Below are 72,089 nucleotides of genomic sequence, written 5' to 3'. Positions count from 1 at the left end.
ATAAGTTATTTGTAGAAATGTAGCTTTTTTTCTATCCTGTCATTTTTTGAAGTTGTTTTTGTTCATATTCTTCCTGGGTGTAACCAATATGAATGTGGTTGGACACAGGACATTTTTTACCCTCCGTGGTTTGAGAGGCACCACTTTTTGATACTAGGCTGCACTGGAAGTTGTGTCCCATGAGTCTTAGCTCAGCTGCCCTACAAAATACAATAGACTCTGTGGCTTCAACAGCAGGAGTTTATTTTCCCACAGTTCTGGAAACTGGAAGGGTTGGGATCTTCTCTTTTTTAATTGGAGTATAATTGCTTTACAATGTCATGTTAGTTTCTGCTGTGCAACAGCATGAACCAGCTATAAGCGTACATGTGTCCACTCCCTCTTGGACCTCCCTCTCAGCCCCACCATCCCACCCCTCTAGGCCGCCACTGAGGACTGAGCTGAGCTCCCTGTGCCATACGGCAGCTTCCCACCAGCTCTCTGTTTTACACATGGTCGTGTATATGCGTCAGTGTTACTCTCTCAATTTGTCCCTCCCTCCCCTTCCTACCCTGTGCCCACAAGTCTGTTCTCTACGTCTGTGTTTCTGTTCCTGAAGCATCGAGGCCTGATGAGGGCCCTCTTCCTGGTTTACAGACAGGTACCTTCTCACCATGTCCTCAGTGAGCTTTCCTTGGAACAAAAGTCTCTCTCCCCCTTTGCTTGTAGGGCCACAGACATATTGGATTAGGACCCCACTCTTATGATCTCATTTAACCTTGTTGCTGTCCTTCAGTTGCTAGCTAAGTCGTGTCCGACTCTTTGCAACCCCATGAACTGAACATGCCAGGCTTCCCTGTCCTTCGCTATCTCCTGGAGTTTGCTCAAACTCATGTCCATTGAATTGATGATACCTACCAACCATCTCATCCTCGGTCGCCCTCTTTTTCGTTCTGTTCTCAAACTTTCCTAGCATCAGAGTCTTTTCCAGTGAGTCGGCTCTTTGCATCAGGTGGCCAAAGTGTTTGAGCTTCAGCATGAGTCCTTCTAATGACTGTTCAGGGTTGATTTCCTTTAGAATTGACTGGTTTTGATTGCATGTACACCCGTGGTGGATTCATGTCAATATATGGCAAAACCAATACAGTATTATAAAGTAAAATAAAGTAAAAATAAAAAGTTAAAAAAAAAACTAAAAAAAAAAAAAGAATTGACTGGTTTGATCTCCTTGCAGTCCAAGGGACTCTCAAGAGTTTTCTCTAGCACTATAATTTGAAAGCAACAATTCTTTAGTGCTCAGCATTTAACCTTAAATACCTTCTAAAATCCCTCTCTCCAATATAGTCACTCTGGGGGTGAGGGCTTCAAGATATAGATTTGGGGGGAGGTGTATAACTCAGCTCCTAGTGCTGTGCCACAAGGTTCAATATATAAAAACAATATGCAGGATTTAAAAATTTAATTCTCCAAGTCAGGCTTCAACAGTACGTGAACCATGAACGTCCAGATGTCCAAGCTGGATTTAGAAAAGGCAGAGGAACCAGAGATCAAATTGCCAACATCTGCTGGATCATTGAAAAAGCAAGAAAGTTCCAGAAAAACATCTACTTTTGCTTTATTGACTACACCAAAGCCTTTGACTGTGTGGATCACAACAAACTGTGGAAAATTCTTAAAGAGATGGGAATACCAGACCGCCTGACCTACCTCCTGAGAAATCTGTATGCAGATCAAGAAGCAACAATTAGAACTGGACATGAAACAGTAGACTGGTTCCAAATTGAGAAAGGAGTATGTCAAGGCTGTATATTGTCGCCCTGTTTATTTAACTTATATGCAGAGTACATCATGCGAAATGCTGGGCTGGATGAAGCGCAAGCTGGAGTCAAGACTGCCAGGAGAAATATCAATAACCTCAGATACACAGATGATACCACTCTTACGGCAGAAAGTGAAGAAGAACTAAAGAGCCTTTTGATGAAAGTGAAAAAGTTGGCTTAAAACTCAACATTCAGAAAACTAAGATCGTGGCATCTGGTTCCATCACTTCATGGCAAATAGATGGGGAAACAATGGAAACAGTGACAGACTTAATTTTGGGGGGCTCCAACATCACTGCAGATGGTGACTGCAGCCATGAAATTAAAAGACGCTTGCTCCTTGGAGGAAAAGCTAAGACCAACCTAGACAGCATATTAAAAAGCAGAGACTTTACCAACAAAGGTCCATCTAGTCAAAGCTATGGTTTTTCTAGTAGTCATGTATGGATGTGAGAGTTGGACTATATAGAAAGCTGAGCGCCAAAGAATTGATGCTTTTGAACTGTGGTGTTGGAGAAGACTCTTGAGAGTCCCTTGGACTGCAAGGAGATCCAACCAGTCCATTCGAAAGGAGATCAGCCCTGAGTATTCATTGGAAGGACTCATGCTGAAACTCCAATACTTTGGCCACCTGATGCGAAGAACTGACTCATTTGAAAAGACCCTGATGCTGGGGAAGATTGAAGGCAGGAGGAAAAGGGGATGGCAGAGGATGAGAGGATTGGATGGCATCACTGAGTCAACGGACATGAGTGTGAGTAAGCTCCAAGAGTTGGTGATGGAGCGGGCAGCCTGGCGTGCTGCAGTCCATGGGGTCACAAAGAGTCAGACATGACTGAGTGACTGAACTGAACTGAGAGATATATTTTTTTTGTGATCTTCGTGTTGTAAAGACTTACTCTTCTTTCAAGATCTTTATGAGGCTTGTTTATTGAGGCATCAAAACTTCCACTGTGTGACTTCCCTGGTGGTCTGGTGGTTAAGAGTGTTCCTTCCAGTGCAGGGGACCTGGATGTGATCCCTCATGAGGGAATTAAGCTCCCACATGCCATGGAGCAACTAAGCCCATGCACTGCAACTAGAGAAATGCTGCAACGAAGACCAGCACAGCGAAAAAATAAAATAAATAAAAATGAAATTCATTTCAAAAAAGAACTTGCATTGTGAGGTCACACCACTCAGTAGAGCCTGTGTCAGGTTTCCCTGCCTCCTTTCACCAGTTCCATTCAGGTGACTGTAAGCATCCCAAACTAGGACTGATTGAGGTCTCAACTCCTGTATCTTCCCCAGATAGTGCTTTATGATTCCAAGGAGAGCCACTGAGAATGTTCCCTACTACTTGAACCACTGTAAGAATTCAACTCTCAGTTGGTCCTTTGTCTTTTCCAACAAACTCCGCTTATTCATCCCATCTCACAGATTCAGAAAGAGACGAGGGCAAGTCCAGTCACTAGCTCACACTTGAATCTGGATGGGTTGTCTTCCTCCCAGAGCTCTGTTCCTTTTTGCTGTCTCACTTGGCTCCAGGCAGGAGAGAGAGATCCAGTGTCACGGCCAAGGTCTTCCGGCAGAGAGCGTCCTGGGTCCAGGGCCCTTATCGCAGTGTCTCCTTAAACTCCATATTATTCCCAAGAGCCTGAGGTGCCTGTTCTATGCTGAGGCCACCTGTCGGGGTCCAGCCTGTCTCCTTCTTGGGCCAGGGCAGGGAGGACCCCCCGCCCCCACAACTCCTGGCTTGTGCAGGACTCCATTTTCCTCTTCATCTTACCTTAAATAAGGGTTTTAGTAGGCTGCCAGCTTATTCATCTGTTGTATTTATGGAAACCACTAAAGTCTTCACAAAAGGGTTTAATTCAATGTGAGGTTCTATCTTTGAAGAAATTTGTTTAATAGTGCAGGGAAAATTGGGCTTTTAATACAGGAAGAGCAGAGCTGCCCTGTAACTTAAAGAGAAATTGGAGCTAGAGATGAGAAGTAGCAGGGAAGCCACTGGGCTGAGCGGGAGGGCGATTCAGAGGTGTGGGGGAGCCAAGGCCAAGTGAAGAACGCCAAGACCACGGCTGTCCTGGGGAAGGCAGCACACAGGAATGGCAGCTCGGTGTCCAGTGGCCCTGGGTTGGTGGCAGGACCCAGAGCTTGATTGACAGGATGGAGCAGTGTTTGCCCCACAGCCTGTGAGCCCCTAAGTTCTGGGACTGTCACAGCCACTGGGGCATCCAGACCTAGTTGACTGCATGCAGTCAGCCTATTATTATTATTATTGTTTTTGTATTTGGGATATAGTTTACTCAATGGACATGAGTTTGAGGAAACTCCAGGAGATAGTGAAGGATGGGGGAGCCTGGCAGACTACAGTCCACAGAGTCCCAAAGAGTCAAACATGACTTAGTGACCGAGCATACACGTATGCACCAATAGATCAATCTCAATCTCCCATTTCATCCCACCCCCACTTTCCCTCTTGGTGTCTATATGTTTGTTCTCTACATCAGTGTCTCTATTTCTTTTTTGTAAATAAGATCATCTATAGCAATTTTTTTCAGATTCCATATACATGTGTTAATATATGATATTTGGTTTTCTTTCCCTCAGATTTTTAATAGTGGTTTCCTGGCTGGGAGGATGAAGCCTCCCACTGAGGAGGGAGGAATATAGGGTGCTTGGGGGCTTTACAGTGAAGAGGACAGGGCATTGGACTAGGAGCATCCTGGGTTCAGTCTGCTTCTGCTGCTTCTGAGCTGTGTGACCTTAGGCTGCTCTGTAAACCTCCCTGAACCTCAGCCTTCTCAGCAGAGAGCATTGCCAGGGACGTGAATCATTGCTTTCGTTTACCGAGCACTTACTATACACCCAGCGCCTGCCCAGTGCTGATCTTTAGCGAGATGCTATTTCTAAAGGCCCTGCCGAGAATATTATCCCGGGGGATGCTTGGTCAGGGCAGGTCCTTCTTCCCCATCCTTAGGGCCGGGCAGAGGGTGATTCTAGAAGCCACTCATGGGCCTTGGGTCCTGCGTGGTACCCACGCACCAAGGCTTGACAGCCCTCAGCCCTGATCCTCTCAGCAGCACATCCCACCCCTGGCCTCCCTAATAAGCCAGGATAGATGTTCATTTTCACAGAGAGGAGAAAGCACGCATGTACGAATGAAGTGAAAAGATAACATGCAAGAAGGTTATCTTTCAATTAAGAAAGGCGGCGATTCTTCCCATCAGGAGTCTTGCCAGGAATATCATTGCAGTGGTTGAATGAGAATAAAATCTGTTGGTGTGAGTGCTGCAGAGCACCCTCCCCCCCACCACCAGCCCTCCTCCCTCTGCCTCCCAGAACTTTCTTTTCCTCCCAGTAGGGGAAACCCACTGCATCTCAAAGTCTCCTCCCAGGGAGGGATGTGGGGGATGCTCAGAGCAGGGCCTGCAGCCCTACCACTGGGGAGGGCAGACTTGTCCTCTGCTGGGGCTGGGTCCTCCTGGGCTGTGGTGGGGAGGGTGGCTGGGGTTGTCAGATCGAGGAGGGATGAAGGGCTGGCACATTGGGGCCCCCGTCACACCACACACATGCACACTTATACACATGTGTTTGCTCCTTCTTCCACCTTTCCTGGGTGTCTAACAAAGACTTTCTTTTGCTCCAAATCTCAGTCCTGCTCCTTTCCCTAGTTTTTTGAAAAATTCACTTTTTAGAGCAGTTTTAGGTTCACAGCAGAAGTGAAGGGAAGATACAGATTTCCCATGTACCCCTGCCCCCACGCACTCACAGCCCCACCTTTATCAACACCCCCACTAGAGCAGTGAAAGTGTTAGTCTCTCAGTCACGTCTGACTCTTTGCAACCCCATGGACTGTTGCCCACCAGGCTTCTCTATCCATGGGATTCTCCAGGCAAGAATACTGGAGTGGTTGCCATTTCCTTCTCCAGGGGATCTTCCCACCCAGGGGTCAAACCTCAGTCTCATACATTGCAGGCAAATTCTTTACCATCTGAACCACAGGGAAGCCCTCCAGGGGGGCCTCTTTTATAACTGATGAACCTACACTGACATAGTTTACCTTGGGGCTCACCCTTGGTGTTGGACCTTCTGTGGGTTTGGACAAACGTATAATGCCTCATGTCTAATGACTCTTGTCTATCATTGTGGAAGCATGAAGAGTATATTCACTGCCTTAAATACCCTCTGTGCTCTGCCTATTCATCTCTGTCCCCATGTCCCAATCCCCCGGAAACTGCTCATCTTTTTGCTATCTTCATAGTTTTGTCTTTTCCAGAAAGCCACATAGTTGGAATTGTATAGTATGGAGCCTTTTCAGATTGAATTCTTTCACTTAGTATTATGCATTAAATTTCCTACATGTCTTTTTCATGGCTTAATTGCTCATTTGTTTTTAGCACTGGATAGTATCTTGTTTTTTGGTTGTATCACAGTGTATTTATCCAGTCACCTACTGAAGGATATCTTGGCTGCTTCCAAATTTTGGCAGTTATGAATAAGGCTGCTATAAACTCCCATGCCTAAGGTTTTTGTGTGGACATAAGGTTTCAGCTCCTTTGAGTAAATACCAAGGACTGCGATTGATTGCTGGATCGTATGGTTATGAGTATGTCTGTGCTCAGTCACTTTAGTCGTGTTTGACCCTTTAAGACCCTATGAACTGTAGCTCTCCAGGCCCCACTGTCCGTGGGATTTTTCAGGAAAGAATACTGGAATGGCTTGCCATTTCTTGCTCCACGGGATCTTCCTGACCCAGGGATCGAACCCTTGTCTCTCACGTCTCCTACATTAGCAGGCGGGTTCTTTACCAGTAGCACCACCTGCTCTCTGCCACAGCGGCCGCACCATGTTGCATTCCCACCAGCAGCAAATAAGACTCGCTGCTGCCCCACAGCCTCACCAGTGTCTGGTGGTGTGGGTGTCCTGGATCTTGGCCGATCTCCTAGGCGTGTGGAGGTGTCTCATTGTTCTGAGTCTGCATTTCCCTGATGACGTGAGACGTGGAGCATCTTCATGTGCTTACTCACCATGTGTGTCTTCTGTGATGAGGCATTTTCCCTGATTTTTCAGCTCACCCCACGTAGGCCAGCACCTGCACTCACCACCAGGTGTCTTTAACCTGCAGAGGGTGGAGTAGGTCTAGTCCCAGCTCCACCAACTTCTGGGTGTGCACCCAGGGTTCTCCTCTTCTGCTGGGGTACAGCCAGCCTGCCCATCCAGTCTGGGTGTCTGCTGTCCCCAGGCCCTAGCTCCTCCCCACCTTGATTGGGGGAATCTCTGAGGTCTCTCAGTGTGGCCACCATGTTCCAGCACACATACTCATAACTATACAATCCAGTAATCAATTGCAGTCCTTGGTATTTACCCAGAGGAGTTGAAAACTTATGGGCATGGGAATTTATAGCAGCCTTATTCATAATTGCCAAAATTTGGAAGCAGCCAAGATATCTTTCAATAGGTGACTGGATAAATATACTGTGATACAACTGAAAAACCAGAATACTGTTCAGTGCTGAAACGAAATGAGCAATTTAGCCATGATGTTCTAGCACACCATGTTCCACACACAGAGGGTCAGGTCTCAGTGTGGTCACCACGTCCCGCAAGCCCTGCATAGCACTGACCCACAGTGCGGGCAGGTGCCACTCTGTCACCTGTCCCGCTGTCAGGATGTTTGGTCACTTACTTCTCTGCCCGGCTTGACTGAGGGTCCCTGTGGTCAGAGCCCCGCTTGCTTGTCCACAGGACACAGTGTCAGCAAAGAGAAGGGCACAGATGCAGAGGACAGGCATGCCTGGTGGGTGCGGGGGCCTATCCACCCTGTGGGCCCGCCTCCGAGGAACAGGGTGGAGGGAAGAAGCCTGGGCTCCTGGGCACTTGGCCCATTGGCTTGGTACCTCCGCTGGCTGCCATCACTGCTAGCTGCCCAGAGACTGGGATGTGGCAGAGGCGGGGGCAGGGACTCCTCGGGGGGCTTGTGCAGGGCGGGACGGGATGGGGGTCCTGTCTTGCTGCTCCCTGGCTGAGCCTCAGCGAGGAAGGGGGGATGGGCAGCTACCCCTGCAGGAAACTGGGGGCCCCGAATGCCTCTCTTCTGAGTTTGGAAGGGGGCACTTCTCCCTGGAGGAGGGGGGTGTCTGTGTCCGAGCACGTGGCCTTCATTTCTGAGCAGCATAAGTGTCCCCAGCCAGGAGGAGGGGGGCTGGAACCTAGAAGGGCCTACCCCTGCAAACAGCTCCTGGGGCAGCCTGGTCAGGGGTGGAGGGCCTGGGGGCCTCCTACCTAAGGGAATTTGCTCATTTTCTGCCTCTCTATTGTGATCAAATGTAGCAGGAGATATATTTTCACTTCTGTAGCCTTCAGCAGTAGAAATACCAACTTCAGCTCAGGTGACAGCGTTACTGAGCTGCTGTGTGTTCTTAAGTCAGTTATTTAACCTCTCTGAGCCGGGAATAATAACACCCATCTCCTAAGTCTGTTCAAGGATCAGATGAGTTAATGTCAGTGAAGGCAAGGTGTCAGTAATGTGAGTTATTTCTTGTTTGGGACTGAACACTGGGCTAGATTTCCCACCTGGGCCCGGATGCACATGGAGAATAGGAGACAGTGCTGGATGCAGGGTTCTCTGTGGATGGTCGGGCCCCAGTCCGCACGGTGCAAAGACTTAGGTTCTTTGGGGATGAAATATGGGCTTCCCTGGTGGCTCAGATGATAAAGAATCCACCTGTAATGCAGGAGACCTGGGTTCCATCCCTGGGTTGCAAAGATCCCCTGGAAAAGGGAAATGGCTACCCACTCCAGTGTTCTTGCCTGGAGAATTCTGTGGTCAGAGGAGCCTACAGTCCATTGGGTCGCAAACAGTCAGACACGACTGAGTGACTGACACGTTCGTTTGCCTGTGCAGAGGGCAGGGCACGGATCCCAGGGGCTGGGGTAGCGCTCGTTCCTTCTGGAGGTTCCGGGGGAAAGGACCTGGGCCCTGGGTGGACATAAAGTGGGAGGTTTGTCTCTCTCCTGCTGTGGTTGCTGCAGATGAGCTCAGAAATCATCATCTCGTTTTGCCCGAGCAAAGAAAGCAGGCATTGTGAGCTGTTCATATATTGATTGACTCATCAAATGATCTGCCTCAGCTGCCTGCATTTGTTTATAGGGTGAAAATTAATGCCACAGATGTTTACTGTATAATAGGATTTGAAATCTGTTTCGGGGATGGGGGGTTGGGAGGGGAGCAACCATTGAAACCACTGGGCCAAGAATCAGAAAAACACTTTTGCATAAAGGAGGATTTGGTTCACTAAGTAACACATGGTGCTTACTGTCAAATGCTAACAAGAAACATGGGTCTTCTCTGCCTTTTGGCCAGCGTTGGCTTGTGCATCCGTCTCCTTGGCTTTCTTCTGCTCTGTGCTGTGATGTGGCACCTTCTCAAGAGTTTTCATTACTGGGAGAGCCTCTTCTGAAAGGGAGCACCCACCCTAATTATTCATCATTAGCACCAAGGCAGGCCTGCTTCCACCTGCTCCCTTTCCACTCACCTCCTGTTCACAGCAGGCGGTGGGCAGCCCGAGTGCCTAGCAAGCCTGTCTGGATCTTGGATGGTGGGGAGGGTCCGTCCTGATGACTCCCCTCTGGACTCAAGCCGTGTCCCTGCTGTCTGTTGCTTGGAACCAGATCTCTGGGTGTTACTGTCCTCTATGATGTGAGCTCCATTTTCTTGCCAGAGCCTCTAAGCCTTACAAATCAGAAAGCCACGGAGGCATCACCAGTTCCTGACATGTCCAGATGATCCCAGGGGTCAGGGCAGAGGGGTGGTCCCTGTGCTTTTAAGGGGAGTCTCCACTACTTCCTCCTTGGACTTTAAGGAGGGTCTTCCAGTGGGAAGGTCCTGGGACCACTGGTCCAGGTGACCACCTGGAGGTGACCACCCAGAGGCCCTGGAGGGAGCTTCCTTCCTGGGAACTTTTCCTTCCGTGGGTTCAAGTGCACACCCTTCATTTGTAAATTTCACTTCTCATGTTTTTCTCTTCAACCAGCTCTGATTGGATTCACTGCAGATTAACATTTTCTATTATATGTTCTAATGTGTTTTTTTAAAACCAAATCTCCCTTCACAGATTGCTGTCTTTATAATGTAGGAATTATTTCTCAGTCACTTTAAAAGTCCTGCTTCATTAGCTTGGTGACTGTTTGGTAATTTGCAAAGTCACTTTCACAAGTTTTTAATACTGCCCGGTTGAAAATCACAGCCGTAAATGTATTAGATCTTAATAGTGTTATGATTCTGTCTGAAGTGAAAAAAAAAATTAGAATCAGTAATTAGCTCTGACCTCAACACAAGCCTGCACTGGGCAGGAGACATGCTGATTTCAGAGTCAAAGTGCCTGGCATTTAAAGAATCTTCCGGGAGGCCATGCTTTGTCTCAGCAGCAATGAGACCATGACACCTTTCTCCTTTCCCTCTTTCTCCTTATCATGGCTTAAAGCTCTTCCTTTTGTGGAAAGCATCTCCTGTCTAGACAAGGCCCTCAGGGGAAACACATAGGGCAGGTGTGATTTCTATCCATGTGCAAATGGACACTTTGAAGCCCCCAAATTCAGGTTTCCACTCCAGCTCTATTTTTTTTTTTTTTTTTTTGCTGCTCTGATTGGCTTGCAGGATCTTAGTTCCCCTGTCAGGGGTTGAACCCATGCTCCCTGCAGTGAAAATGCGGAATCCTAATCACTGGACCACCAGGGAATTTCCCAGTATTATTTTCATTGTAAAGATTTCTTTTATATATTTGTTTCTTTTGACACGGACCATTTTTAAAGTCTTTATTGAATTTGTTACAATATTGCTTTTGGGTTTTTTCATTAAATTTTTTTTAAGTTGGAGGATAATTGTTTTACAATGCTATGTTAGTTTCTGCCACACAACAACGTGAATCAACCAGAAGTACGCATATGTCCCCTCCCTCTTGAACCTCCTTCCTATTCCCCACCCCATCCCACCCCTCCAGGTTGTTACAGAGCCCTGGGTTCTGTTTTTTTATTTTTTTTTTATGTTCTGGTTTTTTGGTCATGATGCACGTCTGGTATTTTTGGAATCTTAATTCCCTGATTAGGGATCAAACCCACACCACCTGCAGTGGAAGGAGTCCCGATCATTGGACTGCCAGAGAAGTCCCCAGGTCTGTTTTCTGACAGAAGATGCTGCCCATTGGGAAGATGTGTCTGGAGGTTTTCATTGGATATTATTGGTTTTGACATGCTAACTTTCCCCCTCTTTCTGTGTTGAGGCTGCCTCTGAGTTGTACAGGGCAAAGGGGAAAGTTGAAAAGGGCAGTGATGTCTCATCCCTGCTCAGAGGTTTCCAGGCCCCCAGGGGGACAAGGGTGCTCCACGCCTGGGTGACTGTTCCCTCTGCTCGGCTCCCAGCAGCATCTCGGACTCCCCGGAGGCCTCTCAGGCTCCTCCCAGCTGCACAGCTCGAGTCAGGCTCCCTCTCGGGGGAGAGGCTGAGTGGGCTCCAGAGAACCCGGGAGCCTCGCGCCACTTTGTCATGTTCCATTTGCCCTGATTAATTTGGCATCTGAATGAGCAGCAGAGGGAGGGGTGCTCCCCTCTAGCCCCTTACAGATGTTTCAGGCCAAGGTTTTTCTGGTAAAATCGATTCTGACATTTTGATAAGAACTCATTCGCCGAGTTCTGTATTTTGAATCTTTGACTCTAAGCTGTTCTGAAAACCAGCTGTGAACCTAAATCTTGTTTGTGAAATCTGCATACTGCATCAGCAGCAGACACGGTGAGCACCTCGGGGTCATTACATAGGCACTGGAAGCAAGTTGGTGAATGCTGCAGGATTGAATCGCAGTGGTTCATCAGACTTCTGCCGGGCAAGGCACCATGAGGGACGCGTAATAAATGTCTTGAACCCGCTCCTGTCTCTTGCAGTGTTTGGAATGAAAAAAAGGAGAACTTTCATGGAAATAATTTTGTATTCATGAAAAAGAAGCAAAATCTCCACTACTTAGGAAGCTTGGCTGCAGTGTGGAGCCCAATATCTATATTGGGAGTGGTGACCTTTGTCACTGGTAGAAGGAGAAAAAGGAAAGACTGGATTGGAAGCCGCTTAGGCCCCTGTTGGAAAGGCACACGCCTCTGCCCAACTCCAGCGTCCCATTTACAAGGTCATTTTAGCAGGAGGGAGAGAAGGAGCGAGTGACAGACCCCCAGCTCATCGTGAGTGAGGCTGTGTCCCTCCCTCAAACGAAGCAGACCCTCTGAAGAGCTGATGTCAACCAGAGGAGAGGAGCCAGGTGTGTGAGAAGAAAGGGCTTGGACCAGGAGAGGAGGGAAGGGGTGGGAGAGTGATTAGAACTCTGCCTTCTCTTCCTTTCAGTGGACCATTCATGTGAGATGTGCAGTGGGCAGGATTGGAGCTCCCTGCCTTCCCCACTGGCCCCCTGCCTGAGGATATGGCAGGTTCTTGGGCCTGGGCTCCCCGACCCTCTTCTTCTTCCCTCAGAGGTAGAACCCGTGGTACACCTGGAGAGTTGGTGCAGGGTCCTCAGATGATACCTGCTGTACACCTGGAGAGTCGGTGCAAGGCCCTCAGATGATACTTGCAGTACACCTGGAGAATTGGTGCAGGGTCCTCAGATGATACCCGTGGTATACCTGGAGAATTGGTGCAGGGTCCTCAGATGATACCCGTGGTATACCTGGAGAGTCAGTGCAGGGTCCTCAGATGATACCTGCGGTACACCTGGAGAGTCAGTGTAGGGTCCTCAGATGATACCCGTGGTATACCTGGAGAGTCAGTGCAGGGTCCTCAGATGATACCTGCGGTACACCTGGAGAGTCAGTGTAGGGTCCTCAGATGATACCCATGGTATACCTGGAGAGTCAGTGTAGGGTCCTCAGATGATACCTGCTGTACACCTGGGGAGTTGATGCAGGGTCCTCAGATGATACCTGCTGTACACCTGGAGAGTCAGTGTAGGGTCCTCAGATGATACCCGTGGTATACCTGGAGAGTCAGTGCAGGGTCCTCAGATGATACCTGCGGTACACCTGGAGAGTCAGTGTAGGGTCCTCAGATGATACCCATGGTATACCTGGAGAGTCAGTGTAGGGTCCTCAGATGATACCTGCTGTACACCTGGGGAGTTGATGCAGGGTCCTCAGATGATACCTGCTGTACACCTGGAGAGTTGGTGCAGGGTCCTCAGGCGATACCCATGGTATACCCGGAGAGTCAGTGTAGGGTCCTCAGATGATACCTGCTGTACACCTGGGGAGTTGGTGCAGGGTCCTCAGATGATACCTGCTGTACACCTGGAGAGTTGGTGCAGGGTCCTCAGGCGATACCCGTGGTATACCCGGAGAGTCAGTGTAGGGTCCTCAGATGATACCTGCTGTACACCTGGGGAGTTGGTGCAGGGTCCTCAGATGATACCTGCTGTACACCTGGAGAGTTGATGCAGGGTCCTCAGGCGATACCCGTGGTATACCCGGAGAGTCAGTGTAGGGTCCTCAGATGATACCTGCTGTACACCTGGGGAGTTGGTGCAGGGTCCTCAGATGATACTTGCTATACACCTGGAGAGTTGGTGCAGGGTCCTCAGATGATACCTGTGGTATACCCGGAGAGTCAGTGTAGGACCCTTGGGTCATACCTGTGGCACACCTGGAGAGTCGGTGTAGGGCCCTCAGAGTGAGAGGAAGGCATTCTGGGTCTTGGGAGCATTTCTTGGGTGACCTGCCTGTGCTGTTAGAAGGGAGAAGGTAGGTCATATACCTTAAATGGTGGGGGTGGTGACCTGGAACAAGACTGAAGGCTGCCACCATCCTGCCCTGGCCTCCTAGGTGGTCCTGGAGGCAGCAGATCCCTTCTGGAGCACCTGGTGTCGCAGACACACCAGGAGGTGCCGGGCTAGAAATCAGCCAGAGTGCTGGGGATTCTGACCGCCTGCCAGGGAGTCCTGGTTTCCTCTGCAGCATCACTGTGCAGAGTTAGGTCAGACTCATGGGAGATGCTTTGAAAGATTTTTATACGAGAGATCAGTGAAAAATGCAAGTGATGCCTGGGCCCACTCACTAATATAATTTAGGGGCATCCTTTTCTGGAGTCGGAATGAGTAGAACTCACAGAGTAACCCCTACCTAAGGTTCCTCTTGGTAGGTGCTGGGGTTTCAGAGTCTGGTGCACTCCAGGTCCAGACCACATGTCTCTGGTGTCCAGTCTTCCCTGCTTCAAGTGGGTGACCACATTTCTCCATCCACTTCTTTGTCACTTAGCTCCACAGGCACCGGACACCTCTTCCAGGTCCAGCTCTGTGCCCAGAAGGAGACATGATGAACAAGAGACTGTCTCTGTATTGAAGGAGCTCAGAGTCTCGTGGAGCAAGGAGACACATGGATATCTAGATATAGCGTGACGTAGGAAGGACGTTTATGAAAATACACATGTGAGAGCAGACAGAAAGATCCCGAGCAGGCTTTCGAGGACCAGAGAGGGCATCGGGACAGGGAGGGGACACCTGAACTGGATTCCCTTCCAAATGAGCCCCCTGGGACCTGGACTGATTCTTCAGGTGTACCACAGATGTTGCAGGGTACTGATCTTGTCTGCAAGAAGCTGAAGAAGCCCTACGGCAAATATAAAACAGTGTAAGGGGTTTTGTCACAAGCTGCCTACAGCCTTGTTCAGCCTGGTCAAGCTTTCTCATACCAGGACCTAGACGATTACAGAAGCGTGGACACCAATTGTCACTTCTATCCTTTGGATAGTTCTATGGTCAGTGTGTAATATTATGGCAAGCGCATCATTTACAGTTTCAGGTTATCTGAACCAGGTCCTACTGTCAACACTTTAGAGAATATTTCCTTTATTGCTGGTGCTACTGTTTACAACAAGACCACCACCACTTACTGCTGCTGCTGCTAAGTCGCTTCAGTCGTGTCCGACTCTGTGCGACCCCATAGCCGGCAGCCCACCGGGCTCCCCCATCCCTGGGTCCTCCAGGCAAGACCACTGGAGTGGGTTGCCATTTCCTTCTCCAGTGCATGAAAGTGAAAAGTGAAAGTGAAGTAGCTCAGTCGTGTCCAACTCTTAGCGACCCCACGGACTGCAGCCTACCAAGCTCCTCCATGCATGGGATTCTTCAGGCAAGAGGACTGGAGTGGGGTGCCATTGCCTTCTCCACACCATTTACTAGGTTTTCTTATTATCACCAGCAGCTTATGACCAGCAGAAACTATTTTTAAGGCAAAAATTCTGCATCACCTTACTTGTCTCTGAGAAAATAATCAATTAGAAAGAATTCTTACACAGAAAAAAAGTATTTGCTAAAAATGAACACATGTTAATAAAAACTTTCAGCAGATTAGGGTAGAACTTATTGTGATGAAAGGTAACAGTAACTGTCAAAAATCCATAGTATGGGAAAATGCAAATTGAATCCACAATGAGAGATACAACATACTCAGTCAACCAGTTAAGATGTAAAAAGACTGAGGACACCAATGTTGACAAATCTGATGATCATGGAAAGTCTCATATATTATTGGTAGGAAATCAAATGGTATGACCACTTTGGAAAAATACATGGCAGATTCTTTAAAATTTTTTTTTTAAATTTAGTTTTTAATTGGAGTACAATTTCGGCTATACAATGAAGTGAGTCAGTTACATGTATTCATCTGTCCCCTCTCTCTTGGATCTCCCTCCCAGCCCCATGTCCCACCCTTCTAGGTCATCACAGAGCACCAAGCTGAGCGTCCTGTGCTGCCCAGCACCTTCCCGCCAGCTGTCTGTTTTACTCGCGGTAGCGTAGACATGTCAGTCCTGATCTCCCAGTCCGCCCCACCCTCTCCTTCCCCTGCTGTGTGCACAAGTGCATTCTCTACGTCTGAGTCTCTATTCCTGCTCTGCAAATAGGCTCAGAGGTACCATTTTCTAGATCCCATATATATGGATTATTATGTGATATTTGTTTTTCTCTTTCTGACTTACTTCTTTCTGTATAACAGGCTCTAGGTTCATCCGCCTCACTAGAACTGACCCAGATTCATTCCTTTCTATGACTGAGCAATACTCCACTGTGTGTATGTACCACTTCTTCCTTATCCATTCACCTGTTGATGGACATTTAGGTTGCTTCCATGTCCTAGCGATTGTAAATAGTCCTGCAATGAACACTGGGGTATTGAGCATCTTTTTATGTGCTTGTTGGCCATCTGTATCATAGGGGATATGTCTGTTTAGGACTTCTGCATGGCAAGTTATTATTAACAAAGCTGAATACGTATCTACTGTATGAATCAGCAATTTCTCTCTTGGACATTTACCAAGAGAAATGAAACTATAGGTTCATAAAAACACTTGTACAAGAATGTTCTTGGCAGCTTTATTCATAAAAATGGGAGGCAACTCAGGTATCCACCAAAAGATGAATGGATACAAAGAGATACAGTCATACAGTCATGCCCAATAGAATACTGTTTGGCAATAAAAAGGGAGAATTTACTGATACATGCCACAATGTGGGTGAAGCTCAAAACCATCATGCTGGGAGAAATAAACCAGACACAAAAGACTGCATATTATATGTGCCATTTACAGGAACCCTTAGATGAGGTAAAACTAATCTATGATGACAAAAGATCTTAACAGCGGTTACCTCTACTGCGGATGATGGTGTCTGCTATTTACTGGGAAGGGACATTAGAGAATTTTCTTGAATCATAACAATGTCTTATACCTTAACAGAAGTTTGAGTTTCACATATATGTGCATTTGCCAAAATACATCCCATGCTGTATTTGAGATCCATACATTTGTATTATTCTCTGTAAATTTTATTTTAAAAAATCCCCTACAAACCAATATTGAACTCTAGTTAATGATATGCTGGCAGAAGTGTAGTCATCTATGCAATTTACTTTGAAGTGCATCAGAAAATAAAATGGATTGATGTATGCATAGAAGGATGGATAATTATAAGACCGAACAAATATATCAAAATGTTCATTGTAGGATCTAGGCAGTGGGAACAAGGGTTTTCTCTGAAAAATTCCAGCTTTTCTGTATGTTTGATAGTGTTCATAATAAAATGTTGGAAGGAAACTAAGCAATATATCTTTCATGGATTCATATATATCTGGTAAAACTAGATTAAATTTTTTTGAGGAAATTATAAACAGAAATCAAGATAGTGGTTATCTCTCTGCTTGGGCTTTTGATCCCAAAGAAATGCCCCCAGCGACTCTATGTGAAATGTTCTGGTTTCTAAGTTGGGTGGGTTAATGGGTCTTTTCTTTAAACTCTGTAATTTACACATGCAGAGTATATATCCTACTATGTGTTAAGTATTACACAAATATTAAAGAATCTATAAGGTTCTGAAAAAAGATTTTAAAGGAAACAGCTAGGCCACTCAGTTTTAAATAGACTTTGCATAGTTTGGGTCCAAGTAGGGCTGCTCTTCATCCCCAGTGTGTGCTGGAGTTCAGGGGAGGAAACCAGTAGGGATCCAGCCTGGGGTAAAATGGTGATGCTCCCGTGACTCAGGAAAGTGGATCTTCAAACATTTTTTAAAATTTAATTAAAAAAATTTTTGCCCATGCCATGTGACGTGCAGGATCTTAGTTCCCTGACCAGGCATTGAACCTGCACCCCTTGCAGTGGAAGGCTGGAATATTAATCACTGGACCACCAGGGAAGTCCCTGGCTCTTCAAACTTTGACTTTAGTTGCAAAAATTCAAAGTGATGGCTATTTTCCATATGCTTATTTTACGTGTATGTAGAAAACCACATAAACTAATACATCTGGAATTCAAACTCTGGTAACTCAAACCTCAAATCCAATCATAAGCTTCCCTCTTCATGCTCTGCAAATGACCTCACTTCCCGCTTCTCCAACCAAAATGGAAGATATGAAACTAGAGTCCCCAATTCCACCCCCAGCTACCAGCTTCCCTATTGGTTCTTCTTAGAAATCCGAGAGAGGGGTTTGTCTGTTCTTCATTTACCTGAGCTCTGCTCCCTCCATCATCATCTCCCTCCATCACTGGATAAATGTACGATGGCTGCCTGGTGGCTCAGCAGCAAATAATCCACATGCAGAGCAGGAGCTGCAGGAGACCTGGGTTTGATCCCTGGGTTGGGAAGATCCTCTGAAGGAGGGTATGGCAACCCAGTCCAGTATTCTTGCCTGGAGAATACCATGGATAGAGGAGCCTGGTGCATTACTGCCCATGGGGTCACAAAGAATCAGACACGACTGAAGCAGCTAAGCACAAGCAACGCTGGCCTTCACCTTGCTGTGCTTACCACACAGTGTTGTTGACTACAGATTAAATGACGGTATCTCTCAAGTGCTTAGAAGGGGGCCTTGCACACCATGCAAATTCAGTAAACATTCAGTTCAGTTCAGTTCAGTCGCTCAGTCGTGTCTGATCCTTTGCGACCCTATGGACTGCAACACGCCAGGCTTCCCTGTCCATCAACTCCTAGAACTTGTTCAAACTCATGTCCATTGAGTCGGTGATGCCATCCAATCATCTCATCCTCTGTCGTCCCCTTCTCCTCCTGCCTTCAGTCTTCCCCAGCATCAGGGTTTTTTTCCAATGAGTCAGTTCGTTGCATCAGGTAGCCAAAGTATTGGAGTTTCAGCTTCAGCATCAGTCCTTCCAATGAATATTCAGGTCTAATTTCCTTTAAGATGGACTGGTTGGATCTCCTTGCAGTCCAAGGGACTCTCAAGAGTCTTCTTCAACACTACAGTTCAAAAGCATCAATTCTTTGGTGCTCAGCTTTCTTTGTAGTCCAACTCTCACATCCATACATGACTACCGGAAAAACGATAGCTCTGACTAGACGAATCTTTTTTGGCAAAGGTATGTAGCTGCTTTTTGATATGCTGTTTAGGTTGGTCATAACTTTTCTTCCAAGGAGCAAGCGTCTTTTAATTTCATGGCTGCAGTCACCATCTGCAGTGATTTTGGAGCCCCCCCCCCCAAATAAAGTCTGTCACTGTTTCCATTGTTTCCCCATATATTTGCTGTGAAGTAATGGGACCGGATGCCATGATCTTAGTTTTCTGAATGTTGAGTTTTAAGCCAACTTTTTCATTCTCCTTTTTCACTTTCATCAAGAGGCTCTTTAGTTCTTCTTCACTTTCTGCCATAAGACTGGTGTCATCTGCATATCTGAGGTTATTGATATTTCTCCTGGCAATCTTGATTCCAGCTTGTACTTCATCCAGCCCGGCATTTCTCATGATTACTCTGCATGTAAGTTAAATAAGCAGGATGACATTATACAGCCTTGATGTTCTTCTTTCCCAATTTGGAACCAGTCTGTTGTTCCATGTCCCGTTCTAACTGTTGCTTCTTGACCTGCACACAGGTACCTCAGGAGGCAGGTAGGGTGGTCTGGTATTTCCATCTGTTTCAGAATTTTCCACAGTTTGTTGTGATCCACCCAGTCAAAGACTTTAGCATAGTCAGTGGAGCAGATGTTTTTCTGGAATTCTCTTGCTTTTTCTATGATACAACAGATGATGACAATTTGATCTTTGTTTCCTCTGCCTTTTCTAAATCCAGCTTGATCATCTGTAAGTTCTCGGTTCATGTACTCTTGAAGCCTAGCTTGGAGAATTTTGAGCATTCCTTTGCTAGCGTGTTAAAGGAGTGCGATTGTGTGGTAGTTTGAACATTCTTTGGCATTGCTTTTATTTGGGATTGGGATGAAAACTGACCTTTTCCAGTCCTGTGGCCACTGCTGAATTTTCCAAATTTGCTGGCATATTGAGTGCAGCACTTTAACAGCATCATCTTTTAGGATTTGAAATAGCTCAGCTGGGATTCCGTCACCTCCAGCATTATGACTCGACTCTACCCATTATACATCCTTTATCTATCTTTCTGTAATCTATCTTTTTGTAATCTGCCTCCACTCTGCCCCTCATCCGAATGTCTTGACATGGCCTCCCACTGGCTGTTGCTACCTTGTCACCTGGCCTCGAAAGTTTCTCACTGACACACTCCCTATCACCAAACCCATCGGTTCTTTGTCCTCATCCTCTGCAGATCCCAGCAGCTATTTCTTCTGCAGGCAGGCTTCTCTGTGGCACCACGCTTTCTTGCTTCCCTTCTGACACTCTGACTGCTTTCTCTCTTACCTTTGTGAGAGAGCTCCTATCCCTAAGCCTATCCCTTCAATGTCTGTGACCCTCAGGATGTGCCCCAAGGCTGTCCGTTTCCTTCCATGAAAAAAATTTCTCTTGGGAACTGTCATTAGTTTTACAGCTTTCGTTTTAATGATGACACCCAAGACCGAGGGCAGGAGGAGAAGAGGGTTACAGAGGATGAGACAGTTGGATGGCATTATTGACTCAATGGACACGAGTCTGAGCAAACTCCAGGAGATGGTGAAGGACAGGGAAGCCTGGTGTGCTGCAGTCCATGGAGTTGCAAAGAGCTGGACACGACTTAGCAATTGAACAACAGCAACCAGATATCTATTGATAGCCTGAACAACTCTCCTGGTTTCAGGACTGGAACCCCTGGACAGGGGACACCTGCACTTGGACATCCCCCTCCCCATCCACCATGTGCTCCCCTCTTGAGCTCTTTACCGCAGAGCACTCTCCATTCGGGTTCTCCTGCTTCTCAACTGCCACAGCTGATCATCACCCTTGTGTCCGCTCTCCCTCCTAAACATCTAGAACTAGGTTCCTTCTCTCTGCCCTTATTGCACCTGTCGTAGACCTGGCTTCCATCCTCTCCCTTCCAGCTGCTGCAAAGCCTCTTCCCCAGGGCCCCTCTCTTGCCTTACTTCAATTCATTCTCTCTTCAGAGACCAGCATTGTTTTCCTAATGCCCACCCCACACCCCTCCCCCGCCCTTTTTATACTGCACTCTCTGGCTTGTGGGATTTTAGTTCCCTGACCAGGGATGAACCCCAGCCTTTGGTGATGAAAGTGCTGAGTCCTAACTGCTAGACCACCAGGGAGTGCATGCTAAATTGCTTTGGCCCTGTCCGACTCTTTTCGACCTGATGGACTATAGCCTGCCAGGCTCCTCCATCCTTCGAGTTTTCCAGGCAAGAATACTGGAGTGGGTTGCCATGCCCTCCTCCAGGGGATCTTCCTGACCCAGGGATTGAACCCGTGTCTCGTGCATGCCCTGCACTGAGAGGTGGGTTATTTACCACTAGCACCACCTTGTTGTTCAGTCACTAAGTCATGTCCTACTCTTTGCCACCCCAGGACTGCAGCATGTCAGGCTTCCCTGTCCTTCACTATCTCCCAGAGTTTGCTCAAACTCATATCCATAGCATCAGTGATGCCATCCAATCATCTAACCAGCATTCCCAAGATGCACCACTGAGGAAGCCCCAATTCACCCTCTAAATTTCCACTTTTATGATGTCATTTCCTACCTAACTCATGAGAGTACCTTTCCACTGCCCATTCACAAGATCCAGCTTCCTGGATTTGATTCACAAGGTGTTGCTTAATCTGGCCCCAGGATGCCCTTCCTCCATCCTCCTTTCCATCTTTCAAGTCTTGTAAGTGCTGTGTGCTCTCTTTTGTGGGCTTTTACATCTTGTTCTCACTTCTTGCGACGTGTCTCCTCCACTGGATCTCTTGGATAACCCCCAGTATCCTCTAGTGCTCAGCTGTCACTTCCCCCAGGAAGCCTTCTCTGATCTTTTTCCTCATTCATGCATCATTCACGAGCACTTCCTTTGCTGAGGATGGAGGACCCTGGAAGAGTGGCAAGTTCTTGCCTTCACAAAGCTGACCTCTGTTGAAGGGAAGACAGTAAGTGAATAAATGATTAATATGATAGGTTCCCGTAGTGACAATGGCAGTGAAGACAGAACGAGGTGATGCGATACAGTTTGCACGTGTTTCTGTGTTGGAAACATTGAATACCTGCCCCTGGTGGCCTTTGAACTTCTACCTGATGGAACTTGAAAAACCAGCTGTGCAAAGATCAGAGGAAAGGACAGTCCAGGCAGAAGGAACACCTCAGAAGACCTCAAAGTGGGGAGGGGGTTGGTTCTTGATTTGTTTGAGGAATGGAGAGAAAACCAGAGTTTTGGAGTACCTACAGCAAGCCCCAGGAAGAGAAGTAAGATATCTGGTTTCCTGACTGTCAGAGGCAGGATCACATGCTTCCCTGAGGGTCACATTAAGGAGCTGATTTTATTTTTAGTACATTGGAGGGTTTTAACCAGGAGGGTGATAAAATCTGATGTAGGTTTTTTAAAATACAGCAGCTTTATTGAGATTATTCATATGTACAATGCAGTTCACGCATTTACAATGTACATCTTAGTGATTTTTAAAGTATATTCACAGAGTTGCACAAACATCACTACTGTTGATTTTAGAACCACAATCAATTTTCATCACGACCATGAATCTGCTTCCTCTCCCTACAGATTTGCTTGTTCTGGACATTTCACATCGATGGAATCACGTAACATACGGAGCCTTGGGCCCAGCCTCTTTCACTCAGTGTGCTGTTTTGCCCGTGTTGTAGTGTGTCTCAGTACTCCATTCCCTTTATTGCTGAATAACAGCCCGCTGTAGGGACAGGCCACAGTTTATGCATCTGTTCAGCAGTTGCTGGGCTTTTGGGTTGTTTCCACTTTTTGGTTCTGTGAACATTCGTGTGCAAGTCTGTCCAGGGACGCGTGATTTCACTCCCTTTTGGCATATGTGTGGGACTGGAGCTGCAGGTCACAGGATGGCCCTGCATTCAGTCTTTGGAGGAGTTGCTGGGCTGTTTTCTGAAGTGACTGCACCATTTTGTTTTCACACCAGAGATTTCATTTTAAGGATTTATAAGTTATGGTTCTCTCCTGGTGTAGAGGGTTAATTTGGGGAAGCAAGACACCTGCTAGGAGGCTGAGGCATGACTCCCAGGAGAAGAGGGGCTGTGCCCCACGGGAGAAGAGGGGCTGTACCCCACAGGCTGGACGGAGGAGTATGGGCGGGGGTGTATTGGAGAGACAAGCCAGAGCTCCCAGGGGACTGGGTATACAGTGGGAGAAAGAGACGTCGGGAAGGCTTTCCACAGGAGGAATGTAGCAGGAGGTTGTGCCTTTTAGTGAGGGATGCCGAGGACTGGGATTCAGCCAAGTGCTCTCTGTAGGATAAATTAAGTTGCAGATGCCTATTAGGCATTCCAAGAAGAGATGGAAAGAAGGCGGTTGATACAGAAGCATACAGGCGAGGAGGGCAGATACACTTTTGGGAGCATCAGCACACAGATATTTAAAGTCAGAGGATGTTAATTAACCTATCGAGGGAATGAGGCAGAGAAAGAGGTCTCAGATTATAGCAATAGGGTATTCCAGCATTTGGGGGTTAAGCAGAGAAGAATTCACTAAAGGAGATGGAAAATGATCTGTAGTAAGGGAAGAGGAAAATCCAGATGCCATGGACAGCAACCTGGCAACAGAGAAGGGGGATGTTTTAAGGAGAGTGCAGGCATCAGTGTCACGTGCTACTGAAAGTAATATCGTTTGAAGGCTAAGTGACCATAACATGTGGCCACATACATGGCAACTCCGGTGGTGCAGAAAGCATGTTGAAATGACATGAGTGGGTGACTGCAATAAAGAGGAGTAAGTTGTAACAGAGAAATATCTTTTTTCAATTTTGCTATGAATGTTGGCAGAGAAATGAGATGGTACCTGGATCTGGGCATGAAGTCGAGGAGGGTATTTTTTAATATGGAGACACTAGAGTGTATTTAAATACTGATGGGAATAACCCACCAGAGAGGTAGAACATGGTAAATCAGAGAAAGGAGGGTAATTGGAGAGAAGAGCCCTTGAGGAGGGGCTGGAGCAGGAGGACAGAGAGGGGCCAGGATGCCCTTCCTCCCAGGGCAGGAGAGAGGCCAGAAAGGACAAGTGATGTGGGCAGGATAGAAGATGGTTGGGGAGCACCCCTACTTTCTCAGAGAAATGTAAGCTGGAGTCTCATCTGGGTACTGGGGGCAAAAGTGATGTTGGACATTTGTGGGATGAGGACATGTGACCTTGACATCTGAATGCAGCCAAGTGGACTCACAGGGAAGGGAAGGAGGGAGGAAGTGATCGATTTTACCCGAGACTCATCAGAGCAGTTACCTAGACCATTCCCAGTAATGTGCCATTGTCGGGAAGCAGAGTGGAGTTCCAGGGCTTGGTGTGCCCTTTTCCCTCTGCCTGTCCATCCCTCTCTACCTGCCTTCCTTCTGCTTTCTTCCCTGTCTCCTTCCCCTTCCCCTTCTCCTCTTTCTTCAAATGCCAGAAAAGGAGTGAGGTGGACAGTGTGTCTAGGAGGAAATACAGCAACTAATACCACCCCTAATTCAGGTGAGGAGAGCAGTGAGGCCATGAAGGCAGCGATGTAATGTGAAGTTGGGTCTTCCTTAACCCAAGAGGTTTTGGGTGTCCGTCCACACACAAGAGAGCTGGAGGGACAGGAGATGCTGGTCAGAGAAGGAAGGTTTGCAATGGCAGCCTCAGAGGTGTCTGGAGGAGTGGGTGGCCGCCACAGGGGTGGAGGGAAGCAGGTTGAGGAGCTGAGGGTTGAGGGGAGGGATGGGTCATCACACAAACATTGCCATCACCCAGAAAGATGGCAGACTGGAGAGGATGCCAATGATCCAGGCATAACAGACCAGAGCCGGGTTGGTGGGGGGGGGGGGAATGCGGCCAGGAGACCTGCAAGGCCAGCAGTGGGGAGGGAGGGACCACCATGACCAGCCTTAAAGGAACTGGGGCTTGTGGGAGAAAGCAGGAAAAATTGTTCTGGGAGCTGCTAATTGGGAACAGGGAAGGCACCAGCTTCACGTTTAGAATCTGAGATACCTGGGGTGTGAGAGAAAGGCAGCACCTGGGAAGGCCACGGATGGACAGGGTCCTGGGGTAAGAGCAGACCTGGACGCAGATTGACGGTGTTGGTATGACTGCCCTCCCCTAGGCTTTATTAAATAGTTACTTGTTTGGCTGCGGTGGGTCTCAGTTGTGGCACGCAAACTCTTAGCTGCAGCATGCAGGATCTAGTTCTCCAACCTGAAACTGAACCTGATTCCCTGGGAGCGCAGTCTTAGCCACTAGACCACCAGGGAAGTCCTTGGATGTTCTGTTTCATAGGGAACATATCTTTATTGTTCTCCAGCTTCTAGCACAGGGTTTGGCACCTTTGAAGCCAGTGCTCAGTCGTGTCCGTCTCTTTCGGACCCCGTGGACTGTAGCTCGCCAGGCTCCTCTGTCCATGGAACTTTCCAGGCGAGCATACTGGAGCGAGTTGCCATTTCCTCCTCTAGAGGATTTCCCCAACCGAGGACTGAACCCTTGTCTCTTGCGTCTCCTGCATTGACAGGCGGAGACTTTACCACTGTGCCGCCAAGCCCCTAGTATGGGCTAAGTGACATCTGTTGACTGACTGCAGGAGCAGGGTGGTGGTGGTGGTTGAGACTCTTCTGGTGACGCTGTTACAGTGTGAGTCTAGCAGGGTGCAGGGTCTGGGGCGGGGGGCGGGGAAGGGTATCTCAAATCAGAGCCTTTCCCATCCTCCACTCCTTGAGCTCCCCAGCATTCTGACCCTTGTGTAGAAGTCCAGGCTGTCCTGCATTTTATCTCAGACATCCTGGCAGATAACAAGGCATAAGATATTGACCCAGAGCTCCGAGGATCCCACAGGCCCCAGCTGGCCCCATTACTAGCTATTTGGAAGTTGAGGCAGACAGATTGGATTGGGTTGTTGAAGGAGTTTGCCAGTTGGTGGTGGGAATTGAGTTGAATTTATTATCACTTTGCCAGTGGTGCTTTGCCAAATATTTATTTAATCGGAGGATTCTAGAGAAGTGCTAGGGGTTTGATGGGCAGGCGGCTGGCTGCCAGCATGGTCCATGTTTGAGCTGGCACCCCTCACGCTGCCTGGAGCTTTATTAATTCCGAAGCTGTGGAGCCGGCAACCCGGAGCAGCCAGTCTTCGGTCTCGTGCCCAGGACTGGCCCATCGGTCATGTGCTGGGTTGGGTTGGAGGTCAGCCCCCACAGGAAGTGCTAAAGTTATACTGTAACTTTGGAAAACGGAGAAATGGAAATGGACAGATTGTTTGAGAATGAAAATTGTTAACTCGTTTCTGCAGCTTTTTGGCCAGGAAGGTCTATTTCACATCTATAAAGGATGATTAATGGAGCTAAGAGAAGAACACTGTATAATCGTGCGATCATGCATTTAGGGCTGAAGGGGCCAGTGATGCCTGTGATCGCTGGATTACCAAGAGACAGGACACAGACAAGCACTTCTGCCCTCCCTGTCAATGGTAAAAAATCTGTAACGGTACTGTTCTTCTCAGGACAGTCCTATGGTAAATTGGTTGCCCCTTGGTCCTTTTTTTTAGAGCTGTCACCTGTCTTTATGAACAAATATTTGGAAATCTGCTTAAATACAACATAGTTGAAAAATGTTGAAACTATGAGAATAATAAACAGTCGTGGCTGAAAAAAGACCTAGTTTTTAAAAGACAACTAAAAGTTAGAGACATCCCAAAAAAAAAAAAAAAAAGTTAGAGACATCCCTTAAAATTGGTGAAGATTATAAAATCACCCTGCTGCTACTGCTACTGCTAAGTTGCTTCAGTTGTGTCCGACTCTGTGCGACCCCATAGACGGCAGCCCACTAGGCTCCCCCGTCCCTGGGATTCTCCAGGCAAGAACACTGGAGTGGGCTGCCATTTCCTTCTCCAATGCAGGAAAGTGAAAAGTGAAAGTGAAGTCGCTCAGTCGTGTCCGACTCTTCGAGATCGCATGGACTGCAGCCTACCAGGCTCCTCCGCCCATGGGGTTTTCCAGGCAAGAGTACTGGAGTGAGTTGCCATTTCCTTCTCCACAAAGCACCCTAGGATGGACAAAAGTTGTCAATATACAAACTATTGGTTGGAGATCTTTATTTAAAATGGATTACTGACTGTTTCATAACGTGATATCTAGGGACAAATATAGAGAATATATAATTATATCTGTTTTTGTAGCACCTAACTTTATGAGCTCTTACTCTTTGCCCCATTTCACTTGATATTTTTGAAAAGAAATAAAGCCTAGCATGCATGCCCTCACACACACACGCATCTTCCTCCTGCCCAGGAATGGTGTTATTTATTCTGATGCGTGCTTTTCATTCCAATGTATTTTTTATATTTTTATCACATATTTATTCATTCATTTACAATACATAACATTGTTTTGAACATTTGAAACTATAACAATTGGACCATCCAGTACCCTCTCTCAACGTCATTCTTAAGTTTTATCCTTTCTCATTCTCTCCAGCCGCCCTGCGCCACCCCCCACCCCGCCCCGCTGCACCACACACACACATACACACACCCAGTAGAGAAACACTAGCACGTTCATGTTAATGCTAGGAAATTCCATATAGCAGTTAAGTGAACTAGAAATTGTGTATGTGCATAGATTTTCCCACTTTCCTGAAACTGAAACTGCTTGCTGGTAGGCTACATCCATCTTCAACTCACCCGATATTGTCAAATTTTTCTCCAAAGTGATCGTATTGACTTACACTCCCAACTACTAGTATGGGAGCTCCCATCTGTCTACATTTCCATTGCAGACTTAAACAATTTTGCCAACCTGAAGATTATGAAGTATCTCATTAGGTCTTAATTTCCATTTCCCATGCTGTCAGTGAGGTTGAGGTGCTTTTGTGTATATTAATAGCCATTTGGGTTTCTCCTTCTGTAAATTGTCCATTCATTTCCTTTGCCCATTTTTTCCCCTACTGAATTGTCTTTTTTATTTTTTTAATTGAGGTATAGCTGACAAATAGTATTATATTATTAATAGCTTCAGGTGTACAGTGCAGTGATTTGACATTTATGTACATTACAGATTGATCACCATGCTAAGTCTAGCAACCATCTTTGCTAAAAAAAAGAGTTTGTACAATTATTGACCTATGTGGTCATGCAAGCATTCCTATGTGTGAATTACATTCCTGTGACCTGTGTATCTTATAGCTGGATGTTTGTACCTCTTTATCCCCTTTACCTATTTGGACCAACCCCTCTCCCCTTGGGCAACCACTAATCTATTCTCTGAATCCGTGAGTCTGCTTGTGCTTTGTCACGTTTGTTCATTGGTTTTGTTTTTTAGATTCCATATATAAGAGAGAATTGTTTGCTTTAGAAATTGATTGGTTTTTAAGAATTCTTTGTTGGATTTGCAAGGCTCTTTAGTTATGTGTGTTGCAAATGTCTGTATTTTGAGACTTAAAAAACTTATTTTTAAAATGATACTGAAATATAATTGATTTGCAATGCTGTGTTCGTTTCTGCTGCACAGTAAGGCATACGATAGTTGCTCAGTCATGTCTGACTCTTTGCGACCCCACGGACTGAAGCCTTCCAGGCTCCACTGCCCGTGGAATTTTCCAGGGAAGAATACTGGAGTGGGTTGCCATTCCCTTCAGGGGATCTTCCTGACCCAGGGATTGAACCCAGGTCTCTTGCCCTGCGGGCAGATTCTTTACCATCTGAGCCACTGAAGTACAGTTGATTTGCAGTGTTGTGTTCATTTCTGCTGTACAGCAAAGTGATGAGTTTTATGTATACATTATTTTTCATATTCTTTCCCATTACTGTTTATCACAGGATGTTGAATATAGTTCCCTGTGCTCTACAGTAGGACCTTATTGTTTATCCATTCTACGTTTAATAGTTTGCATCTGCTAATCCCAAACTCCCAGTCCTTCCCCCCACCATTGTTTAGGAGTTTTGCATCTTATATTCATTAATGATACTAGCCTCTAAATTTCCTGTGCTGTCCCTGTCAGGCTTGGTGTCAAGACTGTTGTTCGTTTGAGATTATGGAATAATTATGCTTGGGAATAGTTTGTGTAAGATTGGAATTATTTGTTGCCTTTGGGGCTGGTGCATGGGGATGACCCAGAGAGATGTTATGGGGAGGGAGGTGGGAGGGGGGTTCATGTTTGGGAACGCATGTAAGAATTAAAGATTTTAAAATTAAAAAAAAGAAAAAACTAAAAAAAAAAAAAAAGAAAAACCTGCACGGTAATGGAGACCCAGCACAGCAAGGAAAAATAAATAAATAAACAATAAAGTCACTACAAAAGTTAAAAAAAAAAAATGTCATTAGTCCCCAATCCTGAATCCTCCTCCCACCTCCTTCCCCATACCATGTACACCCGTGGTGGATTCATGTTGATGTATGGCAAAACCAATACAGTATTGTAAAGTAAAATAAAAAAAAAATAATTAAAAAAAATTTTAATATAGTATCGTGAGAGTCGCTCAGTCATGTCCGACTCTTTGCAACCCCATGGACTATATAGTTCATGGAATTCTCCAGGCCAAAATATTGGAGTGGGTAGCCTTTCCTGTCTCCAGGGGATCTTCCCAACCCAGGGATCGAACCCAGGTCTCCCGCATTACAGGTGGGATTTTTTATAAAACTGTTTAAATGGTACAATCATCTGGGCCGGGTATTTTTATCTACTGCTTCACTTTTTTGGTGTTTAAGAATATTCAGATGTCTATGTCTTCTTGAGACAGTTTTGATAGGCTTTTTTTTCCCCACGGAATTTGTCCATTTTATTTGAGTTTCTATTTATTGTCACAGGATTGTCATGTATCCACTTAATAACTTAAAAAATTTTTGATGTTTCTTTGATTATGGTCATTTCACTCCTGATAACTGTTAGCCTTTTTTCCATCAGAATTTTGTCAACGGTGTTGTTCTTTTTGAAGAACCAACTTTTTGGCTTTGTTCATATCTATTTACATTTACATTTTGTTTTCTATCTTATTAATTTCTCTTTTGTATTTATTTCCTGCTCCCTACATTGCTTATCTATTTTCCTTTTTCTACATGTGAAGTTGGAAGCTTGCCTAATTGATTTCTAACCTTCCCTCTTTTTGAGATGAGCATTTAAATGTATAAATTCCTCTCCAAATATGTTTTAGCTGTGCCCCAGGCTTAATATGTAGTATTTTGTTAGTAATTCAGTTCTAAATATTTTAAAACTTCCATTCTGTTTTATTTTTTGAGTTGTTTAAAAGTGACTTCTTTTAGGGATTTTTGTAGCATCTTTTTGCTGGCCCCGAACATGTGTGTGCTCAGTCATATCTGACTCTTTGTGACCCCATGGACTGTAGCCCCCTAGGCTTGTCTGTCTATGGAACTTTCTAGGCAAGCATACTGCAGTGGGTTGCTATTTCCTTCTCCAGGAGATCTTCGTGACTCAGGGATCCAACCAGCATCTCTTGCGTCTTCTGCACTGGTAGGCATATTCTGTACCACTGAGTCACTGGGAATGATCCTTAATTTAGTTTTTTATTTCTAGTTTAATTAATAAATACTTGTTTGGAGAACGCAATCTCTCTGATGCTAGTCCTTTTGAAGTTCTTGAGACCCATTATTGGTTCCAGTAAATATGGGTCATGGAACATGTATTCTCCATTTGGTGGGTACAGGGTTCTAGGTGTGTCCCCAGGGTCAAGCCTGTTAAGTCATTCAAATCTGATTCATCTTTACTGACGTTAAGTTTTACTTGATCTACAAATGATTGAGAAAGTTGTGCTACAATTGTTCCTGTCTGTAATGGTGGATTTGTCAGTTTCTCCTTGGTCTTTCTATCAAAGCTTTCCTTTCTTGAATGCATTACTCCTTGATAAACTTGCTTTTGACCCATTCTCCTGAAACTAGAGGAAAACACAGCTTGTTCCTTGTTCCATGTCCAGTGGCCAGTTCAGGGAATGCTGGAGTCACATCCATCGTTTTCAGCAGCAATGAGCTGTCTGTTCAGTTCTGTTGATCTAGAAACCTGGCCACACACATTCATCACCACACTTGCGTTCATGCTGTGCCTTCTGCCCAGAACATCTCTGACCCCCTTTTCTCTACCCGCCGTGTACCCAGTGAACTTTTTACCTTGCACGTTCTGCTCAGCACTTACCTCCTATCACCGTTATTTGTGCCTCCTTCTGCGTCCTCCACCACCACCTGCACGGAGCACAGGACCAACACAGACCAAGTGGTCAACACCTACTGACTGGACTGAAAAAGTTCTGCCCTCACGGACCTCCTTCCTATGAATTATTTCCCTCCCAAATCAAATCCTTCCCTTATACACATTTTTAAGTGGAGATGAGATTCACATTATTTGAAATTAGTCCTTTTAAAGTGTAATTCAGTGGCATTGAATGCATTCAGAATGTTAGGTAACCACATCGATCTGGTTCTAGAGCGTTTTCATGACTCAGAGTCAAACCCTGAGTGTGTTAAGCAGTACCCTGCTCATACTTCCCTCCTCACAGCTCCTGGAAGACACTCATCTGCTTTCTGTCTGTCTCTGTGGATTTGCCTATTCTGGACAGTTCATACCAGTGGAATCATACCATACGTGACCTCTTTTGTCTGGTTTCTTCCGCTTAGCTAGCACCACGTTTTTAAGTCATCTGTGTTGCATGGAGTTTTGTTTATCCAATCATCTTTTGTTTATCCATTCATCTATTGATGGACATTTGCGTTGTTTCTACCCTGTTTTTCCTCTCTTCTCACTCTGCTCCTCATGCAGTCCTCTCCCCGCCACTAAGATTTATTTGGTTTTGGCTGTGCTGGGTCTTTGCTGCTGCACGAGGGCTTTCTCTAGTTGTGGTGAGCGGGGGCTGCTGTCTAGTTTCGGTGGTTTCTCTTGTCTCGGAGTACAGGCTCTAGGATGCCTGGGCTTCAGTAGTTGCGACACGTGGGCTTAGTTGCCTGCAGCATGTGGAATCTTCCCAGACCAGGGATCGAACTCATGTCCCATTCATTGACCGGCAGATTCTTAACCAGTAGACCACCAGCGAAGCCCCCAACCCTTTGATTTTGACTGTGACAGGAGGGGGTTCCTGTTGAAGTCTGTGGAGATGGAACTGTTCACCTCCTGCTAATTATTCCGGAAGTGCTTCTGGGGAGATGGAGATGTGGGGAGCATCCTTACGGGGAGGATGAAGTGCCAGGCTTGCATGGTCCCCATGCTTAGAGCTTCGAGGGAGCGAACAGAAACCTGCAGCCAAGTTTCTGCATGTGCCTCTCTGGTGAGGAGAACTAGCATTGGAGCCTGTCCTTGACTTATACGCCGCTGTCTCACCAGGCTGCTGCACCCCCGCCGGCCCAATGTCTTCATCCTCGCCAGGCCTTCCCAGGGGAGCTGGAGGATGCTTATACTCAGGAGCAGGAAGGACGGCTGCTTCCTGGGATGGTGCCCGAGAGTGGCCGGCATCCCTGGGTCTCTGGGCAGTGAAGTGTGAGGGACAGCGGCACGGACAGTGAAGCTCCCCATGGTTGGATCTCTGCAGATTCTCTGCCTGCAGTCCCCTCGGTTGGGGACAGCCGCGTGTTTAATGATCTTCTTCTGCACCAGCAGTTTTAGACACTGTGAGCTAAAATTAGAATCCTTCTCCTGTGCCCGGGGAAGGATGGGCCAGCTCTGTCCATCCGTCCTGCACAAAAATGTGGCTGGTGACAGCCTTGGGGGTGGCGAGGCTCAGTGTTCAGCTACGGGCTGGGGTTCCCCCAGGAACCTCCACAGCTGTGCTGTCCTCTGAGGCCACGGCCATAGCATTTAGCTGCTCCCTGTCCTCTTGTGAGTCTACATGCCTGTGTTTGAACCCCAGTCCTCTGCTCTCTGATACATGTGCCCCAAACTGGGAATTATAATTCTTGCATTGTGGAGCTGTGATTAAGGGGGATATAGAAGGGACCACACCTATTCAGTGCCTGGCTGTCATAGGTGCTTAATTAAGCCCGGGTCTCTTCTTTTCTTTTCTAAAAAATATTTATTTACTTGGCTGCGAGCGTTCTATCTGCAGTCTGTCGGATCTTTAGTTGCAGCATATGGGATCTAATAAGACGTCCCTGGTGGCTCAGATGGTTAAGCGTCTGCTTCCAATGCAGGAGACCGGGGTTCAATCACTGGGTCGGGAAGATCCCCTGGAGAAGTAAATGGCAGAGGAAGAAGAAAGAAAAGAAAGAAGTTTCTTGTCTGGACAGTCCCATGGACAGTGGAGCCTGGTGGGCTACAGTCCGTGGGGTCACAGAGTCAGCCACGACTGAATGACTAACACACACATGGGATCTAGTTCTCTGGATTGAACCCAGTCCCCCTGCACTGGGAGCATGGGGTCTTAGCCATTGGACCACTGGAGAGGTCCCCTGGGTCTCTTTTTAAACCTTTGTGCCAGGTTATGAAAGAGAAGCGAATAATTTATTTATTTATTTATTTATTACTTTATTTTACTTTACAATACTGTATTGGTTTTGGAAGTTTACTTGTCTCTTGACTCCTTTGTGCCACCTTTTGGTTGTGGGAAGGAGGGTGCAGGCAGGAAGGTAACAAGACTTTCCTTCTCATGAAACCTAGCAGACTCCAGTGGACTTAGTGGAACCTAGTAAGGCGCAGCAAAAACCAGTGAGACTCAGTGGAGCCTGTTGGAATCCAGCCTTGACTGCAGGTCACTGATTACTGTGGTTCCCCCACCCCCACCCTCCAAGGTGCCTTTGGGTGCTCTGCCCCGTCTCTTTCCTTATTGTTGTGACTGTCAAGCCCTGTAGTCAGTTGTCACAGGAGGCATTTCCTTAGCTCCTCACCTCCCCCTCCTGAGGAAAATCAGCCCAGCAAGGAGTTGTGCAAAGCAGGCTCCCTGGGCCCCCATCCCCTGAAGGAGCAGCCCTGTCAAGCTGTGCGAATGGCTGTGTTATTCTTCTGCAGAACTTATTAGACGAGAAACCTGGTAGAAACAGCCCCAGCTGCAACCTCTATACAAAGTCACTATCAAACAGGAAAATTTATGCTTTAAGAATAAAAAGAAACTCGAGTCTATTAGTCAGCGCCAGGAAGTGTTCACGTGAAAGGTTTGTTCTCTGAGTAAACAGCCACAATGGAATCGTAATCAAATTTCTTAATTATTTCCATAAATCTCGGGTACAGAAAAACATACAAGGCTTTTTTTTTTTTTTTTTCAAAAAGTCACTGTTTACAAGTGCCTTGGATGACAGAAGAGTTAACCTAAAGAGCTGCTGTGTGACAGAAGGTTCCAGAAGGAGAAAGGGTGGGGCTGAGAACATGCTCCCTGCTCTCAGACTGTAGGGTGAGGGGAGGGTGAGGGGAGGGTGATGCCCACCCACTGGTGCTGAGGAGACCGGCCATTGGCTTGGGTGACCACTTCTGAGGGGACTCCAAGAAAATTACTTTAGGAGAAGTAGGGGAAGGACCTGGAGCCCCAGTTCTCATGATCCCCACTGCTCCGAGCCAGGGACCAGCAGAAGGTCGTTGATTCTCTGGGGCTGTTTCTCAGCTGGATGTTTCGCCGATGTGGGAGGACAGGAGCCTGGAGGACGGGTGGTCCACAGGGAGGACGGGCAGGCAGTATCCTCCATCAGACTTTGGCATCCAGCTTGGCTCTCCCCAGGTCTAGTGCGTAGCACTTTTCTAAGTTCTTTTTGAAATTACTGAGAAAATGGAAAATAATTTCAAATATTCTAACCCTAAGGTAACCTGGAAAAATAGACATTTAGGGGGAAAAAATCATAAATTATATTGGCACTTCCTGGAGTGTGCCATGCATTGTGTGTGTGTGTAAGAGGGAAGTAGGGGAGAGTGAGACAGACAAATAGGCACTGGCCTGGGTGTGAAGCTCATGCCTAAATGTTGGCACCTTTCAGGTGTCCAGGTGTCCCCTCTAGTCCCTGTGGACACTCTGCAGAGGGCAATAGATAGGGCTCCTTGTGGACACTCTGCAGAGGGCAATAGGGCTCTTGACATCTGGCTCTGAGGCTCATGGCAGTTTTAATGCAGTGGAGTATGTGGTGGGAATGTTAGATGCATGTCAATAAAACAACGGTAATGTTTATTTCAGTGCATAAAAGTCTGGTTCTGGAATTGCTATTCTTCGGTGTTCGGTTCTCCCATCACCTGCTAAGCTCTTTAAGAAAAGCCAGAGAGAGTGTTTTGTTTGAACAGTTGGCCACACATGCGCAGGATAACCCAATTCCACTAAAATGTTCCTACATTCGGCAGAAAGGCACCAGGCCAAATGGCCTATGTGTCGTATTAAGCCGTAATCAGAATTAAACTGCGGAATCCCAACCTCTCCAAAATGTGCTTTCTCTCCAAGCCTGAGTGAATGGGATGCGCGGAGGACAGCGGTAAGGGAGGGGCCAGGCAGCTGGACCTACCTTTGTGGATGCTCTCATTGTCTGGGTGCGAGGTGGGGTACCTTGGGGTACTGCTGAGCTCCTCTCTCGGGGCCCACGATGCTCCTCAGAGCCCTGCCACCTGTCTGTGGGCCCTCCGCCTAGAAGGTACCCCACCCCCACTCCTGGCTGCAGGCCCCTTCATCGTCATCAGCAGGGAACTCTGAGTGGGTGCCACTGTCTGCTCCAGGCAGGGGCTGACGTCACACGGATGGGTTCAGCCCTGGGCCTTGTGTTTGCACACGTGTGTGCGCATGGCCTCAGCATCCCCACCTGCCTGAATCCCTGCTCACCACTGGCCCCCTGCTCCTTGAGCCATGATGCCCCGCCTCTCTGGGTTCCAGCTGGTCTTTGCTGCCTGACCTCGGGTTGTCCTGCCTGTGGTGACATTTCCTGCCCTGAGTTGTATTCATAACAGTATTTGGGGGCTAATCACATAGTTGTTGTTGTGCAGTCACTACCTCCTGTCTGATTCTGCCACCCCATTGACTGCAGCACACCAGGCTTCCCGGTGCTTCACCATCGCCTGGAGTTTGCTCAGACTCGTATCCATTGAGTCTGTGATGGCATCCATCCATCCCATCCTCTGTCACCGCTTTCTCCTCCTGTCCCATCAGGATCTCTTCCAGGGAGTCTTTGCATTGCATCAGGTGGCCAAAGTATTGGAGCTTCAGCTTCAGCATCAGTCCTTCTAATGAATATTGAGAGTTGATTTCCTTTATAAGTGACTGGTTTGGAGCAAAGAGATCATATCAGTCAATCACATAGTATATGCTTTATAAATGCTTGTTGTTGGAGGTGCATATATATATGTACATAGTTGTTCAGTTGCTAAGTCGTGTCTGACTCTTTGTGACGCAATGGACTGTAGCCCGCCAGACTCCTCTGTCCTACACTATCTCCCAGAGTTTGCTCAAATTCGTGATACACACCTATATGTACATGGCCCTGCTTTATACATGAAAAAATGGAGGTCTGCCTAGATGAAGTTTCTGAAGCTCACGTGGTAAGTGGAGAAGCTGGGACCAGATCCCTGCTCCCTGACGAGAGGTGCCCTGGCCACCAAATTTGTGGATTTCAGGGGGTCTGAGGACCCCCAGTGAGGCACCATGGCAGTGCTGTGTGTTGCTGGTGCTGCTGGTGTTACAACGAGCAAGGGAGGAGTTGAGGGGGTGATGCTGGACCCATCCTCATGTCACCCAGGCTGCATCTCTTCTTTATCTGCAAAAACAACCCCACTGTCTAAACCAAAGTTTGAAAGGCAGCCACTCTGCCTTGCCCAAAGCAGAGATGCATCCCGGAGTCAGGCTCTGGGTCAGACCACAAACTGGCCAGAAACCATGTGCATGGCCCCCTGCTGTGATCATCCACCCCATTCCTCTGGGCAGTGGGCGCTGAGGGGAGTGGGTGAGGTCCCCTCGAGTCCCTCTGGCCATTCTGGATGTAGGCTCTGCCTCATGCCATCATGATTTCAGAAAATTGGGTGTCAGGGAGCGCTCTTTCCTGCTGACCAACTCAGTGATTTCACAAATGTGTTGTTTTTGTTGTTGTTGATCTTATCAGCCCTTTCCCACACTTTGTGTCAGTTTCTCTGCTCCCAGCGTTGTGGAACAAACCTGGAAATGGATCAGAGGCTGCTCCTGGGGGCTGGTGGCCAGCTCTGCCACCTGGCCTTGGGTGCCCACCCTCCTTGGTCTATTTTGACCTCAGAGTCCTCCCCACTGGACACAGAGGTGGGGTGGGGAGTAGCTCTCTACTCTTACGAAAAGTATGGAATCGTTTAATAAAATTCTGATGCTGAAGCTGAAGCTCCAATACTTTGGCCGCCTGATGCAAAGAGCTGATGGAAAAGACCCTGATGCTGGGAAAGACTGAGGGCAGGAGGAGAAGGGGACAACAGAGGATGAGATGGTTGGATGGCATCACCGACTCAATGGACACGAATTTGAGCAAACTCCGGGAGTTACTGGAGGATGGAGGACACTGCTGGGCTACAGTCCATGGGGTCACAGAGAGTTGGACACAACTTAGTGACTGAACAACAACATGGAATCATTTGGTAATGCTGTGGATAGCCACCCCTGCTACATTTTATAAGGTGAGATTTTTGCAGCAAGGATCTTCTTAAAGTGAGATGCTTTTGGTCTCAATGAGTTGAGTGTTGGGTATTTCTTCCTGACCAGGGGGGTTAGGCATGGAAGCAACACTGAAGGGAAGAAAAACCCATATTCAGAGCATATGGAGCTGGTAACCCAGAAAAATGAGTGCTCCTGGGGTCACCTGGGGATTTCGGAGTCTAAAGAAGCCCTGAGAAACTCAGAGGTGCCTGCTAACTCTTGCCGCCTGCCTGGAGCCAATGTGAAGGCCCTTTTCTGTGTGCTGCTGAAATGGCCTCTGTGCACCAGTGCTGAACAGAAACGTGGAGGCAAGAGTTTTGGGTGAAGTAGGAAAGGAGAGCTTTATTGCTTTGTCAGGCACACGGGGTCACAGCCAATGCCCACAGAATTGTGTCCAACCCTGGAGGGAGTCGTGAGTCTTACAGTGTCCAAGGAGCAGGGCATGGTCAGCTCATGGTGGTGAGGTAACCGGGAGTCAGCATCATCAACCTTCTGGTTCCAACAGGTCTGGGGTCTGTCTACCTGCTTGTGGGCAGCAAACAATTTACTTCTTGCATCGGGTGGGGATTTCAGTATCTGCAGAATATCTCAAAGAACAGGGCTCAGAATATTGCCTATAGTCCTTGAGTTAGAGCTAAAGGTCCTTGACTTTGTTTAATGGCTAAAGTATCATGCTTTTGTCTTGCTTGACTGTTTTCCTTTCTGCATTTTCTCACTTTTCTAGTTAAATTTATTTCTTGACTAAAGCTTTTCTACAGACAAAAGGCAGGTGGAGGACATGGACTGGACTCTATTCTGGGAAGTCCTCACAGGGTCCTGCTCAGTTACACGAGGGGCTGATACTCTTGTGTTCTGGAAGAGCTAAGTGGTTTCAGGAGATGAGGTGCTCCTTCTGGGGTCCCCCAGGAATCCCACACAGTTGTACAGTGGGTGGCCTCTAGGTCAGGAGTGGATACATGCTGGAGTCCATGTGCCCTTCGACCCCAGCCACCCCAGCCACTCTGGGCACCAGCTCTAGAGGCTTCTGATCTGCTGAGTCATTTGCATTTTTTTCCTCACTGGCTTGGGTCACGGGTGGGGACAAGCTGGTCCTGAGGCTGGCTGTTAGGACTCCCTAGCTGGGTGTCTGCTCTGGGGCATTAGGTACATCTATGGATTTCTAGACCAGATCATGGCATGCGTGCATGCTAAGTCACTTCAGTTGTGTCCAGCTCTTTGCAACCCCATGGACCGTAGCCTGCCAAGCTCCTCTGTCCATGGGATTCTCCAGGCAAGAATACTGGAATGGGTTGCCATGCTCTCCTCCAGGGGATCTTCCTGACCCAGGGATTGAACCGGTGTTCCTTAAGTCTCCTGCATTGGTAGGTGGATTTTTTACCACTAGTGCCACCTGGAAAGCCCAGATCATGGCATATAATATTTAATCAAGAAGTTCTGGAAGAACAGATGAGCTGGGAGGCAGTATGGTATAGTGATGAAAGTGAGTTGTAGCAATGGTCAGGTCACTCTGAGATTCCCTTAAGGCCTCCCAAACTCAGTTACCTCACTTCTAAGGTCAAGGTAATAAAAATTCTCACCTGAAATAAAAAACAGGGCTTCAATAGAGATAATCAAGCTTCCCAGGTGGCACTAGTGGTAAATAACTCAGTACCTGCCAATGCAGAAGCTGTAAAAGACACAAGTTTGATCCCTGCGTCAGGAAGACCCCCTGAAGGAGGGCATGGCAACCCACTCCAGTATTCTTGCCTGGAGCACCCCCATGGACTGAGGAGCTTGGCAGGCTATAGTCCATGGGGGTGCAAAAGAGTCGGACAAGACTGATGGGACTTAGTATGCACACATGCACAGAGACAATCAAAGAGAAAAAAGTTGGTCCTTTGTCAAGATCAGTAAAACTGATAAGCTTCTAGCCAGGTTAAGAAAAAAAAGGAAGAAGACACAAATTATTCATGTCTTTAAAGAAAGAAGGGCTGTTGCTATTGATTCCATGGACATTGAAGGATAAAAAAGAAAAATTATGAACAGTTCTATGACCACAAAGTTGATGACCCAGAAGAAACGGATCAATTCCTTGAGAGACACAGCCTGCCAGAATCACACAGGAAGAAATAGATAGTCTGAATAGGCTTTCAACTATTAAAGAGATTGAATAAAAAATTAATAACCTTCCCAAACAGAAAGCACCAGGCCCAGATGGGTTCACTGGTGAATTCTACCAAACATTTAAGGAAGAAATTATACCAGTTTTCTACAATCTCTGTCAAAGAGAAGCAGAGAAGAACACTGTCTAACTCATTTCTTAAAACTATTACGTTGTTGTGGGGTTGAATGAGATGTGTTTTTGTCAAATGTTCAGCATGAACCTTTGTATGCCTTTGCAGCACTTAGTTAAAAACAAGAGATTAAATAAACTTCATTTTATATCAGCTTTAGCTTTATAGAAATGTTGTGAAGGTCATACAGAGGAACATTTGCCCAGACCTGTTTCTCATGTTGTTTTATGTTAGAATGGTACATTTTTTTTACTGTTTTTAATGAGCTGATGTTGATAAATTGTGCTGTGTTCAGTCCAGCCCAACTCTTTACAATCCCATGGACTGTAGCCCACCAGGCTCCTCTATACATGGAAATCTCCAGGCAAGAATACTGGAGTGGGTTGCCGTTTCCTACACCCGAAATCTTCCTGGCCCAGAGATCCAACCTGCACTTCCTGCATTTCCTGAATTGGCAGGCAGATTCTTTACCACTGCGCCACCTGGGAATAGGGAATTGATACATTGAGTGAGGGAAGTTGCTCAGTCCTGTCCAACTCTTTGCGACTCCATGGACTGTAACCCGCCAGGCTCCTCTGTTCGTAGGATTTTCCAGGCAAGAATACCAGAGCAGGTTGCCATTTCCTTCCCTAGGAGATCTTCCTAACCCAGGGATTAAACCCAGGTGTGGACAGATTCTTTACCCTCTGAGCAACTAGGGAAGCATGCAATTGATACATTATGTTCAACTAAAATCTTTAATCAGATTTCTTTGGTAAAAGCTAGTAAACTGTCCTTTTCTGTTCCAGGATCCCATCCAGAACACTGCATGACATTTAGTTATCATATCTCCTTAGGCTTTTCTGGACTGTGACAGTTTCTCAGATATTCCTTGCTTTTGATGATCTTGACAGTTTTGAGGATAGCTGGTCAGGTGTTTGATGGACTGTCCTTCAGTCTGCTGTTTTGCTCATAATTAAGCTGGGCTCATACGTTTTGGGAAGGAACACCACGGAGGTGCAATACCATTGTATTCACATTGTATTGAGGGTGCCCACTATCAGTCTGACTCACCCTTGTTGATGTTGACCATGGTCGCCTGGCTGAAATGGTGTTTACCAGGTGTCTCCAGGTGTTCCCTCTGTCCCCCACCCTCCTTCCATCCTGGAAAGAGGTCACTGTGCAGCCCTGGGGCCTTCTATTGAAGAACTGGAAGCCCCACTCTTTCAGGGCAGAATATCTACATAAATTATTTAAAATTCTTTTGCATGGGAGATTTGTTTCTTCTCCCCTAATTATTTATCCAGTTATTTATTTAAATCAGTATGAACGGATGGATATTTCTGCTTTGGATGTGGGGCAGGCAGTGCTACATTCTCCCTTTCTTTGTCCAAATTGCTCCGTCTTTGGGCCCTCTTTCTTTGTCACATTGACATATCCGCTGTGTATTTTTTTAAAGTGCTTCTTTACTCTGTGGCAGGCTCCAGCTCATCTTGTATATTTCCTGCTGCAGCTCTAGAGTCAGTCTTTTCTCCAAGGAGCTCTGGTTCCTTTTATTGGAAAGTGGTAAAGGAAGCCAAGATTTGGTGTACGTAGCCAATTTGAACCATCACAACAGCTGAAATATTACCAGCTGTAATATTTATAGGTGTGGGGACTGTTGCATGGGTGGCTGATTCAAGTGGCTTACACTCTTTCCTAGGCTTTTTATAAAGGACAATTACATTAACGAGTGAATCCAGGTAAGCTAAATGCAGTAGCAACCCCTCAGTCATGGGTTTTACATAATAAAAATATATTGTTTGCTGCTTAGTCCAGAGGTTGACAACTTTTTCTATAAAGGTCCAGACAGTAAGTGTGTTCATCTTTCCAGGGCATAAGTTCTCTGCCCTTATAATGTGAAAGCTGGCCAGCCTGTATCTCTGCGGATAATTTTAAGAAAGGTTTGTAAACAGTTTTCCCCTGTTTGTGTCGCTGCCCTGATTTATGTTTCTAGTGGCTATTAATTGCCTACCAAATGAAAGCTCAGAATTTGTAATTAGGCTGGCAAGTTCTCCATAACATTTTGACTGTGTTGGGGCAAAGAGGGACCATGGTGTGTTAATGGCATTGAACTGAGCCACAGCCCTCCCCCCGTCTGCTGATTAACCCCAGGTTCACTTGGGTCCGTCTGGTACTCTGCTAATCAATGAAGTCTAGTTGACTGTCTTTGCTTTTACATCCTGGCTTGACTCTTAGCCAAGGGATACTGACTTTGGTTCCAAAATGCTTTCTGTGTTCAAAGAGGGTGCCTCTTTGCTTTGCTTTGCTACTGCTATAGAAGCAGTGGCCCTTGAATGTGTGTGAACCTGTGTGTAAGTTTATCAGTTGTGCCGCACCCTTTGTGACCCCATGGACTGTAGCCTGCCAGCTTCCTCTCTCCATGGAATTCTCCTCCTCCAGGGGATCTTCCCGACCAAGAGATTGAACCCAGGTCTGCTGCATTGCAGGCAGATTCTTCACCATCTGAGCTACCAGGGAAGCCCGAATTTGCATGAGGCTTCCCTGATATCTCAGTTGGTAAAGAATCCGCCTGCAGTGCAGGAGGCCCTGGTTCAATTCCTGGGTCCAGAAGATCCCCTGGAGAAAGAATATGCTACCCACTCCAGTATTCTTGGGTTTCCCTTGTGGCACAGCTGGTAAAGAATCCGCCAGCAATGCAAGAAACATGGGTTAGATCCTTGGGTTGGGAAGATCCCTTGGAGAAGGGAACTGCCACCCACTCTAGTATTCTGCCCTAGAGAATTCCATGAACTGCATAGTCCATGGGGTTGCAAATAGTTGGACGTGACTGAGCGACTGGCTTTCACTTTTTTTTCCTGTAAGAAGGCAGAGGAGAAAGGGTGCTGTGGAATCACCAGGGTGCAGAGAGCTCCCTGCAGTTGTTCTGGATGCAGGATGAAGCCCTGCTCAGCCTCCTCACAAGAAATCTGTGTAATTCAGCTAACGGAACATGGTATTGTGTCAGGAAACCATAACCTGGGGGATTTCCTTGGTTTGTGTGGTGTTAAGTTTTTAAGAACATGATTGGACTGGAAGCATCTATTCTCAGCAGCAGTAGGTTTCTTGGCTTTGCCTATGGAGGTGTCTTGCAGGATGCTGGCTGGCTGGACAGGTGGGAATAGCCCAGAAGTCATGAATTCTTTCGAGAACAATTGTACCCTAAGTGAGAAACATCTGTACCAGAGCCCTGGGAGTCTTCATGGCCAGAAAGGCACCCCTGTGTCCATCCCTTGGTGGCCACTGCCCCCAGACACACGGAAGGATAAATGGCAGTTTACGGATCCTGCCTTGCCCGTAGCAGGTACTCAGTCAAGGTATTTAGGGAAAAAGGGGGCTTGTGGCAATTCAAAATGGGTATATGACAGTCATAAATAGCTATGTACTAAATAACACAGGAACAATGTTTATAGAGCAGAAACTATAAAGAAATGAGGAGACTTGGGTAGAAACACACTAGTAATGGGAGATTATTAACAAACTACACTCAGCACAAGTGGGCAAAAACATAACAACATAATCAATGAGGTGTATGTGTGTGTGTGTGTATATTTATATACACACACTTATGCGTGAGTCCTCAGTTGTGTACAACTCTGTGACCTCATGGACTCTAGCCTGCCAGGCTCCTCTGTCCATGGGCTTCTCCAGGCAAGAATAATGGAGTGGGTTGCCATTTATTCCTCCAGAGGATCTTCTCAACCCAGGGATCAAACCCACATCTCTGTGTCTCCTGCATTGACACAGGGTTTCTTTACCACTGAGCCATCAGGGAAGGGTGTATGTATACATATATATATATATATATATATATATATATATATATATATATATGTATATACCTAAGATGGTAGATTCTTACTATGCCATAGTGCATAGCAAGGTGCACATGGAACATTTACAAAAAATATATCATATATTAGGTCACAAAAAAACTTCAGTAAGTTGTATGAAGTAGAAATATTACAGGCAATACTCTGCAGTATGCTCAGTTCAGTTCAGTTCAGTTCAGTCGCTCAGTCATGTCTGACTCTTTGTGACCCCATGAATCGCAGCACGCCTAGGCATTATTAACAAAAACAGAAAAACAAAAAGAACTTTTCTTCTGGAAATGTAAAAACCTTCCATTAAAGAACTTTTGGATAAAGAGGGGAAAACAAATCAGGAACCAAAAAGATATAATGAAATGAAAACACTACTCTTTGTGACTCCATGGACTGTATAGTCCCTGGAATTCTCCAGGCCAGAATACTGGAGTGGGTAGCTGTTACCTTCTCCAGGGGATCTTCCCAACCCAGGTATCAAACCAGGGCTTCCTGCATTACAGGCAGATTCTTTACCAGCTGAGCTATCAGGGAAGCTCTCTATTAAAGAACTTTTGGATAAAGGGGAAACAAATCTGGAACAAAAAAGAGATAATAAAGTGAAAACACTACATATCAGAATTTATGGGACACGTTTAGAGTGGTGGTCACAGAAAAATTCACATTCCTAAATCTAGAGCAGTGATCACAGAAAAATTCACATTCCTAAACACTTTTATGAATAATGACTGGAAAAGGAAAACAAATGAACTAAGTTCCCAGCTCAACAATCTAGGAAAAGAACCATGAAATAAACTAAAAGAGAGCACAAGAAATAATATAAGAAGAAGTAAAGCAGAAAAAAAATAAGTTAGAGAATAGAGAAAAATAGATCTAATTAACAATTCTAAAATATTGTTTTAAAAACAGTAACAGAGTAGGTGAAACACTTGCTAACAATAAAGAAATGGAGAGAAAGCACAAATATATAAAATAAGATATGACAAGAGGGCATAATTATTGAAGCAGATGAAATTGAATAAATCATGAGATATTATGCAGTCCTCTATAAAATAGATATGAAAAGCTAGATGAAATATAGTATCATAATTGGCTCCATTCAATAGAGAAAGCCTAAAAAAGTCAATTTCTTTAAAAGTCTAGAAAAAATCATGAAAGAACTATGCCAGAAAAAAGCACCAGGTCTGGATAGTTTCACAGGGGAAATTAACCAGACCTTCAAAGACCAGCTGTGCTCCAGTCTTTATTCATTGTTTTGGAGCATTGGAAATAAAGGAGAACATATAATTCTTTTTTGAAAGTAAGAATAACATCGATTCCTCAACCTAACAAAGCAAGTACAAAAATGAAATTATAGAACAATATCACTTATAAATATCGATGCAAAAGTACTAAACAGATTATTCATAGCTCTGGCCACCTCATGTGAAGAGTTGACTCATTGGAAAAGACTCTGATGCTGGGAGGGATTGGGGGCAGGAGGAGAAGGGGACGACAGAGGATGAGATGGCTGGATGGCATCACCAACTCAATGGACATGAGTTTCAGTGAACTCTGGGAGATGGTGATGGACAGGGAGGCCTGGCGTGCTGCAATTCATGGGGTTGCAAAGAGTCAGACATGACTGAGCAACTGAACTGAACTGAACTGAACTGAACTGAATCAAATGCAACTAAGAAATCAAGGCCCGTTGACCAAATGATATTTTTTCCAGGAATGCAAGCTTAGTTCAACATGAGGAAATCCACTGGTATAACAATACACTTAAGGAAAAAATCATGTAAGTATCTCCACAGATTCTGAAAGACCTTTTGTAGAAATCAATACCCATGCCTGATATATCAGTTAAGGAAACAAGAATGGATTGTCATTTCTTCTCATGATAAAATATTTTGTATGCCTGAATCCTAAAGTCAACATCCTGAAGTGATGGAAAACACAAGAGGCATTTCCACAAAGGCAAGATGCCCAGTATCTTCATTACTGTTCTATAGTTGTACTAGAGGTATCAGCAATTAAAGAAATCAATTAGAAGTGTAAGTTATAGAGAAAGAGAATCAAAAACATCTCAATTTGCAAATGATATGATAGTAAAATAGGAAAACCGTAGAAAATCAATGATAATAGTAAATCAAACAGTAAAAGAAATTTTAAGATAGCAGGTAAAAATTGATATACAGAGATCAATAGCTTTCTTTTACATAAACAAAAACCAGTTAGAGGGAACAACAGCAACAAAGAAGATAAAATACTTAGAAATAAACTTAGTAAGAAATAGGCAAAGCCTGAGGAAAACTTTAAAACACTTCTGCAAGACACAAAAGTAGTCTCAAGCAAATAGAAAGACATCCCTTGATTTTGGATGGGTTAACTTAACATTATAAAAAAAAGCCAGTTTCTCCAAAGTTAATCTATGACTTTAACATGATCCCAGTGAAAATACAAATAAGCTTTTTTTATGGAGCGAGACAAGTGATACTTGAGTCCGTATGAAAAATCAGACACAAAATAACCATTAAAATCATGAAAGATAAAAGTTATAAGGGGAAACAACTCTACCAGACCTTAAACGAAGGATAAACCTTCTGTAATTAAACTAGTGTGGTATTGGTGCGTGAAGAAACAAAATAGCGGTGGAATGAATGCAAAATCCAGAAGCAGAGCCAATTACATATGGAATTTGGTGTATGATAAATGGCCACCCGCTCCAGTATTCTTGCTTGGGAAATCCCGTGGACAGGGATGCCTGGGGTTCTACAGTCCATGCTGTTGCAAAGAGGTGGACACAACTTAGCAACTAAACAACAACAACAAAGGTGGGATCTCATATCGTGGGAGCAGAGGTTAACTTTTTAATACATTGTGTTGGGATAACTGGGTAGCCCTTTGAAAAAAGATAAAATTAGATGTATATCTTCACCTGCACAAGAATAAACTCCAAATGAATCTGAGACCTAACTATAAAAAAATGACATCATAAATATACTAGAGGAAAACATGGATGAATTTTCCAGCAACATAGGTGTGAGGAAAAGTTTTCTAACTGTGGCTCAAAATCTGGGTGTGGTAAAAGAAAAGATTGATACATTTGATTACATAAAACTAATTACTTTTATATGAACACTGTTGGCATGGCAAACAAACAAATAAACCCACAAAAGACCCCACCTTAAGCGTAATCAAAACACAGATGGCAAAGTGGGAGAAAATATTTGCAAAATGCTTCAGATATGAAGGATTAACATCTTTAACATATGGGCTTCCCCAGGGGCTCATCAATAAAGAATCTGTCTGCAATGCAGAAGACCCAGATTCGATCCCTGGGTCAGGAAGATCCCCTGGAGGAGGAAATGGCAACCCACTCCAGTGTTCTTGCCCAGAAAACCCTGACCCTGGTGATCTACAGTCCATAGTGTCGCAAAGAGTCAGACATGACTGAAGGGACTGAGCATGTATCCTTAATATATATAGCACTATTGAAATTGGAGGAGAAGGGAACCAAATAGAAAAATAGGCAGAAGAAATGAAAAGATAATTCACCTGTAAGTTATACAAGTGGCTTTTAAGCATATGAAAACATGTTCAGCATCAGTCCTAATTAGAGAAAAGAGAATTAAAATAACTCTGAAATAACATGTTTCTGTCATTTGGCAGAATTGATAAAGCTCAATAATGCAGCCTATTGGCCATTCATGTATATTGCTGCTGGGAATGCAAATAGGTACAACGGTTTTGAGGGGAAATTTGGCAATATTTATCACAACGACCTGTGTGTTTGCATTTTGACCAAATATTCCACTGGTAAGAATTAACCCTGAAGATATACCTTAAAAGTATGAAAATATTCCTGCACAAGATTATTCATTCCAGAATTATTTGTAGTTGCAAATTGCTGGAAGTAACCTAATTCCAAAACATGGTGGACTGGTTGAGTGACTATTGGTAAATACAGTCAATGGAGTACTACACAACTATAAAAAAGGAAGGGAATGACTATGAAGTGGCAAATGATGACTTCTAAGGTATAAAAACGACAATTAGAGGGCAGTATATCTTCTAGAGTGGTTAGAGCAGGATTTGATCAGGGGTGCGGAAATGTTCTAAAATTGGATGGTGGTGACAGTTGCACATTACATACTTTTATTAAAACTCACCAGACCCTACACCTCAGTTCAGTTCAGTTCAGTCGCTCAGTTGTGTCTGACTCTTTGCGACCCTATGAATTGCAGCACGCCAGGCTTCCCTGTCCATCACCATCTCCCGGAGTTCACTGAAACTCACGTCCATCAAGTTGGTGATGCCATCCAGCCATCTCATCCTCTGTCGTCCCCTTCTCCTCCTGCCCCCAATCCCTCCCAGCATCAGAGTCTTTTCCAATGAGTCAACTCTTCCCATGAGGTGGCCAAAGTACTAGAGTTTCAGCTTTAGCATCATTCCTTCCAAAGAACACTCAGGGCTGATCTCCTTTAGGATGGACTGGTTGGATCTCCTTGCAGTCCAAGGGACTCTCAAGAGTCTTCTCCAACACCACAGTTCAAAAGCATTAATTCTTTGGTGCTCAGCTTTCTTCACAGTCCAACTCTCACATCCATACATGACCACTGGAAAAACCATAGCCTTGACTAGATGGACCTTTGTTGGCAAAGTGGTCTCTGCTTTTGAATATGCTATCTAGGTTGGTCATAACTTTCCTTCCAAGGAGTAAGCTTCTTTTAATTTCGTGGCTGCAATTACCATCTGCAGTGATTTTGGAGCCCAGAAAAATAAAGCCTGACACTGTTTCCACTGTTTCCCCATCTGTTTCCCATGAAGTGATGGGACTGGATGCCATGATCTTCGTTTTCTGAATGTTGAGCTTTAAGCCAACTTTTTCACTCTCCTCTTTCACTTTCATCAAGAGGCTTTTAGTTCCTCTTCACTTTCTGCCGTAAGGGTGATGTCATCTGCATATCTGAGGTTATTGATATTTCTCCCGGAAATCTTGATTCCAGCTTGTGCTTCTTCCAGCCCAGCATTTCTCATGATGTATACTCTGCATGTAAGTTAAATAAGCAGGGTGACAATCTACATTCTTGACGTACTCCTTTTCCTATTTGGAACCAGTCTGTTGTTCCATGCCCCGTTCTAACTGTTGCTTCTTGACCTGCATATAGGTTTCTCAAGAGGCAGGTCAGGTGGTCTGGTGTTCCCATCTCTTTCAGAATTTTCCACAGTTTATTGTGATCCACACAGTCAAAGGCTTTGGCATAGTCAATACAGCAGAAATAGATGTTTTTCTGGAACTCTCTTGCTTTTTCCATGATCCAGCAGATGTTGGCAATTTGATCTCTGGTTCCTCTGCCTTTTCTAAAACCAGCTTGAACATCTGGAAGTTTATGGTTCGCATATTGCTGAAGCCTGGCTTGGAGAATTTTGAGTATTACTTTACTAGCGTGTGAGATGAGTGCAACTGTGTGGTAGTTTGAGCATTCTTTGGCATTGCCTTTCTTTGGGATTGGAATGAAAACTGACCTTTTCCAGTTCTGTGGCCACTGCTGAGTTTTCCAAATTTGCTGCACCTACAGAGGTGAATTTTATGATATAAAAAATATACCTAAGCAGAGCTGTAAAAACAAAAGAACATTTCTACTCTATTACTGTTTTTTAATAAAGGAGGTGAAATTAGAATGTATATATGTATTTGTGTATTTTAGCAAAAAAGAAAAATAGGAAAGGTAAACTAGAATCTAATGAGATTGGTTACCTATGGTTGGGACTAGAGTTGAAAGAATGGGAGGATGAGAATGGGTCAGAAGAATAACGAGTAGAATTTCTCTGAGTATGACTTTTGTGTTTTTTTGACATTTATAATCATGTTGATATTTCACAACTCAAAAAATAAGCGAGAGAAAAAGGATCAAGACCCAGTGTGGAATAAATACAGAAACAAAGTGAGTCTAGCTGTATTTCAAATAGATAATAAACCATGCTGACGGTGAAGCCAGCTCCCCAAGCAACTTTTGCACTTGGTATTTTGACCATACATCCTCAGTTGTAAACAAATATATTGTTACTTTCATTAGTAGATTTGCTTGTTTTAATTTAGATTTATTTATTTTAATTGGAGGCTAATTACAATATTGTATTGGTTTTGCCATACATCAACATGAATCCACCACGGGCGTACACGTGTTCCCCATCCTGAATCCCCCTCCCACCTCCCTCCCCGTACCATCCCTCTGGGTCATCCTAGTGCATCAGCCCCAAGCATCCTGTATCCTGCATCGAACCTGGACTGGCGATTCGTTTCTTATATGATATCATACATGTTTCAATGCCATTCTCCCAAATCATCCCCCCCCCCACAGAGTCCAAAAGACTGTTCAATACATCTGTGTCTCCTTTGCTGTCTTGCATACAGGGTTATCATTACAATCTTTCTAAATTCCATATATATGCGTTAGTGTACTGTATTGGTGTTTTTCTTTCTGGCTTACTTCACTCTGTATAATAGGCTCCAGTTTCATCCACCTCATTAGAAATGATTCAGATGTAGTAGGTTTGCTTTTAAAGGTGTTATGGACTTGTAGTTATGAAATTACTTTGTTTCTGTTGAAGATTGAGGAACTATATAAATGTATTGTCAGTAGTGGAAGCCAGTTTTCTCTGAGTCAGTGGAGGAAGATACACGTATTAGAAGGTGAAAGGCTAGCATTAGTCCTGTGATGTCAGATTGGAATGTAAGGTTTTGGCATACACAGAGACCTTCAAATATATATGTGAGTGCACTGATGTGGCTGTGTCTGCCAAGAGAGCCTAAAAGCCGTGACACCCCAGTAGCACACCAAGGACCCACATCTTGTTTGCTAAATAATTTCTCCACTAAAAGGTACCGGGGGTCTTTGGAGCTATGGTTAATTACAGGGCTAGGGCGTAAAGAGGACAAGATGAGCTTGGAACAACCTGGAAGACCAGAAAGTAAGGAGAGGTGGAGACAGTAAAAGAGCATAATAGCCGGGCTCCCAGGAGTCAAATCTGGAACAACCGAGCGTCAGATTAATATAAACAAATAAGTGGGGAGGAGAGAAAAGTGTTTCCTTGGAATAGACTGGCAATGCAGAAGGAATTTGTAAAGTCCCAGCATATCTCCCCACACAATTGCTATGAGTTTGTGGGAAATTTGGGGGGAAATTGTGATTGGTAGTGGAGAGCTATGGCCGACCCTACTTTAATCAAGCAATCAAAGTTCACATCACTAAGAACAGGACAGTAGCCATTCTGTGCCTCTGATATGATGCACTGAAGAGGTACAGGACCATTTCTGTGGTTTTTCTGGCAGAATGTACATCCTGAACCTAATTACAAGGAAAGATCAGACAAACCCAAACTGAGGGACTTCCACAAAATAATTGGCCTGTACTCTAAGAAAAATGTCAAGGTTATGTAAGGGAAAAAAAAAAAAAAAAACCCGAGGAACTTTTCCAGGTTACAGGAGACCAAAGACATAAAAACTGGACATGGGGTGATGCCAGATTGGGTCCTGGGCGAGATGCACATTTGTTCTTTTTCTTTGCTCTTAAGGACGTTAACAGACAATTGGTGAAACTGGGAGGTCTCTACATTAGAGGATAGTTTTATGTTAATGTTAACGTTCTGTGTTTTAATAAATATGCAGTATTTAGAGATAAAGGGGCATTGCAACTTCATCTTCCTCTCACACAGTTCAGAAGCAATATGTGTACGTGGGAGTATTTGTGTCGTGTGTGTGCGTGTGTGCGTGCGTGCATCTGGAGAGAGAGAACACAAACGAGGTATGTGTTGACATTTGGGGAATCTGTGTGAAGAATATACAAGAACCGTTTGCACTATTTTTGCAGATTTTCCATCAATTGTAAAGTGTTTCAAAATAGACATCTATGAAAAAGGTTCAACAATATGTGCTTTCTGGTACTGTCGGAGAATTCAGTGAGATTGTGCATAGACATGCTTAGTGCTGAGATCAGACGTAGGAACCACCAAGGAAATGTTAGCTCTCCCCTCAGTGGAGTGATACTGCCCACAGCCTGACCTGTTGGACATCCCTTTGCGATTGGGAGGTGATGGTGGGTGGCAGCCTTGCTGATGACTCAGCCCTGACCCCCACCCACTGTGACTGTGCAAGTGGGTGATCTTCACTGATGCCATCATTTTGGGGTGGGGGGAGCAGTATTCCTAAAAGACCTGTATTAGCATGAGATTTGGTCATAGACTATTCACTCACTGTGTGTGCTAGTCGCTTAGTTGTGTCTGACTCTTTGCTACTCCACGGACTGTAGCCCACCAGGCTCCTCCGTCCATGGAATTTTCCAGGCAAGGATACTGGAGTGGGTTGCCATTTCCTTCTCCAGGGGGTCTTCCCGATTTACTAAGCATCATTTATTGAAAAAAGGTGGTGGGCACTATTCCTTGCAATAAACCAACTTTGAGAGAATGAAGACTGTAGTTTAAGGGAAAGAAACAGACAAAACAATGAGTATAGAGAAATACCCACATCTGGGTGGTATTCCTGCTGGGTGTGTTCCTGGTCTCCTGGTGGGTATAATCTGGAGCCTCCCTGGTGGGGGTAATTTTGGATTTCCCTGGTGGATGCAATTCAGAGTTTCCCAGTGGGGTAAGTCAGGAGTCTCCCTGGGGAGTTGTTGCTGATACGTCTGTGAGGAGGACCGGGGATGGTCCCCATGAGAGAGGATGTCAGCCGGCAATAGTCTTGGGAGTGGCTGGAATTCATTGCAGGGGGAGCATAGGGCAGGGTGACCAGAGGGGCAAGGGGAGTGTTTAGGCCTTTTGAGCTGGGATTGGAAATGACTCTGTGTTTGCAGGTGAGGAATGTGGGCTTCCTAGATGGGGCTAGGGGTAAAGAACCCACCTGCCAATGCAGGAAACGTAAGAGACATGGGTTTGATCCTGGAGGAGGGCATGGCAACCCATTCCAGTATTCTTGCCTGGAGAATCCCATGGACAGAGCAGCCTGGTGGGCCAGGCTGTGGTGAAGTGTGCAAGATGAGGGCAATTAGGTATCTTTATTGGAACACTTGAGGTGGGAAGAGGTGCATCTTCTCTTTCTGGTAAGGACAGGTTTGTATCTCAAAGCTCAGGATGCTCTGTTAAGCATTTGTTATTGTTCATTCAGTCATGTCTGACTCTTTGTTAGGCATATGGGGTCCTAGTTCCTCAACCAGGGATCAAACCCATGCCCCCTCCATTGGGAACATGGAGTCTTAAATGCTGGACCATTAGGGAAATCCCCTAAGGTCAGTTTTTAAACATAAAATATACCTTCTTTGACTATACTACTGAAGACAGATGGCATTTTTAAAAACATCCTTACTTAGCAAAATAAAAAGTTGTCAATCCCATATTTGTCTCTCTATTGCATTTTTAAAAAGTGGATCATAAAATGGAAACATCTGGGAACCTAGGCATTCCAGACTTCCTGAAGAGAATTTCATGGCACTTTCCAGTTTTAAAGACATGTATTTAGAATTGTTATTATATTTTAAACATACAGAAAATTATAGCAAATAAGAGGAACATTGATTTGTCCTGCCTTCTGGATTTCAGAAAAGCTCAAGCTTCTTTGTACTGGCAGGATTATTGCTATTTTTATTGTCATTGATGATTTAATTGCCTGCCCCTCCCTCCTGCAACCCATGGTGTAATGCACTGGAAGGCAGGGGCCAGCTCTTCTTCAAGTCCCTGAATATTGAGTATAGTTCTTATAAAGCTCTCTGGAAACTGCTTCTTTGAGGCAGCTGGGTTTTTTTAAAAAAAACTTTTATTTTTGTATTGGGATATAGCTGATTAACAATATTGTGATAGCTTCAGGTGAACAGGGAAGGGACTCAGCCATATATATATACACGTATCCATTCTCCCCCAAACTCCCTTCCATTCAGGCTTCTGTGGCCTGAATTAAGCAGAGTTCTCTCTGCTGCACAGTAGGTCCTTGTTGGTTATCCATTTCAAATATAGCAGTGTGTATAGGCAACTGCTGTGTACAGGTAAGGTCGTTCTCTAAGTCTATGAGTCTCTTTCTGTTTCGTAAATAAGTTCATTTGTATCATTTTCTTTTTAGACTCCATATATAAGGGATGCCATGCAATATTTCTCCTTCTCTTTCTGAACTGACTTCACTCAGTATGACACTCTGTGGGTCCATTCATGTCAGAAGCAGCTGTTTTGATGCAGGAACATTTGGACTGTGAACTTACAACAAAAACAAAAAAAACATTTTGTGTTTAAAAAACAGTGGTAAAATAAATATAACATTTATTACATTTGCCATTTTAACCATTGTTAGGTGTACAGTTCAGTGGCATACGTGATTCACTTATGCAACCATCAGCGCCATCCATCAGCAGAACTTTTTCATCTTCCCAAAATGAAGCTCTGTTCCCATAAAACACTAGTGGGTTGTTTCCTCTCCCTTAGCCCCTGCTGTACCCTTCTTACTGTCTGCCTCTAGGAATTTGACTGCTGTAGGGAACCTTATGTGAGTGGGACCATACCGTATTTGTCCTTTTGTGTCTGACTTGTTTCATTTAGCAGAATGTCTTCAAGGTTCATTCATGTTGTTACAGACATCAGAAGCACCTTCCTTTTTAAGACTGAATAATATTCCCCCGTGCAAACCTATCGCTTCTTGTTTATCTGTTCATCCGTCTGTGGACATCAGAGTAGTTTTGGCTATAGTGGAGAATGCTGCTCTGAACATGAACAGGGTTGTACAATTATCTGTCTAGGTGCCTGTTTTCAGAGCTTCGGGGTATATTCCCAGAGATAGAATCGGTGGTGCTGTGCTTGTTGTGCTTAGTTGCTCTGCTGTGTCTGACTCTTTAGCTCATGAAATGTGGTATTTAAAAGCAGGCCATGTGGTGGTTGGTGGTGGTTTATTTGCCAAGTCATGACCGACTCTTGTGATCCCAGGGACTGCAGCCCGCCAGGTTCCTCTGCCCTGGGTTTTTTCAGGTGAGAATACTGGAGTGGATTGTCATTTCCTCTTCCAGGAGATCTTCCCGAGCAGGGGATTGAACCCGTGTCTCCTGTATCTCTTGCACTGCAGGTGGATTCTTTACCTACAGAGCCATTTGGATCATATGGCAATTCTATGCTTACTTTTTTTTTTTTGAAGAACCAACATACAATTTTCCACAGTGGCTATACCATTTTATATTCCTCCAATAGCAAGGGTTCCAGTTCTCCACTTACTTCTTCCTGTTTTTTTTTAATACCCAACCTAGTGGGTGTAAAGCAATAAAAAACCATTGCACTTTAAGCTCTTTTATTACCAAGCAATGTGCAAACCAGACATCCATCCTCTATCCCTGACTCCTGCTCTCCTTCAGCCTCAGCTCTCCTCCTCGTGGTTGCTGTATGCATGAAATTGTAACAGAAGAGACTCATCCTTGCTGCTTGTTTTTCTTCCCAATATTTTATTATGAAAATGTTCAGATACAGCAAAGTTGAAGGCACTGTTAGGTGAACATCAATATTTTGCTGTGTGATTTTCTAACAGAGAAATGCTAGAGAAAATCCAAATGCCCATCAGTAAAGGAAAGGTTAAACGATGTATGCCACACGCAAACCACGAAGGACCGTGCAGCAATTCAACAGAAGGAGTTCTATCTGCAAGTACCAATGGAGGATGAGATCCGTTATGTATTGTTAAGTGAAAAGAGAGAAGAAGATATTAAAAATTCTGTGTGCAAACAGACGCATGTGCAAGTGAATATGTGCTCTGCTTCGTTGCTCAGTCGTGTTTGACTCTTGTGACCCCATGGACCGTCATGGGGACTCTCCAGGCAAGAATACTGGAGTGGGCTGCCTTGCCCTCCTCCAGGGGATCTTCTCAACCCAGGGATCAAACCCAGTTCTCCCGCATTGCAGGAGGATTCTTTACTGTCTGAGCCACCAGGGAAGCCCACAAGTGTATATGGATTATGTTAATATATGATATCTAGGAGAATGCAGTATGTACAATGTAAATTATTTTTATATATGTATGCACAGCATAGACAACATATATCATAGACATCTATCTCTCTATATACAGTTGTATGTTTTTACAATCACATGCACAGAAAGCGCTGGAAAAACATGCATAAGGTTGTTGACTGTGACTTTTCCTGAGAAAGAGACTGACGTTAGAGGGGGAGGTGAATTTCAATATTTATTTGTGATGCTTCCAATTGTTTGAGGGTCTTTTTAAAAAAATAGGGATGTATTACTTCGGGGCTTCCTTGGTGATCCAGTGGTGTAGTGGTTCTAATGCAGGGGTTGCAGGTTCGATAACTGGTCAAGGAACTAAGATCCCACGTGCTGCATGGTGCAGCCAAAAACAAAACAAAAACAAATAAATGAACAAGCTCATATTTTTTATTAAAAAAGAATGTATTACTTCTGTAACTTAGAAAATAGAAACAAAGGAAAACAAACAAACACAGGAAACCTGACGCACAAACTGTCAACAGTGGCACCCCGGGTGGCTGGGCTCCCCAGGTGCCCCGGCCCGTGCGGGAGATATAAGAGAGGCAGGTTCAATCCCTGGTTCAGGCAGGGCCCTTGGAGGAGGAAATGGCACCCTACTCCAGTATTCTTGTCAGAAGAATCCCATGGACAGAGGGGCCTGGTGGGCTACAGTCCCTGGGGTTGCGAAGAGTTAGACAGGATTGAGCATCTGAACACAAGCACAACCACAGGTAGCTCAGATACACGTAGTTTAGTTTAGTTCAGTAGCTCAGTGGTGTCTGACTCTGCGACCCCATGGGCTGCAGGACGCCAGGCCTCCCTGTTCATCACCAACTCCCGGAGTTTACTCAAACTCATGTCCACTGAGTCCTCTGTCGTCCCTTTCTCCTACTGCCTTCAATCTTTCCCAGCATCAGGGTCTTTTCCAGTGAGTCAGTGGCCAAAGTATTGGAGTTTCAGCTTCAACATCAGCCCTTCCAATGAATATTCAGGACTGATTTCCTTTAGGATGGACTGGTTGGATCTCCTTGCTGTTCAAGAGATACACATAGTAGTAATTGTTATATTTTTCCGGTGCTCACTGAGAGCCAGCTCTGTTCTAAGCGCTCACTCATATACCTCCACCAAAATCTCACAGTGAAGGGTTGTATCCATGCTTTCAGTTTCAGTTCAGTTCAGTCTCTCAGTCGTGTCTGACTCTTTGCGACCCCATGAATCGCAGCACGCCAGGCCTCCCTGTCCATCACCATCTCCCGGAGTTCACTCAGACTCACGTCCATCGAGTCCGTGATGCCATCCAGCCATCTCATCCTCTGTCGTCCCCTTCTCCTGCCGCCAATCCCTCCCAGCATCAGAGTCTTTTCCAATGAGTCAACTCTTTGCATGAGGTGGCCAAAGTACTGGAGTTTCAGCTTTAGCATCATTCCTTCCAAAGAATCCCAGGGCTGATCTCCTTCAGAATGGACTGGTTGGATCTCCTTGCAGTCCGTGCTTTACCAGTGCAGAAATAAACTCAGAGAGGGGAAGTCACTCATCTAAAGTCACACAGCTAGTGATTGATGCATATTTAGTCCTTTAATGATGAGAAGGCTTTCTTCCAGACAGATGCAAGGGTAATATTTTTAAATCTGGGTTTTAACTTCTGATTTATCTTTAGGAAATACAAGATGTTGCAGGCTGTGCTTGTGGGATTCAAGGACCGTTAGGGTCTGGCTTTTTGTTCTGGTTGCTGTTTGACTTCATTTGAATATAGCTCCTTAAATAAGAGCAAGAACTTGTCAGCTGTCTCCATCAGAAATGAAAGGTGCAATGTTTCTATTTTATTATTATTTTTTAAAGGCTGCATTCATTCTCATTTTTTAAATTATTTTTTAAATTCTCTCCTCCCCCCCCCCCACCTCTACATTGCACAGCATGTGGGATCTTAGTTCCCTGCCCAGGGAGCAAACCTGTACCCTCTGCATTGGGAGCATGGAGTCTTAAATACTGGACCTCCAGGGAAGTCCTTGCATTTCTATTTTGAATGAAAAGAATTACTAGGTAGGACAGCTCATAGCTTTGTTCTGAACCCTAGATGCAAGTGCAGACTTGACAGATTAAATAAAGTTACTAGTGAAGGCTCCTTTTCAGGCTTTAAGTGTCTTATGAACTTTCCTCTGTAGAGGCACCACATGTAAATTACTCCTAACAGCCCAAGTGGTGGGTATGGTGTTCTGCTGTGCACTGTGTTATCAATAGTTAGGCATTTTTGAGAAGCATTATTCTCTTGTTTGCCACACCATTCTTCTATTTGAAGGGGGATTTCTTGGGCCAGCACCGTGCCTTCTGCACCTAAATGCGCAGCTTCCACAACAAAGATTTCCAAGTGCATCATTTTGTTAAACTCTTAAAACTGTTAAATTAATAAAATCAGCTTAACAGAACCCTGATTAGTTTGAAATTGCTTTAAATTTGGTCATTAAGTTTCAGGGAACATGTAATTTTCTCCACATCTGGTGCAGCTGCAAGCCATGAGGGATGAGGACAGAGCGGTGATAACAAATGCAGCAATGGTGGGGAAGCACTTTGTCATTGACGGTTTCTGCACCACTGGCTTGCAACCCCCAGGAATAGGCTTCCTGGTGAAACATGAGGCCCTGCATTACCTCTCCAAGAACGTTCTCTTCTTGTGGCGTGAAGGACAATACAGAACAGCTGGACATCAAGGCAGCCGGGCCCACTTCCCGAGATGCTTAGAAATGTGCTGTGTCATCCCAGACACGTGTTCCTGCGTCTCTGTGCCTTGACATCCTCCTCTGTGAAATGGATGCTATCCAAGGTGTCCTGTACCGTCAGCGCATTTCAGGGGCTGCTGGGGAAATAGCGCCATCTCAGGTTAGGAGTTGGGGCTTCCCCTGGTGGCACCAGTGGTAAAGAACCCCCTTGCCAATGCAGGGAACTTAAGAGACTTGAGTTCAGTCCCTGGGTTGGGAAGATCCCCTGGAGGAGGACCTGGCAATCCACCCCAGTATTCTTGCCTCTCCAGAGAATCCCACGAACAGTGGAGTTTGGTGGGCTACAGTCTACATGGTCACAAAGAGTCCAATGCCACTGAAATGACTTAGCACATACACATGTTGTTAGGAGCTACTAGAAGAATCTAAGGGGCATTATCTGGAGAATCACAGGTTGATATACATTTGACTTCTTTGCTTCTGACCTCCTGGCGCTTTTGCTGTTCTAGCAGGGCTGCAGGATGAGATCTGTAAGAATCGGATGCTGATGTTGGAAGAGTGTTAGCAGCTAGCCCCTTGGCCTGCGTCCTTCTCCACTTTGAGGCTAAGGTGTGACAAGCCTGGGAAGCTCACTCTGTGCTGTGGGGGTCTAACCTGGCCGAGGGCTTTGGCATTTGGCCTTCGACTGGGACTGGTTTGATTTGACCTGAGTCGCTTAGTCGTGTCCGACTCTGTGTGACCCCGTGGACTATAGCCCGCCACGGTCCTCTGTCTATGGGATTCTCCAGGCAAGAATACTGTAGTGAGTTACCGTTTCCTCCTCCAGGGGATCTTCCTGACCCAGGGATGGAACCCAAGTCTCTTATATCTCCTGTGTCAGCAGACAGATTCTTTACCACTTGCACCACCTGGGAGGCACTTGTCCTTCGGCTGGAACAGCATCACTTTATTCACAAGTGGCTATGACCTCCAGGAGTGTTATATTTTCTCAACGAGAAATAGGCCAGTCCTTTATGGGCAAATTCCAAAGAGGGAAGGGGCTGAAGCCAGAGAGCCCGGCAGGAGAAATACAGTCATTGTAGAAAGGGCCACCTGGGCTTTCATATTCAGGAATTCTTGAATTAGAACTGGAACCTGGGGCCAGAAGTAACACCAGTGGACCATCTGAGCTTGTGGCCATTGATAACCACTGAATCGAATTCCCCATGCCAGAGCCTGGGAAAGACCAGGTCGTGAGTGCCTTCTACTGGCCAGCTGTGGAGCTGGGAACCCCCTGGTATCATGGCTTTTTCACAGCTCTTCCAGGTCAGCCACATGACTCCCGTTCTACAGACTGAGAAGTGAGGGTTCGTGTAGTTATACCTCTCATTTTTGCAGGTTAAGTATCTGAACCAGGAGTGAATATCTTGAATACAGAATCCCCAGGGGGAGAAGGAACTGAGGCTGTGAGGATGATCAGTGTTGGGTGAGCAGTGGACTGAGATCCTAAATCAGATGCTAAGAGCCTAGTCTCTCAATTTCATCCTGCAGAGAGCTCAGGTCCCTGCTGGCTCTGGGGTGGGACTCCACACTGCATGACAGATCCCTGCCGGTGCCAAAACTCTGAGCACTTCAGCATCTTCTGCTGGTCCTTTCAAAATAGTTGTTTGCTTTCTAGAGAGCGTGTCATTTTTCAAGTTTTTGCTTGCCCAAATCTTGGCTTTCTCTGTCCACTGAAGCTGAATAAAAAATACGGAGACAAGAGTTTGGAGGAAATAGAAAGGTGGGTTTTAATTCTCAGCCAGTGGAGAGGTAACCCAGTAGGCTCATGTCTCAAAAACTGTGCTCCCCCCACCATGAAGCGTCTAGGGGTTTATACAACATGAGGGCTCACAGTCAGGGGTCGTTGATGAGGAACAAAGGTGTTAGGATCTTGTCTTCTTTCTCTTGCATTGTTTCAAAAGCGGTCATAGGCTGGCACCAGTATAACCTAGTGACTGCGTCTGGCAGTTTGGTGGCTCTATGGCCTTCTTTCTGATATGTAACTGCAAGGAGAAGAGTGTTGTAAGGGTAAACATCAGATACAGGATGTATTTAGCATAGAGTCAAAGGATAACAGGTGCGAAATGTAGCTCCTGCAGAGTTAGGGGGCAGAAAAGCAAATTTAGTTATAGATTATGGACTAGGAATGCTTGAAGTAAAAATTAGGGATGTCCAGGCCTGCTCATTGTTCTCTTCATCTTCTTCCTTCTTAGGAAAGAGAAGGAAAAACTCATTCCTCTTTCATTTTTTCCTTTTCACGGTCACAAATTCACACATCTGAAACAAAAGTCAAGTGCCTTTTGAAACTTATGGTACTTAAATAGAAGCCCAATTGCATGTTTCTCAAAAACTGTCAATGTTTCTGATAATAGTAGGTAAGTTCTCCTGAAGTTCAGCTGCTGGAGATGGGACACGAACAGGCAGGTAAAGGACACAGGCTCTGAGACATAGGGAGCGTGGGGCAGGAGCTTGGGCCCCTGAGCAGAAAGCCCAGGTAAATGCTGGCCCACTCTTCAGAATGCAGGCATTGTAGATGCTCAAATTTCTATAACTGTGCGAGTGGGAAAGGAGATTTGGAAAATTATTTTCTCTGTGTGCTCTTTCTTTCTTTTCTGTTTTTTGGGGTAGATTTTACAGAAGAGGCTTTCAGTCTGAAGTTGTCACCAGGTGTCAGATTTCCATTAGTGATTTCTGCAATCTCTGATGCTGAAATGACAGGGCCCTTGAAGACAGCAGCAGAACAAGTGGTAACCTATGCTGTATCCAAAATCTCTTATGCCCTTTGCACTATATCGCATTGATTCAGAGAGATACGTATGAATGGAAGCGTTATATACATATACATGTGAGTTCAGGTGGCTTCAATTTAAAGGATCTATTTTTAAATACAGAATTGTACCTAATAATATGAAGTATTTCAACTCAAGAAATGTGGTCTTTAGAAGCATGCCATGTGGTGGTTGGCAGTGGTTTAGCCGAGTCATATCGGGCTCTGCGACCCAATGGACTATGCCCTGCCAGGCTCCTCTGTCCAGGCAAGAATACTGAAGTGGGTTGTCATGCCCTCCTCCAGGGGATCTTCCTGACCCAGGAATCAAACCTGGATCTGCTACATTGCAGGTGGATTCTTTACTGACTAAACCATCAGGGAAGCAGAAGCATGCCATAAAAATGAATAAAAATACCTTTATCCAGTTCCTTCCCTCTGTAATCCCCTTCTCTCTTAAAATCTGGTCAAAATACAGCTACCTTTTTGGCAGTTTGGTTTTTAAGAAACAGCCCTATCTTCCAAATGCATGGCAAAGTTTTATAGCTGATGTTTTTTGGATTCTTGCTAGTTTCCTAGAGTTTGCCAGCTTTGAGTGCATTTGGAAAAGATCTACATGGAGGATATATTTGGACAGGTATTGAATATAATAAACTATATTTAAATATTTATATGTGGAATTATTTTTTTTATGGTGCTGTTCTTTAAATCATTGAATAAGGCCCCATCATTTCTCTGCAAGATGTATGAGCACTGTCTTTCGGCATATAGATCACTTTGCCTTTGAACGGTATCTCAACTTAAAAATGATTTCTACAGATGATATTTTACATACATTTGTTATCGCGGTGAGCATTATATCCTGCTGTTTTACAGGAGGGTTTCTTCTGAAAATAGCTCTTTATTTGTGGAAAGCTGAAAGGGAGAGGGCAAGGAAGAGGACTCACTATATTTCATCTGCCTGGAGCCCCGGGAGGAGTGTGCGGTCCCCAGCCCAACCCCCACCTCCCTGAGCTCTTGCGCAGTGTCTCCGGGCAATGAGAAGGATGTGGCTCTCCTCCTCTGCTAAGACTCTTAGAATCCTGTGATTTTTTATTTTCCACTTATGCCTCCAAGGCCTCCTTCCCTCCCTCCATCCTCCTTCTTTGTCAATTTGAAGAGCTCTCTTTCTATTCCTAGTAGTTATCTAGATAACAACCATTTGTTTTTAAAATTGATTCCTAGGAAGAGTACATTAGGGATTTCAAGGGCTAAAATGTGGCAAACTGTCAGACTTTTCAGAGTGGGAGGATGCCCGCTGGCCAGGCTGAAGATTCTTGGTTTTATGGTAAAAACATACAAACAAACAAACAGGGAGACAGGCAGAGACAGTGGAGGGATTGCTGTTGTCTAGTGCGCTCGCAAGAAAGGTCGGGGAGTTTGAGCCTGGTGAGCACTGGTCACCTTTTGGGCATATATGGGGGGGCTTCCTTTTCCTTGGGGCTTTTGGTTTTTTTTTTTTTTGACTGGATAGTGCATTTTATTATTATTATTTTTTTTAATTTTAAAATCTTTAATTCTTACATGCGTTCCCAAACATGACCCCCCCTCCCACCTCCCTCCCCACAACATCTCTCTGGGTCATCCCCATGCACCAGCCCCAAGCATGCTGCACCCTACGTCAGACATGGACTGGCGATTCAATTCTTACATGATAGTATACATGCTAGAATTCCCATTCTCCCAAATCATCCCACCCTCTCCCTTTGATGTTTCGCTTGATCATGTCAGTTGCTTTGGTTGGTAACATGTGAGTGGTATGACATGTGTCTCTTCAAGGCACACATTTTAAGCAGCCCAGAGTCATTGACTACATTTTCTTTTTTAATACTTAAAAAAATATTTATTTGGCTGCACCAGGTCTTAGTGGGACTTCCCAGGTGGTGCTGGTGGTGAAGACCTGGCTGGGAGGATCCTCTTGAGAAAGAAATGGCAACCTGTTCCAGTATTCTTGCCTAGGAAATCCCATGGACAGAGGAGCCTGGTGGGCTACAGTCCATAGGGTTGCAAAGAGTCAGACACGACTGAGCAACTGAGCACACAGGTCTAAGTTGCGGCATGCAAAATCTGGTCATCCCACCAGGGATCAAGCCCGTGCTCCCTGCATGGGGAGCATGGAATCTTAGCCATTGGCCCACCTGGGAAGCCGCTTACCACTTTCATTGTTGCTGGGCTGATTTTGAGAGCATACATGGAGACAGGCTTGCCTCACTTGGTCCCCTGAGTGAGGGCAGAGTGTGACAGAGCCCCGGGGGGGCCATCACGGCTGTGTGGTGTGAGCAGGAAATAAGCCTGTGTTGTTCCTGCAGTGGGGTCCAGTCTGCCCTAACTGACACAGGTGGATTAAAACATGCAGCATCCACGGGGAGTGCTCCCTTCATATCCAGTCACTTGTCCACACACTGTGACTGTTTTAGGGGCAACTCTGGTCCCACATGGAAGGTGGCTTGCTCACACTCTGACAGACAGCCCATCCTTGTACAAGTGGAAGGTAGAGGGGCTCTGAGTAAGTGTGTATGTGCCTGTGATGTATGTGATGTGAAGAAAACATAAGTTTCCTTAGAGACCTGACTGCCTGCTCTCTGGAGCAACCGGCTGGTGAGGGCACCTGCCTCGCCCAGGGTAGGGTGTATGGGGTGTTCAGCGTTGCTGGAGGAGATCTCTCAGACCAGGTGTCAGGGCATTAGCATATTGAGAGTGATTTTTATACGAAAACAGGTTTAAAGCATTTACTAGCTGTAGGAGCTAATTTCCAATAAATCAGACAGGATTCCCTTGGGAACCAGAAATAAATGAGGGCAAAAGAAATTGCTAAGGGTTGTTGAGCAATAAAGAGATGGGTTCTAGATATCTTAAAATGATATTTAAATGGACAAAGTTGATTTAACTGTCTTTTTCTGTGTCTAGGAGTAAGATTTAAGTATATAGCATGTCGTTATAACGAGGAATTATTCACCAGGAGATTTTTAGCATTTCATGCACATCCCACTGAATGGCAATTTTAATATTCCAGTTTCGGTCCTAAATTGTAATGAAAAGGCATTAATTGCTTGGTTCCCTGTGAAGTCCATGAAAAAAAAGTGTTTCTAGAAAAAGTTCAAATCTGGTACATGAGGCAGAACTTTCATTATCTAATTTTAGTCATTTTTTCTAATTAAAAAATTTAAATGAGCACGTATTTTATTACCTTCGAGTCCACAAGTACCTATTATTCACATACTGGTGGTCTGGCATTGTGCCAGGAACCTTGGAGAATACAAAAAAAATAGAGTATGTATGTGGTTCTTGAACTCCAGAAGTGTAAATTTCATGGGAAGATTAAGCCGTGAAACTGTCTGAGAACTCTGAAGCAGACCATGGACACTTGCTGAGCGAGAAGTGGGAAGGGTCACTGGGGGCTGGGAGACTTGACATAGCTCCTGGTCAGACATGGGACTTGGAGTCTGGACTCTCTGCCTAGGCTTGACCAGGGGAAGGAGAGGAGCCACTCTCTGGTTAGCCTTTGAACACAGGAAGGAGTTTTCAGAGTTCCCAAAGATGGAGAAGCTCTTCCAGAAGCCCAGGCTGAGCTACTCTGGGATGTCTCTTTTGTCATACGTGGGCATTTCTCATGTCAAGATTTAACATCCTTTCCCGAGGAGCCATGAGCTTCCAGCTCTCAGAGGCTGAGATGACTGATCTTGCTAGGATCCAGAGCATGGTGTGTTTCTGGGAGAGAGGGAGAGAGAGGGATAAAGTACACGAAGGGGCACAGGACACCTGCAGTGTTGTCCCTCTCAAGGGTCCTGCTGATGCCCTTGTTATCTTATTGAATCCTCCCAACCCCAGGGTATTTTTGACTTCCTTTTCTTACATGAGAAGACAGATTCCAGAGGTTAGAAATCTCACTGCAATCCGCTTAGCCAGAAGTTTGCAGAGAGTTCTTGATGTCTAGGCCACATCCAGTTTCAGGATCTCCATGGAGGGCCTCACTTGTTAAGTCGCTCAGTTGTGTCCAACTCTGCAACCCCATGAACTGCAGCATGCCAGGCTTCCCTGTCCTTCACCATCTCCTGGAGTTTGCTCAAACTCATATTCATTGAGTCAGTGATGCCATCCAACCATCTCATCCTCTGTCGCCCCCTTCTCCTCTTGTCCTCAATCTTTCCCAGCATCAGGGTCTTTTCCAATGAGTTGGCTCTTTGCATCAGATGGTCAAAAGAGTGGAAGGACCTCACTGCTGAGTGACTTCTAGGGTATGGGGGTGCCACAAGCCCAGGAACCCAGCCGCTGTCCTTGCTCTTCTCTGCCATGAAAAGTAGAATTGTTGAATGTGTAGACCTCCCCCCATGTGGACCTCCCCTGGGGCCCCTGCTCATCAGTGTTGGTGCAGTCAGGACTCTCAGGGGCTGACCCTGCATTTGGGGATCCCAAGAGGAGCTTGTCCTGATAGTTTGCTCCCCTGGCCCTGCCCTTTACTCTCACGGGAAGCGAGGCTGCAGGACATGAATGAGGGGTTCATTGGCAGAGTCAGGCGCTGACCCCCTTGGACATGGCGGCTTTGAACACCTGAGAGACAGGGTCTTGTCTCTTGCCTGGACAGGCCTCCTACAGCCTTACTGTCAGGGAATCTGGTGGGGGCCAGTGGGATCTTCCAGGTCCAGAGGCCCAGTTGTCATTCAAGCAGATGCCCTTCCTTTATTACATGCTGGTGATGGTGGCGGCTTCTATCCAGGGAGGAGCGTGCCCTGCTGGCTTAGTATTGCTGGGAATTCCTGCTTCCTAGTTTGCAGTGGGAACCCCACATCACTCCCTAGACCTGGGCCTCCTCTGCAGGCTCCTCCTGAGACTGGGAAACCACCTGCCTCTGCAGTCCTGGACACCCCAGTCCTGTGCAGTCTTCTCCCTCCTTGAGCCTTTCCAGAAGCATTCAGCCACCATCTGCGAGACATCTTCCTTTCCACAAGGAGAACAGTGTGTTGCGGGGCTCTCCCTCCTTAGTCTTCTTCTCCAGGGAATCCATCCTCTGTGTGCACTGAGAATTTCTCAGTGCTGTTGAAATATGTCTGAGGGCTGGAGGGAATTTCCTGCTCTGTAAAATCCTGCATTATTGGAGGAGGGAAGGATAGTGGATGAAAGAAGGGATGGAGTGGTGGAGGAAGGAGAGGAAGATTTTTATTACTTAAAAATTATTTTTCAATATTTTATATATATAAAAATATAAATAATAATGAAATGCATAGTCTTATTCCATCATTAGCTTGAGAAATAAAGCACAGCTATCATATACTCTTTTCCAATGAGTCAGCTCCTTACATGAGGTGACGAAGACCCTGATGCTGGGAAAGACTGAGGGCAAGAGGAGAAGGGGGCCACAGAGGACGAGATGGTTGGATGGCATCACCAACTCAATGACCATGAGTTTCAGCAAGCTCCAGGAGATGGTGAAGGACAGGGAAACCTGGTGTGCTGCAGTCCATGGAGTTGCAAAGAGTTGGGCATGACTTAGTGACTGAACAACATTTGTATACTCTGTTCCACCCTCATGATAACTGGTATCATGAATGTTTCTGCACTCTTGCTACATGTATATGTATCCTTAAACAGTGAATAATTTCCTTTCATGTGTTTTTAAACTCTATGCAAATCACTGCATGTATTGCAAACACTTTTTAAATTAAATTTTTTATTTAAAACAATTTCAAAATGTTGAAAATTTGCAAATTAGTACAAACATCTCTTGTACTTATAGTGCAGATATTCACCAGATTTCAGTTGTTACCATTTTACTGTACAGGCTTAATCATTTCTGTGTTTGCATTCATATACACCTTGTGTTTGTGATGTACATACTCACACACATACATAAAATGTGTGTGCTGTGCTGTGCTTAGTCACTCAGTCGTGTCTGGCTCTCTGCGACCCCATGGACTGTAGCTTGCCAGGCTCCTCTGTCCATGGGATTCTCCAGGTAAGACCACTGGAGTAGGTTGACATGCCCTCCTCTGGGGGATTTTCCCAACCCAGGGATTGAACCCATGTCTTCTGTGCTCCTGCATTGCAGGAGGATTCTTTACCATCTGAGCCACCAGGGAAGTCCATGAAATGGTGTACATGTGTAATATTTTAATTTTCTTCTGAAACATTTGAAATAAGTTGTAGACAGGATGCTCCCTTACCTATAAACACCTCAGTGCAGGTTTCCTAAGACCAAGGCTATACCTTTACACAAGTGCAGTACAAGTGGGCTTCCCAGATTCAGTCCCTGGGTCAGGAAGATCCCCTGGCACAGGGCATAGCAACCCACTCCAATATTTTGGAGAATCCCAGTCCTGAAGAATCTCATGGACTGAGGAGGCTGGTGGGCTACAGTCCTTAGGTCACAAAGAGTCCATAGGGTTGCCGAGTCAGATATGACTGAAGTGACGAGCATGTGCACACAGTACAAGTACCCAAATCAGGAAATCAGCATTGATATAACACTGTTAGCTAACCCTCAGACCTTACAGAAATTTCAATAATTGTGCCGCAAATTCTCTTTATAGCAAAAGGAAAACAATTTTTTGGGCTGTGCTCCATGGCTTGCAGGATCTTAGTTACCCCACCAGGGCTCGAACCCATGCAGTTGAAACCTAGAGTCCTAACCACTGGACCACCAGGGTACTCCCACAATTTTTTTTGGTCCAGAATCCAATCCAGGATCATATTCAGTTCAGTTGCTCAGTCATGTCCATCTCTTTGCAACCCCATGGACTGCAGCACGCCAGGGCTCCTGTCCATCACCAACTCCGTGAGTCTGCTCAAACTCACGTCCGTCGAGTTGGTGATGCCATCCAACCATCCAGGATCATGGGTTGCATTTAATCGTCATGAGTGGCATTTAGCCTCTTCATCTGGAACCGTTCCTCAGTCTTTTCTTTGGTTCTTGATTTTGACATGATCGCTTGTATGTGCCCTTTTGGTTCTGCTTTGTCTGATGTTTGCTCATGGTTTGATGAAGTTACACGGTTTTATTCAAAATGCCACAGCTGGTAATGTTGCATCCTTCTCAGTCCATCTTCTAGGTGTGTGATGTGTGTGTGTCTCATTGCTGGTGACATTATCTAGTCTCTTGATTAAGATGATGTCTGCTAGTTTTCTCCACTATAAAGTTATTTCCTTTTTGTAGTTAGTATCTCATGAGATGAAACTTGGGGACTGTGTGAATATCTTGTTTCTCATCAAACTTAAAAATTTAATGTGTTAAACAGCAGTTTTATTGTGATATGGCTCACATATCGTACAAATCACCCATTTAAAGTGTACAATTCAATGGTTTTTAGTGTATTCACAGGTATCAATTTTAAACATATTCGTTGCCTTAAAAAGAAACCACATGTCATTTAGCTGTCAGCCCACTATCTCCCTATACCTCTCCCTACCCCTGTCTTATGTGACCATGAAATCACTTGCAGCCTCCTCTTCCCTCTTTTAGACTTTTACTTGAATGCAATTGCATGATGTGTGGCCTTTCTCTTAGCATAATGCTCTCAGTGCTTGTTCAGGTTGTAGCAGGTGTCAGCACTTCATTCTTTTTATGGGGGGAGCACTCCTCCACGCATTTTGTTTGTCCAATCCTCTATTGATGGACTTTGTGAGATTTCTACCTTATGGCTTTTATGAATAGCTATGCTATAAAATTTTTTGTGTGTGTAGACATATTTTTCATTTCTCTTGGGTATATACCTAGTAGTGAAATTGCTGTGTCATATGATAACTCATGTGTTTCATTGTTTAAGAAACTGAGAGACACAGAGTTTTCTAAAGTGGCAGCACCATTTTATATTCCCACCAGCCGTGCATGAGAATTCGATTTTCTCTGTCAACACTTGCTAATATCTGCCTTTTTCATTCTAGACATCAAAGTGGATGGGAAGCAATATCTCATGGTTTTGATGTGTGTATTCTTGATGACTGATGTTGTATATATTTGTATAACTTCCATTTCCGTAGTTTTCTTGGTGGTTGTTGTTGTTCAGTTGCCCAGCTATGTCCGACTCTTTGAGACTCCAGCACCCCAGGCCTCCCTGTCCCTCACTATCTCCCAGAGTTTGCCCAAGTTCATGTTCATTGCATCAGTGATGCCATCTAGCCATCTCACCTTCTGACGCCCTCTTCTCCTTCTGCCCTTGATCTCTCCCAGCATCAGGGCTTTCCCAATGTTGTATATATTTGTATAACTTCCATTTGCATAGTTTCCTTGGAGAAAAGTCTATGCAGATCCTTTGCCTATTTTAAAATTAAGCTCCTTGTCTGTTTATTATTAAGTTGTAAGAGTTCTTTATATATTCTAGATATAAGCCCCTCCCTTATCAGGCATATGGTTTGCAAAAACTTTCTCATATTCCATGGGTTGTCTTTTCATTTTTTTGGCATGCTTCACTTTGAAGCATGAAAGTTTCAAATATTGATGAAGTCCAATTTACTAATTTTTCTTTTGTTGCTCATGTTTTTGGTGTCACATCTAAGAATGCTTTGTTGAATTCAAGGTAATGACGATCTACTTTGTTTTGGAGTTAATTTTTGTATGTGATCTGCGGTAAGGGTCCAGTTTCATTCTTCTGGTTGCAGCTATCCATATGTCCCAGTACCATTTCATGAAGAGATTATTCTTTCCTGATTGAAGTGTTTTGGCTGCCTTTTTGAAAATCAGTTGGGAACAGAAGTGTGTGTTTCTCTCTGGACTCTCAATTCTGTTCTCTTGACCTACATGTCTATCCTTGCACTAGTACCACACTGTCTTGATTCTCATTGCTTTGTAATAAATTTTGAATTTGGGATGTGTGTCTCCTACTTGGTTCTTTTTTAAGGATTGTTTTGGATATTCTATGTCCCTTGCAATTCCATATGAATTTTATAATCAGGTTGTTGATATCAATGAAGAAGTCAGATAGAATTCTGATGGGAATTTGTACAATAATTTAGACAGTATTGCTATCTTAATGTAAAGTCATCTGATTCATGAATATTAATGTTGTTTCACTTATTTAGGTCTTTCATTTCTTTCAGAAATGTTGTCTAGGTTTTACAGTGTAGTTTGTATTTCTGGTTAAAAATTATTCCTAAGTATTGTATTCCTCTTGATGCTATCATGAATGGAGTCTCCTTAATTTTTATTTTAAAATTGTTCATTGCAAGTGTATACAAATATAATTTACTTTTGTATATTGACTTTGAATTCTGCAACTTTGTTGAACTTGTTAATTAGTTCTAATATTTTTAAGTGGATTTCTTAAGATATTCTGTCTATAAGATCATCTCATCTGCAAATAGTTTTATTTCTTCCTTTCCAGTCCAGATGCCTGTTTTTCTTCTCCTTGCCAAGTCACTCTGGCTAGAACTTCCAGTACAATGTTAAATAGAGGTGATGAGAGTGGATAGCCTCATTTTGTTCTTGATCCTGGAGGGAATGAATCTAGCTTTCATCATTAAGTATGATACTAACTATAGATATTTTTGTAGATGCTTTTTATGGAGGTTAAGGAAATTCCTTTCTAGTTTGTTGAATGTTTTTTTAATCATCTTGGATTTTGTCAAATGCTTTTTCTGTATCTGTTGAGATGACACTGTGATTTTGTAGTGTATTTATATAATGTATTATTTAGTTGATGTATTACTTAGATGCTGGACTAACCTTGACTTCCTGGTATGAATCTCACTTTGGTCATAGTATGTAATTCTTTCTATATGTTGCTGGTTTCAGTTTGCCAGCACTTTGTTGAGGATTCATGCATGCATATCCACAAGAGGTATTGATGAGTAGTTGTCTTGTCTTTTGATGTCTTTGTCTGGTTTTCTTAACAGGGTAATAATATCATAAAGTGAGTTGGGAAGTGTTCTCTCCTTTTATAATTTTTGGAAGAGTTTGTAAAGGATTATAAAGGATTATTTACTCTATAAATGTTTGGTAGAATTCAGTGGTGAAGCTGGAGAAGGCACTGGCGACCCACTCCTCTTGCCTGGAAACTCCCATGGATGGAGGAGCCTGGTGGGTTGCAGTCCATGGGGTCACGAAGAGTCGGACATGACTGAGCTACTTCACTTTCACTTTTCACTTTCATGCATTGGAGAAGGAAATGGCAACCCACTCCAGTGTTTTTGCCTGGAGCATCCTAGGGATGGGGGAGCCTGGTGGGCTGCCGTCTATGGGGTCGCACAGAGTTGGACACGACTGATGTGACTTAGCAGCAGCAGCAGCAGTGGTGAAGCCTTCTGGGGCTGGGATTTCCTTTGTCGGTATTTTTTTTTTTCATTGCTAATTTAATCTCTTTACTTGTTACAGGTATATCCAGATTGTGTATTTCTGGAAATTTGTCCATCCATTTCTTCTAAGTTATCTAATTTGTTGGTGTACATAATATTTGTTGGTGCTCATAATATTCCTTTTAAATATGTTTTTTAATTTTTGTAGAGTCATAGTACAGTAAGTTCCCTACATACAAACAAGTTGTGTTCCAAGAGCATTTTCAGAAGTCCCACTTGTTTATAACTCCAACAAAGCTAGCCTAGGTTGCTCAACTAACACAATCAGCTGTATAGTTCTATACTGTAATAGGTTTATAATACTTTTCACACAGATAATACATAAAAAACAAACACAAAAATAAAGAAAACATGTTTAATCTTACAATGTAATACCTTGAAAAGCACAGTAGTACCGCACAACAGCTGGCACACAGGGGCTGATATCGAGTGAAGAGGCAAGAAGAGTTACTGACTGGAGGAGAGAGAGGAGGTGGGAAATGGTAGAGCTGAAGGGTCCTCAGCAACAGGAGATTGAGGGCAAGCTGCAATTTGACATCAGGCATGAGCCTGATGTTGATGGCATAGGTTCTGGTTCCTGGCTGGATTCAATTCCATCTAGTCTCTTGAAAAAAACGATCCAGTGATGTCTGGGTAGTAGCTCTTTTCTTCCCATCACAGATGACAGATTGCATTCTGAATGGCTGCTACAACCTTCGTGTTCCATTCTACATTCAAGTCCCAAGCCTCAAAAAACTTACAGTGCTTCCTAAAAGAAAGGAAATCTCCCTGTCATTTCCTGCTTCGTGAATCTCTTCAGTTCTTTAGTTACTCCTTGTTGCTCCACTCTCTGAATTATTTTCTCTTTTGTTTCCATTGTTATCACTTGATGCTTCTTAGCAGTACCAGCTACACCACTGCTACTTTTACACTTGCTTCTGGACATCCTGGGCTTGAAATGCAAGATACTGTAATACTATGCTGTACATGTACAATAAAGTATA

Source organism: Ovis aries, chromosome 12, assembly GCF_016772045.2.
Source record: "Ovis aries strain OAR_USU_Benz2616 breed Rambouillet chromosome 12, ARS-UI_Ramb_v3.0, whole genome shotgun sequence".
Classification (NCBI taxonomy): Eukaryota; Metazoa; Chordata; class Mammalia; order Artiodactyla; family Bovidae; genus Ovis; species Ovis aries.
This window is presented reverse-complemented; position numbering follows the sequence as displayed.